This window comes from Cebus imitator, unplaced genomic scaffold, assembly GCF_001604975.1.
Source record: "Cebus imitator isolate Cc_AM_T3 unplaced genomic scaffold, Cebus_imitator-1.0 Scaffold19, whole genome shotgun sequence".
Lineage (NCBI taxonomy): Eukaryota > Metazoa > Chordata > Mammalia > Primates > Cebidae > Cebus > Cebus imitator.
The window spans coordinates 6,534,174-6,588,002 of NW_016107334.1; the positions used below are offsets into that span (position 1 = coordinate 6,534,174).

Below are 53,829 nucleotides of genomic sequence, written 5' to 3' on the forward strand. Positions count from 1 at the left end.
AAAAAAAAAAAAAAGAGAGAGAGGAGAAATGTAGTCTAACTTTGAGGCCCAATCCATCACATTTATTTTTAGTTAAGAGCCTCCTCTGTTACCATTTAGGTAAATTAGTTTGTCCCTATGCTGTGCTTTAAACCATCACTTTAATTTGAGAACTAGTCCTGTGAATACCAAAGTCCGTGTAGGACATATTTCTCTTAAAATCCCCAACAGCAGTTGGAAGGTAAAATTCCAATCACACCTTGATAGAATTTTTCTCCATCAAATCAACTTTACAGATTTCTTAATTAGACGCTGATATTAACTCAGCCCTCACATGATTTAAATCTAGCTTTTAATCTCAGCTGTTCTAGGCTGCTATAGTTTTTATGAGAGCTGACCAGCAAATGCTTTATGCTTTAATCTCTCTGGAAAATCACCTTAATAATTTTTTAAACTTTTGTGGGGCAGGGGGGAGGATGTGGAATAGAAGTCCCAAGATGTAAATGAAGGCATTGGGGTCCAGCTATTAGAATTTGTGGTTTAGCACTTGAAAAATCATGTGCTAAATTGCTTTACAGAAGAAAATCAAATCAAAGTTAAGATTCTCTGTTTAAAATTTGTAATTATTTCTCAGACTCCTGTTTGAAATGCCTTAAAAGTGCCTCCATTGAAACATATATGAACTTGTTTTCTCTTCCTTTCAATATGTTGTTGCCGTCCATTTCCTTCTCTGATGGCATGGCCTGAAGAGAAAACTCTCACACATCACCACTGTGGGCAGGATATGGAAACAGCCAAAACAGGTGGAGCACTGTGCTAAGAACTCGGCACTGAATTGATTTAAACACAGCATTTGATACATTCTCTACCTTAATAAGAGGCAATTACAGGAGGCCTCATTTCCTTTGTGGCATGAAATTCCCAGCCAAACTTGAGCATACAGTTCTCTTTTCCTTCCTCTTCTTCTCAGCCCATCCCCGTGAAGTCCTTCCCAGCGAGCATTAAATCATAGGCAACGTGTTGTACATGTTCTCCACGCTGGATATTATAGAGTTTCGGAACTTTTTTTTGCTTTACAGGGATGACCATTCTCATAGGTCATTGACTTTCTTTTTTTTTTTTTTTAATTTTTTTTCCCATTATTTATTTTATTGCATTTTAGGTTTTGGGGTACATGTGAAGAACATGCAAAATTGTTGCATAGGTATACATGTGGCAGTGTGACTGCCTTCCTCCCCATCACCTACATCTGGCATCTCTCCCCTTGCTATCTCTCCCCAGCTCCCCACCCCGCACCGTCCCTCCCCTATTTCCCCCCAACTGACCCCAGTGTGTAGTGCTCCCCTCCCTGTGTCCATGTGTTCTCATCATTCAACACCCACCTATGAGTGAGAACATGTGGTGTTTGATCTTCTGCTCTTCTGTCAGTTTGCTGAGAATGATGACTTTCTTAATTAGAAGCTACTTTGACAATTACTCTCCAGACCCTTTATGTGACAAGTAAAGGAGAAAAGACTGGGAGAAATGAAGTGACTTGCCCAGGGTCATGCAGCCAGATCCTGTGACTTAGTGGTCTCGTGTTCTCTCTACCTCATCTCTCAGCCATCACAGGGATAACGGTTCTCAAACTGGAGTTTTACGTAGGCTTCACAATCAACACTTACTCATTATAAAAGTATGAATGGGCCCTTGTTTTATGCCGAGTGCCATGCCCATCTTCAGAGACTCAACAATGAACTAGGAGCATTCTAATTCTGATCCAATCCTGATCAGCTAATGATTCTTTCTCGCTGAATTGCTTAACAGAATAACTCCTGGCTGAATGTTGCACAGAGTGTGAATGTGGAGAGGAAACTTAGAACTTTCATCTCAACTCCTCCTCATTTTATAAAGGGAACACTGAGGCCCCCAGAGGTCTTAAGAGTAAGTTCATGTTAGAGGTAGGTCTAGAACCCACAGTGCTGACCACTCAGTGAAGCTCTTTTCACTTGAGTACATTCATCTAATTCAGAATGTATCTATCATGGGGCCCACTCTATTGCATTTGTTATACAAATGTCCTTTGTCATCTTTCAGGTAAGTTAGTTTCTCCCTTTGGTCTGCTTGAAAGTTCCATTTTATTTTTTATTTTTTTGAGACAGAGTCTCACTGTTGCTCAGGCTGGAGTGCAATGGTGTGCAGTCTTGGCTCACTGCAACCTCTGCCTTCTGGGTTCAAGGGATTCTCCTGCCTCACTCTCCCGAGTAGCTGGGTTTATACATGCCCGCCACCACACTCAGCTAATTTTTGTATTTTTAGTAGAGACAGGGTGTCGCCATCTTGGCCAGCCTAGTGTTGAACTCCTAACCTCATGATCCACTCGCCTTAGCCTCTCAAAGTTCTGGGATTACACGTGTGAACCACCGCACCCAGCTGAAAGCTCCATTTTAACTTGAGGCCTAGTTATTTAAATGCCACATTGACATAGGATACATTCACATTAAAATTTCCAACAGCAATAGGACGATGGTCCCTGGGACCCAGAGTTTAGGCACCTACGCGATGGAACTGCAGTGACCAGCAGTTTCCCTGGCAACAGCACACACTCATACCTCTGACGGATTCAGAGCAGATCTGAGGAAGTGGTATCATAAACTGTGGTCAACAGAGATACTATGATAAGTGGACTGTCCTCATACTAATGGATTGTTTGGACTCACCACAGATATATTTAAAATACTAGCTACAGTTTATATATTTTTTCAATAATCTTGTAATTCAATCATGTTCAATAATCTCAGCTGAAACAATAGATGGAAACTGGACCCATTAAAGAAGAAGTTAGATCTTCTATTTTTTTTTTTTTTTAATGTGATCTTCCAGTAAGTTGCCTCTGGACATAACTACAGAAAATTAACACTATAAGTAAAACGTTACAGAACAGCTATTAACTGATTATGATAATAAAAACCAAATGGGGGCCTTAATTCTGCCCCTCTGGGAAAGCAGGACAGATAAAATAAACAATAGGAAAAAAGAAAAGCATGGAGTAAAGGATAATTGATTTTAAACAATAATAACACAGATACCTCCCATTATGTTTAAAAAAAATACAGATCTCTATCTTCATTTTGGGAATGATAGGGGTAAATTCTTATTTCAAACTTAAGTTTGATACTAATAGGGGTGCTTTCCAGGCTAAAAAATCGGAAAAATTAAGGGGTGCTGACAAGGAGGTTCTTAAATGCCAGGCACATGGCTATAATGACTAAATTTACTGTTTTGCCAAAATTAGGAGCCCTTCCAGTCTCCCTCAGAGGAAGACGGAATCTAAACATTCACAGTTCATGCTCCATCAGGGTGGGACAGGAAGTAGGGTCCAATAAACTCGGCAGTCAAGGCAAAGACCAACCCTGACAGAGGAGAGGAGAGAAGACAGAGTTTCCACTACCTTGGGCAGAGGCTGGGGAGCCCTTTAATGGCACCCCAAGTACAGAAATGCCTGTTGTCTAACTCCTAAACTTCCTGAGCATGTTTGGGGTTAGTTCTATGCAGAAATTCATAGTAAAGTCTTCCCATTTGTTATCTAAAACGTGGCCCATGTTCCTGCCTTCAAACCTGGCCAGAGCCTAACAGCTTCTCTTTTAAGTGCCTGCTCACGAGCCAAGTGTCCAACTAGATGCCTTCCAGAAGTTGCCTCTGATTCTTACATTATCCTTGCTGGAGAAAGATACTCAATTTCGAGTTGAAAAAATGGAAGCTCAGGGTGATGCAGAGATGTGTTTGAAATCTCACAGTTTTTAAGCCTTAGCTCACCCCAAAGGCTACCTCTCCTTGGAGAGGTTCACCATTCCATCTCTCCATGTGTAACCAGACACTTTTGCTAACCATTGCTGTTTTTCCCCCAGTCTATTTTCACATATTGTTCTAACCAGTCTATCCCATGGAACCAATTCTTTTTTCATGTCATATGCAAAATCCCAGGTTATTTTTACTTTTCCCTGGCAGGAAGCCAGCATAATTCAAATGAAATGACCATTTCTATGTGAGAAAAAAGTTTAGCATTTTCTTAAAATGGAAAAATAAAAACTCTTATCCAAGACACTAACTTTTAAGGTGGCAGAAAATAGCAAGTAGTTCCTTGTGATCTACTAAATAAATCAAAGGTGATTCTAATTTTTATTGTTTTGGTCCAAGAATTGAAGGAGAGTTCTACAGTGAACCGTGGGTGTTCTGACTCAAAAAGAAGCAATAGTAACTAAGTAAGGAGGCTGTGTGCATAGAGACAGAACATTCTTGTATACAAAAAGGGTAAGATTTTTTCAGCACTGAGCAGAGAGGACTGGGAGCCACACATTGGGACTATGGTACAGAAGGTTCAAGAATGGAGGTTAAGAGTTGAAGCCGAAAACACATCTAAGAGCCAGAGCCTATCAAAAACACAATGTATTCTTAGTAGTGAAATATTGAAAGCCTTCCTAAGGAAGAATATTTTTAAATAATTTGGAAGTTCTAATCCTTTGCAATAAGACAGGAAAAATAAAGAAATTACATAATTTTGGGAAAGTAACAGAATGATCATTAATTGCAGATAACAATGTTATCTACCTAGATGATTCAAGAGAATCAAATTGACAAATTATTTGAATAAGAAACCAGTAAAGTGGCAAATATAAAATAAAAATGCTTAAATAAGTAATGTTGCTCAGCAAAATCATGAAATCAAATAGGGAAACTGCATGCACAACAGCACTGAATAAAGGTGAGATTGTGTTGAGAAACTACCTGATGGAACTACAACTTTATAGCGGTTCATATGAAAAGATCAATGAGAAGACGTGGTTTATTTCTACTTGAGAAAACCCAGTTTTAAAAAGACCTTGGCTGGATGTGGTGGCTCATACCTGTAATCTCAGCACTTTGGGAGGCCGAGGCAGGTGGATCACCTGAGGTCAGGAGTTCGAGACCATCCTGACCAACATGCTGAAACCCTGTCTCTACTATAAAAAACAAAAACAAAAAAATGAGCCAGGCATGGTATCGTATGCCTGTAATCCCAGCTACTTGGGAGGCTGAGGCAGGAGAATTGCCTGAAGCCTGGAGGCAGAGGTTGCGGTGAGCCAAGATCATGCTATTGTACTCCAGCCTGGGCAATAAGAGTGAAACTCTGTCTCAAAAAACAAACAAACAAACAAAAAAGACCTCAAATACACACACATTAATGTATAAATTGTACTCTCTCTCTCTCCCTTCTTTTGAATCAGAGTCTCTCTCTTTTGTTCAGGCTGAAGTGCAGTGGCTATATCATGGTTCACTGCAGCCTTAAACTCCAGATCTCAAGTGATCCTCCCACCTCAGTCTTCCAGAGCTGGGATTACAGGTGTAAGCTACCCGGCCTATCTTAAAATGTATTTTCTAACATTTGAACTGCATTCCTTTGGAATAACAAATAAGAAAGCATCATCCAGAATACCAGTCTTAAAGAAGAAGAGCTTACTTTATTCGTCATAAAAACATATTCTTGAATTATAATAATAAAAAGGGAGAATTTTGGCAAAAATGATGGAGACAAAAAGATAATCAAATAAACGTGAAAACACAGAAACAGGCCCAATAATATAGACTTATATCAATAAAGAAATAAATTTTATTAAATAGATTCTTATCACATGGGCCAAAAAAAATTCCAGATCAATAAGAGATTTAAATGTTTTTATAAATTAAAGGAGGACAGAAGCACTAGTAGAAAATATAGGTTAATACTGATTTCACTCTGGGGTGGGCAAAGCCTTTTAAAACACAAAAGTAGAAGAAAAAATAAAGGAAAATATTTATGCACTTAAATTCATAACCATATCCATTAACAATTAAAAACCAAATGACAAAAATGGAGAAAACGTTTCCAATATATGATAGTGAGAGAGTTAATAAACTTAATATGTAAAGAACTTTTATAATTTAATAGAAAATTAATGAAAAACTCCTTGGAACTACAGGGCAAATGTTAAGTAAACAAAAATTTTAAAAAGCACGAAAAATCACCTATACACAAAACAAGACAAATAGTCAAGAAACATAAAGAAAGTTAGCATCACAAATAATCAACATAATACAAAACACAACGGGATGCTATGTTTCTTAACCTTTTTGGGGAAGAATTAATGATGGTTCCTGAAATTCGTGTTCCCATGCACTGTGAGTGAGAATATAAATCGGCAACTTTGGAGGGCAACTCTACAAAATGTAGCCAAAAGTAAGACAAAAAAACAAAAAGAAGGAAAAGAAGGCTTTCACCCCTCATTTTCACATATAATAATTTAGCCAGAGGAAGTGAAGATACACAGGAAGATTTTATAACTGCAAAAAGTTTCAAATGATATCAATATCTAACTAGAAGTTAGAGGAATAAATGAGTTACAGCCCCTGCAAATAAGGAAATGCAATGCTGGCATAGAAATCATGTTTTGGAGGCCGGGCACAGTGGCTCACACCTATAGTCCTAGCACTTTGGGAAGCTTGAGGTGGGCAGATCGCTTGAGCTCAGGAGTTCGAGACCAGCCCAAGCAACATGGCAAAACTCCATCTCTACAAAACAAACAAACAAGCAAACAAACAAATTAGCTGGATGTGGTGGTACAGGCCTGTAGTCCCAGCTACTTGGGGGAGCTGAAGTGGGAGGATTGCTTGAGCTTGGGAAGTCAAGGCTGTAGTGAGTCCAGATCGTACCACTGCAACCCAACCTGGGTGACAGAGTGAGAACTTGTCTCAAGAAAAAAAAAGAAAAAAAAGAAATTATGTTCTGGAATAGTTTTAACAACATGAACAAATATTTACTATGACTTATCAAATGGCAAAAGCAGTCTGCAAAATAGTACACCACAGCAGGGCCTTCACTATAGTTTCTAAACACACAAATATATGTGTATAAAACAAGTAGAGGAAAAAGATTAGAAAATGTCTATCAAAGTATTCACCATGATTATATTTAAGTGGTGAGATCAGAGACAATTTATATTTACTTCTTCATGCTTTCTCCTAATTTCCAAATATCTTACAATAGCCATGAATGGTCACTCTTAACCACCGTACCTTCTTGCAACCAAAACCCAATATTTTCTTGTGTTTTTTTCAGCCTACTTTGACAGAAATGTGCAAGCGTCAGGTGGACTGCCTGGAGAAGATGCTGCAGGAGAAAGGGAACCTGGACCACGAGGCCTCTTGAGCTTGTGAGTCTATGCCTTCACCTTATTCTGGCTTTTTTCTTTTCTTTCCTTTTTAATCTATTCCCACAAAGTTGGCAGCTTCCAACACCATTTTATTTGCTCCTCCTGTGAGTGACAGACAGGAGTGTCCCAAGAATACTTAATGTATTTTGTGTCAGGGGCCTGTGGGTCAGTAAGGTTATTAATAAACATCGCCTCTTGTTCTAATTTAGGTCCCTCCTCTCCTTCATGCCTCTCCTCCTGCCCTGCTTTTCCTTTCGCTTCTCTTTCTGTCTGACCCTTTTCCCCTTCTCCCTGATATAAAGGATTCGGCCTTCATTTTAGCTCAGCTTCTGGCACTTCTCCCATTATGCTTTTTCTATGGTGGTGGTGGTGCTGTTATGTTTTCATGGGGAATTTAATTTTGGAGGAAATACTTACTATCCTAAATCAATTTGATGCAGGCTGATATGATGCTATGATCTGACCAGCATGGGAGGGTGGAAGGGTAAGTAAAATCACGGCAAAATGTGGATAAGGAGGGAAAACACCTTGTTTTTAAAAGAAATTTCTGTTTGACAAAATTTACTGACCACAAAACTAGCCCAGAACTTAAGAGGCCAATATCATCAGCTCTGCATAAAAAGAAGTGAAGTTAGAAGGCAGAAGGCATATTTGAATTTTGGTATTTTAAAATTATCTTTAATAAGACAAAAATAATTTAATGAGTTTATCATGTATATTTGGATATATGCATATCAATTTTATATTCCACTTAGAGTTTGATTGACCACCTCAACTTATATTTAGATAAGCCTTGTTTTATTTATGCTGATTTTATTACACAAATGGAAGTAGCTACATTGCTATTATCACTACCAAATTCTCTCACACACACACACTCTTCAAAGTCCCCAAATACTGTCCAAATCCTGTTCAATTTTTTTTAACTTCTAACATTTTCTAACTGCAACTTTAAACTGGAGATTGCTTTGTAAACTGAAAAAAGTCAACTCCCCACCAATACACACATACAAAAGAAAACTGCATGTGCACGTGCTTTTCTCAATTTGCTAAACTTCATTTGTTATTTCCTTCTAAAAAGCACAATGTTGCCTCTCTTATATGAGCTCTAAGGAAGTTACAGGTGCCAGTGGGAGTTTACTTAACCATGAGGAGGCAATATTTTTATATAGGAAAATATGTAAAGAGACATGCATACTTTTATATGCATTTATTATTTATATTTTTCAAATTAACCTATTGCATTTTTTTCACATTCAAAAACACATTAGTTTTTAAATGTGACATAGACTACCATTTTCAGAATGAGTGGAAAGAGTTAACACACAATTAATTTGACTTCAAACTAGGATCCTCATATTGTGAACAACTTTTTTTTAAGTGAAGAAATTACAAGAAAGCTAAATTTATTAAGGAAAAAGATAGTTTTCTTTAAGCTCATTATCATGAAACATACTAGCTTTAACAGAATTACACCTAATTTTTGCCCTTTTCCCAACTGAGAAAGAAAATCTATGGGAACTCGGAATGAATCAGGCATTCAACTTCTCAATGGTCACTCTTAACCACTGTACCTTAACAGCCAGAAAGGTAGGATTCTAAAGTCAGCTAAAATCTCCCCTAGAAATAGCCATTAATCAGACTTGACTGAATGTTGAATTTGGTTCTTTGTTTACTCTTTATTTTTCCATTTTTCTTTCAATTAGGTCATTCTTATGTATTCCATACAAATAATCAAAGGGTGAGTATAGCTTTAAGTGTGTTCTGTTAAATGCATAGTCATTTGTTATTCATGAAATAATATTTAAGTTTTTTAAAAGGTAGTATTTTTCTTAATACCCAGAGGCTTGCATAATAAGCATTATTAGGATACTGTGAGGAAGAAAAGATGAAAAAGAGGAAGGAGGCCAGGCGTGGTGGCTCACACCTATAATCCCAACACTTTGGGCGGCCGAGGTGGGTGGATCACAAGGTCATGAGATCCAGACCATCCTGGCTAACATGGTGAAACCCTGTCTCTACTAAAAATACAAAAAATTAGCTGGGCTTGGTGGCAGGTACCTGTAATCTCAGCTACTCTGGAGGGGGAGGCAGGAGACTCACTTGACCTGGGAGGCGGAGGTTGCAGTGAGCCGAGATTGCGCCAATGCACTCCAGCCTGGGCAACAGAGGGAGACTTTGCCTCAAAAAAAAAAAAAAAAAGGAAAAGAAAAAGAAAAGGAAAAAGAAAGAAAAAGAGGAAGGAAGCTTTTATTGAGTAGCTACAAAGTAGCACACACTGCAACACTTGCAGGCATTCACTCATTGGTGCATGCATGTCACACTAAGTGCTTTCTGATGTCCTCACAGCATCACTATGAAGTTATTGTCTTAATCTTAGGATATAGATGAGAAAAATGGGACTTAACAACAACATGCTCAAGATACACACTTAGTGTGGCACAAAGCAGGGATTCGAACACAGGCTTTGCTTGCCAAACACCAGCACTTCCAATGATTAGGAACAGACTTCATTGTTTACAGCTGTGAGGGCAGTGACTCCAAGGAGGAAGGATTAAATCCTGGTGTTTGTTGCAACCAGAGCTTCTAAGCTGATCACTTAGAAGATATGATTTGGGGATGACCAAGGGACCAAAAAAGACCTTGCAAAGAATCAGGAGATAACATGCCGGAAAACACTGTGAAAGAATTAATACAGCAATGATCACATTAGCATGACAATATAGATGGGATACATTATAACACCCATAACAAATGTGATTCAACTTGGATGTACCAGTGACTTTCAAAAGGTGAATATCACTGTGCCTTTGTTTTATGTATTTTAAATGTTCTATATTATTGGTTCCAAGATGTTCCTTTAAAATTTTGATAAATAAATGTTCTGAAGATCATCTATGGGGAATTCTTCCCTTCACATAATAAGGTTGGATGCAAAGCACAGTTTTATGCCCTGTAGCAGACTTTTTTTTTTGTTTTTAATGCCCACTCTGTTTTAGCTGCTTCCAAGTCCCAGCCTGGGATCCACAGGTTGTGCGACAAGGATCAAGAGTGTGGTGAGTATTGGGCTACAGTTCTCAGTGCTCAAGGGATAAGATTTCTTATGAAAACTGACAGCTTTTTTGTTCTTCCTCAGTCTTTTTAACACACAGCCAGGTCTCTCTGTTCAGCTGCACCCGCTGTGGTTGTGACTGTACCGGGCTAAATTTATGCCACTGACAACCCCCATTGAAGTGTCTCGGTGGCACAGAGTCAGTGGGAGTTATATGTATATAAGCACCAGCAGACCTTGGCCCGCTGAGTGTAATAGCATATCTGCCTTGGGAGATTACGGGTATGATATGGGCAATGCGTAATGGATAGGGCAGTCTGTGTACAAATTTCAAATGACTTGCTACACCCCTTTAGGATGGTTGCTGTCAAAGGTATTAGCACGTTACACACACAACAACCACATATCATATTACCCATGGCCCCTGCTCCTATGGTATGGCTCCTCCCACCTCTCGCAGTAGGTAATTGCTTCAGGGGTACCTATTGAACACATACAAAGGAGCACACACTGGTGAATTTTCTTCTTTGAGCTTGACTGTATTAATATAGAAGAAGGAAAATACCAACTGTGTTTAAATTAGCATGGACAGAAGTTCAAAGGGAATTATGTGTAAAAGATATCTCTGGAAGATTTAAATTTTCAACCTGATGAGAGCTGGCTTTAATATACTGAAGCTGAACCAGGGGGAGGGTTATGTGGCTACGCACCTAAAACTCCAGATCCACCCTGATTGCAAGGCTTCATTTGTGATGTAAACAAAAAGGTAGGAGGATGCAGAAACTTTCACATAGTGAATGATGTCTAAAACATTTATTTTTTTAATCATATATTTTTTGAATGAGTCTGCCTCAGGCCTAGGAATCTGCAAAATTGAAACAAGATGAAGATCTGATTAAGAAACACTAGCATTTTTTGGTTAAGCTCCTTTTCTTGTTAAAAGTAGACAGCATCCCCTCTCAGACTGGTGCAAGCACAAATTAGGCAGAATGAATTTTCTGAGTTGAGTTTAGACTTAAGTACTTGTCTTTTCTAGTCTTCCATGATAAAGAGACGCACGATAGATTGCATCAATAAAGACACTGTTGCCATTGTCATTCACTGAAAGATTAGTGGCCAAGTGACCACCATGGAGATAGTCGGAGGTAGAATGTACACAGCTTCTCTTTCTGTGGTCAGGACCTCTTTTTTATAATAATGTCGAAAATCTGTTAACATTAGGAGTCATAGCATTGGTTGTAGTATCTGCTTACATGCAGTGTATACAACACTATGGAAGCCCATTCATCGTATTCTCAATAGATTAGCACCAAATGTATTCCAGGCACAGCATTAGTCTGGAGCTACAGATATAAACAAGACACTACCCTAACCTTAGGGATCTTGTTTCAATTTATTTTATCTTCATTATTGAATAGTGCAGGCTATGTGCCAGGCACTGGTCTAAGTGCTTTATGTATTTTAACTCATTTAATCATCAAAACAGCCATATGTCATAGTTACATGATTATACCCATTTTAGAGATGAGGAAACTGAGGCACAGATAAGTTAATACGCCCAAGACCACATACCTGGTATATTGGCAGACCCAGTACTTAAACTCTGACAAATCTAATTCCAGAGACCCTGCTATTAACCACTACTTGAACTGAAGAAATAAACATGCAACTATTCCAACATAATCACTAGTGACACTGAAGACCCCAGAAACTCCAGAAGCCCTGGTATCTGCTATATTTAGTTCAAAGACTGGGAAAAACTATAAAAAAGATTTTTAAAATGCTAGTCAATTTGTAAAGGAACAAAATATAAAAGAGATTCTAAAAGCTACCAAAAAAGCCAAAACAAAATGAAATTTAATGGGGATAAATGTGAGATGTTCTTAAATGCAATAAATCCCTTGTACAAGCCCCAGGTGATTAAGATTTGACTCCAGGGGCTCTTCCTTGATGAACGGCTCCATTTAAAGTTAATCACATGGTACCATGGACAGACACTGTCCCTGCAGGTCATGTAACTTCTGAGTATTTTACTTGTTTGGGGACACTTCCTAAGAGACTGGTGGCCAGGTGAGGTGACTCAAGTCTATAATCCCAGTACTTTGGGAGGCCAAGGTGGGCAGATCACCTCAGGTCAGGAGTTTGAGACAAGCCTGACCAACATGCAAAAACCCAACTGTACTAAAAATACAACATTAGCTGGGCGTGGTGGCGCGTGCCTGTAATCCCAGCTACTTGGGAGGCTGAGACAGGAGAATCGCTTGAACCCAGGAGGGATTACTCTTGTAATCCCAGCTACTTGGGAAGCCAAAGCAGGAGAATCCCAGGAGGCAGAGGTTACAGTGAGCAGAGATCATGCCATTGCACTCCAGCCTGGGCAACAAGAGCGAAATTCCATCTCAAAAAAAAAAAAAAAATAAAAGAGAGAGAGAGACTGTCAAAGCAAGGCCAACCAGGGAAGCAAACCTCCTGAGTCTGTCATTTGAGGAAGTGGGAACTTTAGCCACTAAAACAAAAGCAGTAGATTGAGGAGCATGAAAGTTTTCAAAGATTTGAAAGTCTATCATACGGTAAAGGGATGAGATTTCATGATATTCCTTCTGAGGATAGCATCAGACAAAAGAGAAAGATATTGCAAATACATTGATTTTTGCTTTCATACCAGGAACAAAGCTTTCTAAAGACAAAGTTCCAAAATGGTAGCAGCCTTGGATAACATGAGCCCTTTCCCTCCATCTCTCTGGCTGGCCCTGGCCAAACTGGCAGCCTTCATCCAGACCTTTGCACGTTTATGTTACCTTCCTTGAATCTGCAAGTCCTGAAAATCGCTCCATCTGCATCTGATCATCTGCCCATCTTCAGAGCTCTGGGCTCAGTGGGAAGTTGGACCAATGCCCTCCAAACTTCCAAGCATAGGATTCCATGACTTCTTGATTCCATTATGGAGCCTTGAATTCCAAAAAAATTTTGAAAACAGATTATCTCTGTTTTATTGCTGGAGAAATGTCAGAGTGCTGAGTAACCAGCCAGAATTAGAGGTAGACAATGACTCCCTCTCACACCTAGATTCCTGCTTACACTTGAATAACTACTTCTACAAAACCAACCTTAACATTGTTACAGAGCAACTTAGCCCTAACCTTATTCTAGAAAATTGGTCTGCTCCCCAGTGACCACTGGATCATTTAGCTGAGAGCTTACTATCATTTCTAAGTTAATTTGTGAGTTAATTGTAAATGTCAGGAAGCTCTGACATTGCAGAAAATGGTAAATTGTTGAGATAAACTAGGATCTGAAAAATCCTAAATTGAATAAAGTTTGTTTTTTGACGAGTTTTTATCAGAAATATATGATGACCTGTGAAGGGCCTGGAATGGCAACATATTTGGGTTGCCTCAGAAGATAGCCCGGCATTAAGTGCATGAAGGATGATGGGATTAAAAAGTGCTTTCCAACTCTGAGATTTGCACTTTACTCCACAATTCCAGCCTCTGTCATGTCTTTATCTAAATGGCTATCCAACCAACAGAACTAGAAAAAGAACCATTCAGTCTCTGCCTGTGTTTACTTCCAATTTGATGGTCTAAGATGGTATTCAATGCAGTTACTTTTTTTTTTTTTTTTTTGAGACACGGTCTCACTGTCACCCAGCCTGGAGTGTAATGGTGTGATCACAGCTCATTACAGTCTTGACCTCCCCAGCTTAAGCTATCCTCCCACCTCAGTCTCCCAAGTAGCTGGGACTATAGGTGTGAGCCACCACATCTGGCTATTTTTATTTTTTTTAAAGATGGCATCTTGCTCTGTCCCATAGATTGGAGTACAATGGTGCAATATGGACCCACTGCAACCTCTGCCTCCTGGGTTCAGGCAATTCTCCCGCCTCAGCCTCCCAAGTAGCTGAGATTATAGACACCCGCCATCATGTCCAGCTAATTTTTGTATTTTTGTAGAGACACGGCTTCACCATGTTGGCCAGGCTGGTCTTGAACTCCTGACCTCAGGTGATCCACCCACCTAGGCTTCCCAAAATGCTAGAATTACAGGCATGAGCCACTGTGCCCGGTGTTTTGTTTTTTTTTTTTTAATTTATGTAGAGATAGGGCCTCACTATGTTGCCCAGGCTGGTTTCCAACTCCTGGGCTCAAGTGATCCTCTAGCCTCCTTCTCCCAAAGTGTTAGGATTAGACGCATGAATCACCCCTCCCAGCTCTGGTTCATTTTTTTTTTTTTTTAAACTCTGAACATATGCATAGCTACAGCTACAGGTAAAATCATGACTTATCTTTTCAATACTGCTGTGTTGGGCAGTCCTGCTCTTTAGGAATGGATATCTCTTATTTTTTTTTTCCTTGTGGCTTGGTTTTTTCCTCCTGGCTAGGTCAAGCCCTTAACACCAGGATTATGTCAAAAGAAAAACAAATATTTTCGAAAACTTCCGGAATTATTAGGGTTACGCAAAGTGGAGGCTGGTCTTTCAGAGGGAGAAACCTGTATCTCCAACCCAAATGGTTCAAATCTCTATCAACTTCAACTTTGGAGTTTTGGCCAAACGTTCCAGATGTCTCCTTTTTGCCTATAAGATCTGTATTTGCCACAATCTTATTTCTGATCATTCTCAGCAGCACAGTTCTCCTGGTAATAACCTCACTTTCTACCATTTGTGACTGATTAATCCACAATGTATCAAAAATTGGAGTTAAATTGGAATGCTATGGTACTTAAGCACAAGATGACAGGGAGCCTTTATTTTCTAACTTCTTTTAAAAATATCGTTTTTGAGGAGTGGCAGGTTGACACAGTCAATTAGACTCTTCCTGATTGACAAAACCTGTGCTTTCATAATAGGGGAGCTATGTGCTGACTGTGTTACCTAGAAGATGATATTCAGCTCCCCATGCATTGACATTTTAGAGAAAGTAACACAGGGCTTTTGCTACATGCCTTCCTCTATACTCAGACACACAGGTCAGAAGAGAAGTCAATGATAGGCTGAAATTCCTGTATATTACAATCTCCAGTTTGTGGACCAGAGCCAAAGGGCTCTTGGCTACAAAGTGTAAACAGATCATTGTTGCCTCTTAATCTGGATAATTGGTCCCAAATGCTGTTGCCACTTTTCAGATCGATGGTTTTCATACTTTTTAAAGAATCTGGAACTTTTCTTCATGGGCAGGGAAAAGTTTGAAGTGTAATTCAGTCTTTTCATCAGCACTAAGACTCCTATAAACAGCTAAGTGATTTCATTTGGGGCCTGCAGACACGGAAGGTTTGGAGCCTACTTCAAGAGTTCCACTCCATATTCCCATGTCCATCCAGCTCTCATTTGCTCCCATATTCAAGCCAGCTGCTTTGTTTACTGAACATGCACAGCTTCTGAAAGAGCTGAGGAGGCTCAGCCACCTCTTGAAGATGTCGGCCAGATTTCAGAAACAGGGCTATGTCTGATTCCAACATAATGTGCTCTTATCATAACGTTCCTTGAGGATGATGCGCTGTCATCAATTAGGCCTAAAACCAGTTGTTTTGTGATGTCATCTCCTGAGTAAAATCCCAGGGACGTCACATGAAAGAAGACAGTGTGGTGTTCTGGGAAGAGACCAGGCTTGGGAAGGATTCCTAGGGATACTGACTGTCTGACCCTGGGCCCCCCAAAACCTTTGTTTCTCTGTAAAGCAGAGACAATAGCACAGACCTTGTAAATTTATCATGAGGATTAAATGAGATAGTAAATATAAAGGTTATTACTCCAGCCTGACCAACATGGTGAAACCCAGTCTCTACTAAAAGTACAAAAATTAGCCAGGCATGGTATCATGCACCTGCAATCTCAGCTACCTCAGAAGGCTGACGCAGGAGAACTGCTTGAACCCTGGAGGTAGAGGTTGCAGTGAGCTGAGATGGCACTAATGCACTCCAGCCTGGGCAACAGAGCGAGACTCCGTCTCAAAAAAAAAAAAAAATTATTACTTTTAGGGGGACATTCTACATATTATCATTATGTAAAGCATTTTTAACTGTATTTTTTAAGCCTAGCTTTCTGCTTCAACCTACACAAAGGAACAAAATTTTCTTTTCCTGTGAAATCTCTGGCTTGGACTTCAGTATTCCAAGAAAATGTAACTTTCATTGTGAGTCTTGCAAGACAATGACAAAATCTAACAGTGTTCTCTTAGTTTGTTTTTCTCTGAGACCTTCCTCTGCCTCTTTCCAACCTCCCTAGTGACATTTTTAGGCCATTGTTTTTCTTCTAAATACTTCTAGAATACTATTGAGTTCTCCATTAACTGTTACTTAGCCAATGTTCCACTTGCCTAGTTCTTTTTATCTTTCCCTCTCACCCTGTCATTTTTGTATTTTTTTCTTCGAATTCCACTCAGTTTATCTCTATGTCTTCGGCACCAAGGCATCCTACATAATGTTTTCCAAGTGGAAGCTCAGCAAGGACTTACAGGAGATTTGGGAAACCAACTCCCTTCCTACTTCTGGGATAAGAAGATTAGACAAGAATGAGCTTGTCTACTTTGACTTTTTCCATTAAATTTACTACTGTCCTCAGTCATTAAAAAATGGGAAAGCATGCCTCCCATTCACAGCCTGCAACAGTTTGTTTTCAGACAATATTGCAATTGTATCTTCTCTAGAGAGGTGGTATGGCATTGTACTTAAGTACAGAGATTCCAGAACCAGACATCTGGGGCTCAAATCACTTTTACAAGAAGTATAACCTTGGACCAGTCACGTAACTTCCCTAGGCCTAATAGTCTTTCTCATTTTTGCAAAATGGAAGTGATAGTACTTGCCTAGGGTTTTTATGGTAAACCAAGCTGAGTTAATACATGGAAAATGCTCAAAACAGTGCCTGATTATCAAAAGAACTCAAGAAATGTGAGTTCATAACATTTCATCCTTGTTCTGCTTTTTAGAAAACCCTACGTATATTTAACATCCAAATACTGCTAAGTTTCCCTTTTGGACACTCATATATGGTCATCTTTCCCTGTATGTCATTGAAAACATGCTTCATATACTGTTCTTCCCTGATTCAGAGCATTACAAAAATAGATAAAACAGCAATTCCGAAAGCATCTTCTAGTTTACTCTGCGTAACCCAGCATCAATTAATCATCAGCTAAAGTGGGATGAAAGTTTTATTATGAACCCAAAATGCAACCGTAGTTTACCCCAAAGTTAGTAAGTCTGGGATAAGTTTAAGAAAACCTGGGTTGAATTTTAGGTGAGCCTCCTTTTTACTCTCAAATGCTAAGAGAAGATTTATAGTTTCAGGTGGATACCAAATGAAATTTGGTAAGTTCATGTGTGTTTTACTTTGAGTTTGTCATTTGAATGAATCAAATTTCATACAGCTTAATCCTCATATTTAGAGTTTTTCTGCCATTTTCACCTCAGTTGATACAAAAATTAAATAAGAATTGAGACATGCTGTTTAGTATGTGAGCAAATTGCAATATTACAGAATGCATATATTCCTTTGTCTCGGTGATACATAATTATGAGAAAAATATATTATTGGTAAAATGTGCTTTAATGAGTCAAACCATTTTTGCAGAATATTCTCCTTTATCTACTAGGATATTTATTTGCCATGAAATCCCAAATTGAACAGATAATAATTAGCAAAATTATCTGTTTCCATCAGCATTTAAAAATCTGCATTTTGCAGATCAGTTTTATCCCTGGCTCAGTTAAACTGTGACTTTAAAATCAAATTTGTATAATTTAAGCTTTCTTCATTTTTGTATTTCATCCCCCAGAAGTCAGAAGCCCAGACTTTAAGCTAGCTAATTTCCTAAAATTATATGCTTGAGGTTTGGGAAGATTTAAGGATAGATATTTTATGTCAAAATGATAGGTTCACAGTTTGTGATTGATGATCTTGTACATATAAATGATATATGCCCATTAGACATGGGGGTCTTCTGGGATGAGGAGCTTAGGCAAAAGTGAGCTTAGAGAAATTTCTAAATCCTATGTTTGCAAAGATATGGGCAACAGGCTTCCAGTTTCTGTTTTATTATAATACGAAATAATCTTAAATAACTTACATATGAAGATTAGTATATCAATGAGCTCTGAAAAGATTATTTTGTCTGAAACTGCCTGTTTCACTCCAACAGTTAAGTAGAAGCTTTGTAGCTACATTACACTAAATGCCTACTTTTAAATTTAACTAAACAAAGTGTTTTCCTTTAGAAATGTGTACTAGATAAAATTCCCCTCAAACACCACTACTATCTTTTCATAAGTTAACTACACTTTATACTATTTTAAAAATTAAAACCTGGAAACATAAAAGTCATTTTTTCTTTGAATTTGTAGTCCCAAATCTACTGCTCATAAAAATAAACTTTACAACATCTTTGAGAATCCAAAAGAACCCCGGTCAAGATTTTTTTGGCTACAAAAGAAAGCAGTTTTGATATTCAAAAATGTGGCTGCTCTTAGTCAATCCCCAAAAGGGAAAAATCAGCTAATCTTAGCAAGATGGTAAATTTAAGTGATTCTGTAATCTAACGTAGTCCTAAATCATGTTTTAAAATATGATCAAACAGTAGAGACTGGGAAAAGACAGAAACTTTAAAATAACTCAAAATAGAAAAGTTGAACATTTCTTTAAGAGGCCTTAATTCTGTTTCGAAATTAAAGCATGAATAGCATCTTACTGAAAAAAGCAGCAAAGTTTGTGCTGGCAGATTCCACTTAATAGCAACAAAAAAAGTTCACTTAATGTATTCTACTACTGGATCATATAAAACTGTATGAAACATCAGATTTTTGTTGGTCAGATATTCTGGGTGTTATCCTAGAGAACAAGCCAGCTATGGATGCACCCATACACAGGGACTAACATTCATGGAATATAGAACTCTGCACACACACACACACACACAAACATATATACACAAAACCTGACCAGGCTCTGCTCTGGATCCTTGATAACTCTGGCATATTGTAAGCCCTGGAAAGAATTTTCATCTACATGGTTTGAAAATAGGGGCCTTTTAAATATGCTGCATACAATTTGTGATGGTCATCTCTAAAATGCTGCTCCATTATCCTTTTCCATTTTGAATGAATGAGGCTAATTAATTTCAGGCCATACTTGATGAGGTCAGCACCATACGAGGGGTGCGTGCTAGACATTGCTAATCTCTTTCAGCTGAGAGTGATGAATTAAAGATGAAGCATGCCTTTGCAGGCCTAATTTAGAATGTATATCAAAAAACCTACAGCAAATAATACTATACCCCACAACAAAGGAAAACTTGTTCTCTCAGGCTCCCTGAGTTGTGTTGATTTTAAAGACATTTTCAGTTGTCTTTGGAATTCTAGCTGTGGATGGATGAACCATATCAATAAAATCAAGCCATCTCTCACACATGGCCATGTGGACAAGAAGTGGGATTAAAGGAAAGAAAGAAAGAAAACAAAAACAAAATACAACAATCTGGGTTTGATCCCTTGTGTATTAAAATTCCACCTACACATTAGGCTCATTTTTTTCAGCGCTACCAGACTATCAAAGATTCCAAATTAGCAATACCTGTATTCAGGCAATGACCACCCAGCTCTGCTGGGACATTTCACAGCAATGTGCTCAATGAGGCAGCCTTGTTTTTAAAGCAGATATCCTAATGAGGCTTATTAGGTTTTTCCATGTCTCTATTTTGAAAGCCAATAGAGATTGACCAGGTAGATAATGTGATACCTTTTATTATGCCAAGAAAGAAATTGTAATACAGATGCCTCAAGGCCAGAATGTTCTTATGAAAGTTAATGCTAAGCCAGCTTCTGAGTTGGGAAAAGGGAGGTACTTGCTGATCTGAACTCTAAAGAGAAAAACGAATTAGTCATAATTTCTCAAAGATGACTATTACTTATTACAAGGCCCTAAGGGTGGCAAGGAAGGTGGTTTAGCCCAGAGACTGGGGAACATAGCTTGCAAAAAGTGTTTGCAGCCCATCTAGCAGGAGAAATCCTGATGGGTTATTCCAATGCGTCAGAATTTCCAGGTACCTGGTGGCACCACGGCTCCTGACTTTGTATCCCAGTAGCCCTCATTAGAACAAAGCTGCTTCAAATTAGGTCCAATCTGCATGCTGAATCAATCTTTTATCCCTTTGATTGCTTCTGAAAATATTTATATTTCTTAATAACGCACATTTTGTCTTGCAACTTCTGATTAAACCCAGACGGGGGTTCCAAAACAGGCAATGGATGTGGAAGAGTGATTTGGGACAGGAAAAGATAAATAAAAAATGCAGGTTTTTCCCAATTGGGGAAGCATTAGAGAATATAAATATAGCAATTTGGGTGATGGAGGCATCAGAGGAGTGTTGTCATAAATACAGAGTGGAGTATTTCCGTGACTTAATGGAGACGACAGAATAGTCTTGTTGTGCGATTCTTCATTGCAGCCTCCACTACCTAACTGGTGAGTTTAATAGGTTTTATGAAAAACTACTGTGAGAGAGACCTAGAAAAATTTCATATTACTGCCAATAATAACCCACTAAAAGTATCACATCATAAAATAGAGAAATGGTTGTAATAGGGACACGATCAGATCATCTAAAGTGGGTTTTTTGTTGAGCAAGGAGCATAGTGTAAGGAAGATGTTTTCAGAGGGTGAGGATTCCTGGTTTGGGAGCCAAGAGAAAGCGGTCCAGTTTCAACTGCATCACCAATCAGCTCAATGACCCTAAGTCAGCCCCTTATCCTTTACAGACCTCAGGTTTTCCTTCTTTCTTTTACTTGGAAAATAATGGAAGTAAGGATTTTATTGCAAGTTTTAAATTCTATGGTTTTCTAAAGAACCATCCCTGTTTGAAGTATTCAGTGCTCTCTGGAGGCAAGAGAAAGGAATAGGAGACCTCCTTTCATGCTGAGTGTCCTCAAGACAGTCTCCCAGAAGTGGAAGCCACACCCTCTCGCAGTGCATTGTGTCACATGCCCCTACTCACCTCTGCAGAGATGGCTGTTGCTTCTCTGTTCCTCTTTTTTCCTCTCGGGCAGCATAAGTGACAGGAGCACCCAAGTGCAATGTCTAGATCCATTTGACCCAACCACCTCATTTTAGAGATGAGGAGGAGGGCCTCATCTCTAGGTTGAGGTCACCTACTTAGAAACTGGTAAGGCTAGAATTTAAACCGAGGTCTCCTGATTTCCAAACGAGTCTATTCTGCCATGACACACTGCTCAGAGTATAAGGAATGTTATATTCTGAAAAGAAGTGAGGTTTCTTGTGACAATTCAACACAATTTAAGACTTCTTATAATTGGAAACAGGAACATAGGATAGGGCAGTAGCTTTGAATTCTGACTTCCTGGATTTGAATAATATGCCTTCACCTTACTAGCATCGTGAACTTCGGGCAGGTCCTTAAACTCTGTAAGTCTCATTTTGTTTGCTTTTCATTTTTTTTTTCTCTTGGATAATGGAAATAATAGCAGTATCTACCGCAGAGAGTTGCACAGAGATTAAAGTAACAGAAATGAATGCTTACCACAGTTCTGGTATACAGTAAATGTTAGCTGTTATTAGTATCATCATCTTCTTCTTTATTTACGTAATGACGAGTGAAAAAAATCCTGAAAGAAACCCAGGAGAAATAGGTTCAAATTCTGACTGTGTTCATATTAGCTCCATTACCTCAGATAATTATCTGAGCCTCAGTTTACTCATCAGCAGAATGGGAATTGAAAATCTCTTCTTGAACAGGACTTCAGTAAAAATTAAATGAATCATGCACATGACCACATTTTTTAAACAGGTAGAGCCCTATAACAATACAGATGTTGATGGTTTTATCAAAACAATTATCCCTAGGTTGGAAAGCCTCTGGATGTTCAGGGTTGGTTAATAAATAATAAAATGATATCATGCCCCTCTTTTGTTTCTCAGACAAATCAACTTAAAAAAAAGATATCTAAAATACCATTGAATCATAAAAGAATAAACGCACGTCCCCAAGTTGCCATCGATTGAATTCAATTCTACTGTTCTCTACTTAAACTTATAGTTCTTTCAGAATTTGATCTTACCAAAGCATTAGAGGACTATTAGGTCACAGGGTTTAGAATCGTAAACTCACTCTCCTCTTTGCCTTCCAAGTAAGGGCAAGAAAGATCTAAAAGTTTAAACACACACACACACACACCCCAACATTTTATCAAATGTTAAATGATGACCTCTAAGAAGCCTTCATACTGTCTCTAAAATACTGTAAACCTTTGCTATTGACCAGCTGCCTATTGTGTATAAACTTAAAAATATATTTATTATTGAGATATAATTTTATTTAAGCTAAAGAAGCATCAGGATATAAAGAATTGTTTTGTACATGGGATTATTAAAGAGTTGGGTCCTAAAGGTGTATGTCTATTTTAAAAAGAAATTTTCTGATTGCAGATAACTTCTCAATTTGATTTAGTGTCGAATGATAGTGATGGGGTTGATAAGTGAGCATTCATCGGTAATTCATCTTGTGCTGGTAGAAATTTACAGCAAAGCAGTGCTTTCCCAACAGTGACAAGCCCTATTAATCTTCTTCAGACACATTTCAATAGGTGTTCCCATCTGTGGCCAACATCTAAACACTCTGGCAACACTGGCGACTTGAAGACACCTTCATTTCAAGTTACACTAGTGAAAATGTGATACTAGATTGTACTCTATTTTTTAACCTAATTCTCTCTCTTCATTCAATTAGCCTTTCTTGCCTGGATTTTTCTGCTCATGTGTAACGTCATTTCCCAGGGAGAGCGCTCAAAGATTTGGTTTCTTAGAGATGCACAATCTCCCCCAAGGTTAGCAACCAACAACTTTTTTTACAAATTAAAATTGCACAGATTCCAGTTCTGACAGTCATTGGCCTCTGATCATGCATGTCTTAGAAAGTAGAACCTGTTCAAATAAATCCCTCCTGTGCATTGAGAGGGGCTGAGGAAAAGGGGAAGGCTATAGAATCCATTTGTGTTCATACTCAAAATGCAGTTTATTATTCTGAACTATGATGTAAATTTCAGTGTGAGGGAATGCTGGGAAAAGGAGAGACAATTAAAAGAGGGCGTTCGAAAAGAAGCCCACAGTTCAAAATATATTTGCCCAATATATTCGGTCTACAGGATGAAATCTCTCTCCTGTCCTTTTGCATCTGTTGGAGGACCTCCCATTAGAGAGGGAAATAAAATAATCACTTCAGTAATAGATTATTTCATTTAATTTGCCTTTATTCTACCAGCAACATGCTCTGGCCAGCTGCAAGTTCAGACTAGGTGAAAAATGTGGAGAAGTTGTTTGATTTTGGATTGCACCTAAGTGCTTTTTTTGTGCCATTTTCAACCTCATAATGGGTTTGGTCTTGCAAAAAAAATTGGATTTGAACAGCATTTTTCTTGTACACTTTAGAAATCTTTTAAAAGAGAAAATTCTCTGACACCTTATTTAGGAAAGGTTAGATATGTCTGCATAACGGATAGACTTTTTTTTAACTTCGCTGAACTTTGTCATATGCAATCTGAATATATATATATATATGTACGTATATACATATATATATACACACACACACACACACACACACACATACACATATATATTATGTTGGGAGAGTGTGTACACATGCATGTGTACCCCTATGTGTTACTGGTTTATATGTGAATATACTTACATATGATAAATATAAGCATTTTTAAAAAATGTCTTCCTCCTTTCACACAAACTGTTTTTCACAATGATCATTTGAGTTTGTGGTAGAGCTCAGTAACCTTATTGTAGGTGGCAAGTTTAAATGTGCCATATTAATAACTTGTTATCCAAGACAAATTAGGTTCTTATGTGTCAAAAGCACTCGGCACTGGATTATCCACAAGACAAGTATTTATTGAATAAATGTTGAGTCCAATTTCATTTTAATGTGACTGACTGTATGTTTCAGCCTCTTAGGCAGAGATAAAAATACTCAGACCTATAACTGTGTTGCAACATTACACCTAACTTGTCTATTTCTATTATTGTCTCTTAACTTAGAATATGGAAAGAAGGCTTTCTCTCTCTCTCTCTCTCTCTCTCTTTTTTTTTTGTTTGTTGTTGTTGTTCTGAAGAGCAAAGAGAAAGATAGAAAAACGGCTGGCATTCAGCCTAAAGAGAAATCATTGAAACAAATTAATCCTATGCTGTTTAAATTGACATGGTAATCCATCATCAGAGAAGGAAAACTCTGAAAACAATCTAGAATCTGCCCTGCTCTTTCGCTGGCCCTGGAGGCATAAAGACAGATAGTAGAGGAAGGAGGGGGGAAATCATAAAAAGTTAGGAATGCCTGAGAAAAGAATAAAATTGGTGATATCAGCTCTCACTGTCCTGCCTCTGCAAATCTCCTTTGGAAAGGAGAGGTTAACTCTCAACAGTTGATTTCCCAACTTTCCCTCTAAGTGGTGGGTCTCTGGAGCTGAGCTCTAAAAGTCTGCCTCCCTCTCTAAGCTGCCAGGCTGCTCACCTCAGTCTAACCATTGCCTGCCGCATTTAAAAAGTTGACCAACCAGGAGCGTGGCTGTACCCACAGAAACAATTCAGTTTGCACAGAAACTTTCCCAATGTGGTAAAGGGCTTCCTTTATAGGGTTTAGGATTTGGGTTTCTTTTTATTTTGTTTTGTTTGTTGTTGTTTGGGGGTTTTTTTGGTGGAAGAGAGTGAGAAGGGGACTTTTCTTCATTTTTATTTTGCACTTGATGAAAAAACATGTTGTAATTTTTAAGAGAAAACTTTTGTAACATCCCTAAAAACTGAGGCAAGGCATCATGCCCTATCACTTTTATTTTGGAGGCTTATTTTTCAAATCTCTCTGCACTTCAAAAACCCTGACATGTTAAAATTTACTTTTAAATTTAAAAAGTATATAAACTTAAAACTGAACTGTCCCCTTAGTAGATAGTTAAGATGGAAACAGATAAAAACATTTTAAAAACTTGGTAAGAGTTCCATTGTTCCAACACACTGAGTCATACAAATTGTTTTTTCTCTTGAGCCTAATTTATGTAATGTGTATTTATTTATTTATTTATTTTTAGGGGAGGAGACATTTTACAGAAATACCTTTCTCATTATTGCCTGGACATACAAATTTGAACACAAAAGTGAATATTATTTTTTCAGTGTAGTAATGCATTCAACTATAAAGGCGAGAAAATTTGAAAATATTTTTAACTTCAAAAATTCGCCCTGTTAACAATAGATAGTATGCGAAGGCAAAAAAACAAATATCTTTATACCCAAGGCAAAAAGGTAGAAGGATATGAATGTAAACCATACCCAACAGCTGCCCTATTTTAATTTATCTAGGATAGTGTTCCTTCTAGTTTATTAAGAAAACTTAGCATGCTACTGAAACTTCAGAATAAACATCACACCTTTTTTCAATAATTAGAATTTTTAATCACTGCTTTTTAAAAAGGAGTGAATAATTCTTGCATACTGACTAATGCTTTTTAAAATACGTAAGCATAAAGACAAATTAAAGGCATTTCCAGGGTAAATAGGAAAGGAAAGTTAAAGACTCATATTAAATATTCATTCATCCACAGCCATGCCAGTTACAATTTTAAGAGTTGTTAGGAAAGAAGAACAGGTTTAGTTGTTTGTTTTTAATAGAACCTGGGGCATTGAAATAGTAGCTCTTCAATAACTGAACACTCAAATTGCACTTCCTGAAAAAGATTTGATACTTATGATTTTGTTTTCAATTTATATACAATGTAGACTTTAGCAAAATAGTATCTAATTTTAAAAACCATTAAATTAACCAAAATCACATGTAGGAAAATCAATGAGTAAATAAGCATAGGTCTTTATCACTCAGAAGAAGGCTAAGGAGAAAAATATATTTTAAATCCCCACTACTTAAATATCACAATACTGCCTTCTTTTTAATTGCTTGGTAATGTGGCAACAAAGTATATGCAAAGAAATTGCAACATATCTTTAGAAGTAAATAAATAAGTTTTAACATACATTCTACAAAGAAACAGGCTTCCCCAATTTGCTAACTTCTTCTCCCTGACATATGATGTGATGTGGTCCGGCCAAGAAATGACCACTGTGATATTTTTCACTGAAGTCAATATTCCCTTCCTTTAATGTTCTCACTTTTCCTTTAAACTATTTAAAGTGACTTCCTCTCAATCAATTTACCTCAGTCAAGTACATAGAAATCTCCTAGATAAGGTTGATTAATTTATTATGAATTGCAATAGACGGATAGGAAAAGTACCTTTCTCTGCCTTGTATTCAAACTAAAAAGAAAAGCATAAATTTTATTTAAACAATACACTTTGTAAAGTCTCAAGCTAGTACTTCCTATGGTCAAGAAGCTGAATATGATGTTAAACAGCCTTCTCTTAATTTTATACAGAAGTTCTTTATTTTTAACATGCACCTTCAACTTTTTGAGAAATCAGGCTTATAAGAGGAAAAATGAGGTTGTAATTAATTTGTGCAAGTTTCCCTATTAAGGCAGTCTGTCTGTCTCTGTCCACCTACTTACTCCTTTATATTGAAATTGCCCCCTCAAAAACCTTATAAAAACCAATAGGATGGAAATCATTCCTTAAATTATTTCTCACCAACTGCAATTCATGTTGAGTTTGTATTTTAAGAAAATTAAATTACATCCCTTTTGTTGTTCTGCTTGTATTTTCTTTAAATGCTACTGATGCAGCTAATTAACCATATTAATTTATCTGGGTATTTGCCTTACTAACACCTTCACATTTAAATGAGTGGCACTTGATAGCATTTGATTAATGCTTTTTTTGACATACCAAAAATTAACTGTCATTTAAAAGATTTCATTATCAGGCTCTTGAGACAGAGAAAAATACAGAACCAGACACTCTGCCCATTCCTCACTCTGCCCATTACCAAGTATGAACTGATGTCCATATGGCTTTATATGTCTTTGGAACTTTCTCAGCAGGATTTGCCTCACAATATAATATTAGTATTAAAAGCATGTATAGCCCACATCAGACTTGGTTAAATGGGCAGAGAGCCCCCTTATGCCATCATCTCTAGCTATAGCCTATTCTCTTTTAATTCTTCAATCCATTGAAAACTGAAATAGACTGAGTAGCATATCCCCGAATTTTTAAATAAATATATTTAGGCAAAAGATGCCCACCTTTTATTTAAGTGTCCTGCCAAAGCTACCACACTGCAAAATTGATGGTTTTGCTTTGAAGTATCTTTCTATGATTTTGCAAGCCACAATAGCTCTACCACAGCTAAGTTGCTTCAGCTTGTATTTCAACAATGCTGATTCTAAGGAGCTCATTCAAAACTCTTTTTTGCACTGCCTTCTGCCTTTTTGCCAGTACACATGAGTGACAGCCTCTATCTAGTGCTTGAGTATATGAACCTTTAATCCATCAAGGAACTTCTAACACCATAAGAATATACACACCCACATGCAAACACCTTCTTGCCTGTAACTATCATACAACTACCCATTAGAATGCCTCCAGGTTTGAAACCAGCAGAACATATTTTTCTAATCTCATCCAGATTTAATGGCTATAATTTGGCTACTGGCAAGATTCTAAAATTAGCTTTTATTTAAATGAAATAAACCATGCACTTTCTTTTTTATTTTTTAAAACTCCCTGCCACAACAATCTACTGTTGTATACATGTTAGAAATATTTTTTTAAATGGACTAGATGGTCAGTTAAATACAATAAAATATTTCACTACATGATATTTTCTTATTCCCTAAAGTCCATTTCCATGGAGTGTGCTGCAGGTGATGGATGAGACTGCTGTCTCTCTGAATAGAAACCTGCTTTCATAGGAAGGGTGGAGGTGGAAGAGGACCAGAGAAAGGCAGAGCTCTAAAATTCTGGCAACTAGAGTGAATATATCCTTTCCTCCTTTCTTCCTCTTCTCCCTCCTTCCCTCACTTCCTTCTTGCTACAGCTACTTTTGGCAGATTACTGTAGTTAACCTTCGTTCCGGCCAAGACCAAGAAGGGTTAATGGACACCCCGCTCCTGACACCCTCCAGGTCAGCGTGGCGTGCGAACTTCCAACGCAGGAATTAGAGGATTACAGAGGAAAGAATGCGAGGCACCCGATCGCCTCACACCTGAGCACCGTCGCTTCAATCCACTGGGATTCATACAGTTTTTTTTTTTTTTTTTTTAAATAATAATTCTCTTGGATCTGTGGCTATATTTCCTGTTGCACCCAAGAGCCAAGCAGGGCATCCTGGATTGGATCCCTCAAGCTGCCAAGAAAATCGAGCAACTGGAGGGTGGTGTGGGGGGTGAACATTTCCAAATAAATAAACACACGTAGGTAGCTATCAGTTGCTTTAGGGAGGGCAGATTTTTAGGAAAAGACCAGGAGCGAGAAAAGGAAGAAGAAACGAAAAAGATTCTCCCCTTTTCTTACCTTTTGCCCCTCCTTTCCCCTCCCGAAATTTGCGCCTACTTGATTATTTGCAGCTGTTTCGAACCTCAGGGTTTGTTCACAGTAGCGAGCGCGACTTGCGCTTGGAGAAGTGAAAAGCCATTTTCGCGCCAGGACTTCGCTGCTTGAGTTTGGGGGTGTTTTGCTCTCCCTACCGGCAAATTCCCCTCAAAGCCTTGCTAACTTCAGCGAGCCCTGTCAGCCTTTACTTCTGGCCACTTGGGTTCCCAGCAGCCAGCCTAGGGGCCCCCCGGACAGGTTTCCATTGCTGGGAGAGGTGGGTGGGGGTGGCCTGATATCCCCAAAGCGGAGTTCCCGCCTCGGAGAGGACGGAGACGTTCTGGGGCTTCCTCAGTGTCTGTCACCCTGCCCCTGCCTTCCTGCTTGGCCTCAGAGGTCGTCCCACCTGCCCACTAGCAGCGAACCTAGAATCCACTCGCCCGGCAGTCCCCAGCGGGTTCTGCCACCCGGCGGCCGCCCTCGACACCGAGTGGGTGGGAAGAAGAGGCAACTGGCGGGGACGGGCCACTGAGACCTCTTGAAAAAATATGAAAAGACAGGATGGGTAGAGATTTTTCCGGGAGAAAGTTCGAGGGTGCTTCGGGTTGCCGCGGGGAGGAGTACCCGAAATGCCAGCAGGAGAAATGCAACCCGCTTAGGCCACACCTTTACTCCCCGAGGCTGTTTGGAGAGATCGCGTGTGGGGGACCTGCACGCATCCCCACGCGGTGCCTGCAATCCACTCCCGCGGCCACCTGGCCACGGCCACTCGCGGCGTGAAACCAGTGGCTCCCGAGCCATCGGCCCTGCGGCGGCCCACGCAGCCGTCTCCCGCCTGCAGCACCACGAGCCTGGCCGCGGCAGACTGTCCGCAGCTTGCTGCGCCCTCTTGTCTCCCGTCGAGGAGGGAGGGATGGAGGCCTGGGCCCGGGAGCTCCCTGGCGGTGGTCGGGCCGCCCCCCTCGAGGCCTGCTCCCTCCTCTCAGCCTCGCCAAATCCCTGAAAGCCCAGTCCCCGTTAGTCACCCCGGGGGCTTCTAATCACTCGGTATCGATTTCCCTAACTCTTTTCATCCTGTTGAAGACACATCTTAAAACACTCCAGCCCGGAGTGTGCTCTGGGCTTTATCCACACTAATAAAATGATTTACCCTTCTCTCCGCGCTCTCCTCACAGAGGAAAATCGTTCGAGCCCCGGCTATTTGTGTGTGATCAGTAAATATTTAGTGCGGTGACATCCTCAGCTAGGCTTCGGATCGATTCGGGGCCCACCGGGAGGTGCACACGGTCCGGGCGGGGCCACGCAGAGCTCGCCGAGGGGGCTCCTCCCGCCCTCCGCTGGCCGCTGATTTACGGCCCCTGCAACCAGCAAAGGGGGGCGAAAGCGCGCCTGGAAAATTGGCTTTTCAACCTTTTACTTTTGACATTCAGCCACTTCCCCAGGCTCTAATTCTCGCCCCCACTTCTCCCTCCCCCGCTACTAAGGGTTGCCCTGTGCGCCCCGAGAGCCCTACCAGAGGCAGCGGGCGCTCGCGCCCCCTCGGCCCGGGGACCACCTATCACAGCCCTGAGCTGCGATGCGGGGAGGCCCCAGCCCCTGCTCTGGGGGTCACCTCCTTCCAGGAGAGATGCTCTCCGCCCTCCCACACCTCTGAGGGAGGAGAGAGGGTGGAGAAACCCAGAGCTGCATCAGCTGAACGACGAGCTGCGCTCCATGCTACCCTTTCTTCGACCCTTCGGCCTTTCTCCTATTCTAAAGACCGATCTTCGACGTCCAGCGGGTCGGATGTCGTCGGGTGGGAACGTTACTTTCCCAGCAGAAAAGCTGCCCTCTCCTAAGACAAGAAAAAGCGCTTAGCTTGGAGATGTTAGGTGGAGGCCTCCTGCCCTGATATTGGCTGTGACAGTGCTGCGGCTGTGACACCGTCGGTGTCCCCTGGCCCTCCTGGCCACCCCGGGGCGCGAACGATTTCACTAGTGCAGGGCCGCATCCAGGACCTGAGACTTCGGGCAGTAGGCTCGGCATGGAGTAGGGCACTGCAGGGTCCCGCCAGATCCTACTGGACCCACCACCTCGGTCTGCTACGTTGACAGAGTAAGATGTGAGGAATCCCGACCCCTCGGACTCCACCACTCTTGGGCCAGGGCTTCCGGCCCGAAAGTGTCTGACGATTTCGCCCACCTGTTAGCCAGCTGGTTCCCCTCTCACCTGGGGCCCCGGCCTTTGCAATTCCCCTGGGGCCCAAGGAGGACGGTGCATGACCTTGCTGGGTCTAGGCACCTCTCCAAAATGCTAGCGCCCTCTCCTTTATCATGCACATGATTTTCTAAACAACCTTATCTACAGACTATATCTTTATACTAATGCATACTTAATTGGTCCGTCTTGACTGTCCATATAAAACAATTTAATTAGGGTGCTTTCTTGCTTTGGAGAGCAAAGAAAAAAAAAAAAAAACCTGCCCAGTGCTTATTGTATTTAGCACCAATACAGGCAGAAAATGTAGCACAAGTTTTTGGTTGAAAGAGCACCTCTGTGCCCATTGAAGGGCGTTGATCCGAAAAGACAGAAAGGACAAGTAAAATCGATTTGAAGCGACCCTCTCTGTCCCTTTCACACCATTCAGAAACTCCATTCCTTCTAAGACAAAGACCAGCGCCTTGGGAATTCTCAGGGAAAAAGAGGACTCTAGTCCCACAAGCCTAGGGTACTTTTTTAAAAATCCTCAATATTTCACTTAAAACTTACACTTGACACTGTGCCCCCCAAGTATGGGTTTCATAGATGCCCCTTCCAAAGTGCCAAGCTGTAAGGCTGACAAAACCCCGCTCCCCTGCCCCATCGGCCTTGTGGTCAGGCCAGGACAGCCTTTTAGGGTCAGTGCAGCCTTCACCTTTGACCTCCGAGATCGCAGTGGCTGCCAGCACTACAACTCTGGCGAAAGTTAAAAGAAAACCACAACAAAAAATTTTCTCTGCTCCCAAACCCAGGGAAACCAGTTCTGGTACAGCCGCCTGAGCCACCTTACCCAATAGCAACCTCCATCCCTAACATTTTTTTCCTTCTTTTGCAATGAACTGCCTGAGCCATCTCTGAAGAAGGGAATTTAAGTTGTCAGGGCATAGTTGGGTTGTGGGTGGGGTGAGTTTCCTGGTCTAACTAGTCCTCCATTAGGAACCCCCGGATGCCAGGTTATCCCACTGGTGCCCAAGCTGGGGAAGGTGGTCATCGATCAGAACTAGCAGGAAAGGGAGGAGGGAGAGAAGTAAGGTGGACAGGGAGGGGAGGGAAAGGCCAGGCTGTGATCACCTTCACCTGCCCTGAGCCCGGCCTTCCTGTTCAACTCTTCCTCGACCTTCTGCTGGGGATGAAGGGGGTGGGGGTAAAAGGGAGGTGGCACCCCCCGAGTTACACAAGTGGCCTCCTTCTACTAAGAGAATGAGTTCACCATCTCCCCAGAGGAGCCTCACCATCCATCCACTCAGTGTAACTGATGAGACAAACCGCAAGGAAAAACTTCTCTAGCCCATATTTATGGTATTAATGAATAGTTAAAAAAGATTTACACTTCTTATGATCAATATTCTGAGTTATTTTGCTCAAAGTATATAATTACAGTGTCTTCAGAGTTTTCATCATTGTTTGAGGTGGCAAAACCATTTGTAATTTTCATTAGCCAGTAAACATGTAATTAACATTCAGCACTGTGTTTAACTTAATTCCTGTTTAAGACAAGGACAAGAAGCAGCCGAAGAGCGTTAGTTCCATTTGTCAAGTCTGACATACATCTTACCATAACAGTTTCCTAAAATAAAAGATCCGTGTTTCCCCATTATTCTTCTCTTAAAACAAAACAAAACAAAAATCCATTAGTTAAAATTGTATTAAACTGTGAGAGCCAACATAGTTTATTCTCAATTTTCACTAGTTACCGTACTCCTGCTTCCTTTATTCATTTTGGGGAGTAGAGAAAGGGAGGGGGGTGAATTAAGCATTCATTATCTGAAGGCTTGAAATGGGGAACCCCTCCCCCCAAAAGAAATAGATTTCCTCCTCAGGAAAGTTCTAGAATGAGGACCGGAAAGGGGGGAGGCAGAAATCCACAGGGGAGAGGGGAAAAAAATCACTTGGGGAGACTTGAGTTAAAAGTAGAAAATGAGGATTCCAATGGATTCCTAGGAAAAATGTTGCCCTCCTGTTTCAAGTTCTATCTTTGATCCAGGGCGAGGGGAGCCTGTCTGCCAGTCTGCGAGGCTGATGCATTTTCCCCCTCCTCTTCCACCTCTGTTTTTTCCCAACTTGCTTTAGGATTAGCCTGCATCCCTCTCGACCCCAAACAGTGGAATTTGGCTGTGCCTTGGGTCGTCTTGCTTTGCAATATCGCCTATAGTGCTGGCGGTTTTCTGCTGAGGCTGAGCCGTTTGCTCCAGCCTCCGACTAAACTCATTAAGTTGGGAGATTTTTTTCAATTGGACGGGTGTTTTTAAAGTCTCGTCTTTCCAGCCCCAAACAAGGTGTAACAACGCACTCTTCCTTCTAAGGAATGAGATGAGAGACAAGGATCACTCCAGACATCTCCTACCTACGGTTTGGGGTTTTTTTTCTTAAAGGCGAGGCTTGCATTCCTCAGCAGCTATGTACAAAGCTCCCTGAAACCTTGTCTCTCTAAAGTTAGTGTGCAGGGTTTTCCAAGGCTGAGAGAGCCTAATACATGGGGAAGCACTTCCTTGAGGTGGAAGATCTCTCCCTTCACCTTTCCTCTTTTTCCCTGCAGGCTAGTGCCTACTTTTTATCAGTTTGCACAATCGCTTAGATAAACACCGAGGAGGAGATTCTCTTTAATTATCAAAGACACATCTTTTCAGGGGGCCAACAAAGCATTTATTTCACCCGCCAAACTAAAGGAGAGTTATTCCAGTTTAGAAGGAAGATGCAAGCTGTTTGGGACCTTGAACAAGGCAAATATGGTTTTGGTATGTTTACTTACAGTATTTTTTCTCTTTCTTTCCTTTCTTACTTTTCTCCTTATGCTGTGTGGGGTTGGGGATGACTTGGGGCTTTTCAAAAATCGGTTTGCTAGCCTGTATGAAATGCCGAGGACTGTGGTTTAAGGGGTTCGGGGAAGGGGGAACAGAGTCAATTCAATGCATTGCCATATTTTATTACATGTGTGTGGTAGGGGAGATGGTGAAGGGGGTGAGGGGGAAAATACAATTGCAAAGCTGCCAAAATATGATTAAACCGAAGCGTTAAGACTGCGGAGCCTCCTATCTCCTTGTCCTGTCTCCTCAAACTCATTTCCTTCCATAGAACAAACTAAAAACCAGTCCTATAAGCATGGCTTTCCAAGCAGCCGATGACTCGGTTTTCTAGCAAAGGAGCTGCTAGGCTCGCACTAAGTATCAGAATTTACTGTTTGCTTTGCCTCTGCGCTTCGTTTTGCAACCTTGTGCAACTGACAGCCAGGCAGGCAGGAAGAGAGAAAAGCCTCGCCCGGCGCCCTCGGCCACGGTTCGGGTAGGCGAGCGCTCGGTTAAGCTAGGAGGAGAATCGCGACGAGAAGGGTACTCACCATCGGGCGGGGTGGTGGAGCTGGCGTGCGGATTTCAGGCAAACGTTTACCTTTTTGCTGTCTATTGCAACCGCGCCGGGCTGACTTAAGAAGCAATACTGTGCTCTGTCCAGAACGTTCGAGGAACGGTTCCTCATTTTAAAAAAGCCAGCGAGAGAGACGACAGAGACAGAGAGAAAGAAAAAGAGAGGCGGGGGTGAGGGGGACGCACATAAACCCAGTTCAGAAAAAAAAAAAAAAAAAAATCAACTCTTCGCCAGTGACTTGGGAAACGCAGAGGTGGTGAGATCCGAGTACTGTCCAACCAAGCCAGAGCCAATTAATTTTAAATCCTGAAGAATTATTCAGATTAAAATGTACAGAAGTTTCATTCTCCTATGCCTACGTGAGCCCAAAGTCGTTTCCCTTTAAGAGCTCCTTTTCTTTTAAAGTTGAATTTTAGGCAGCGAGGACTCTTACACTAGGGGGCAGACAGATACTGTACTTGCTCCAATCTTAAGCAATTTTTTCCCTCCCAGCATATGCTCTGATTTAGCACTGTAAATTTTTCAGAGGACCCAACTCTGACAGCCCCTGGTGATTTTCAAAGTACCACAAGCCAGTGGTTAAAAATTGCATTGACTTGGAAGTTCAGAGGGACACAATGGAAGCCCCTTTCCCTATTCATGGAGCTCCAGTGTGGTGGAAGAGAAAAACACACACGGACTAGATTGAGGGAAAGGAGGAATTCAATGAATCCTGGAGAACGGAACTGGTTTCTACTGAGTTCAGAGTTAAACTCGGCATTTGCTGGGGTCCGTATTCATATTGTGATTTAATCTGTAAAGAAATGCAGCCCATCAGGCCACTTTCTGCAAGAAAATTGTATTCCTGGGTGTTGAGTTTCTCTTTTCTTTTTTAGATTAGGGCAAATGTTTTACTAACTTTCTCTAGGCAAATTCAAGCTTGCCATTCCTCTCATTAAAATAAATTTACATCTCCAAAAAAAGACTGGGTCCGATTTTTATGAAATAATAATAATATATTGATTTTATCTTCTCAGAGCTTTTTAACCTTAGCGCCACAGCAAGTGAGAGTCTCTGGAGCAGACATTTTACAATATTTTTGTCTCATTTTTCTTCTCAGTCTGTAGTCTTGTTTCTTCTTCTATGCATTAAAATTAAGTATAATTTATACTGTGATTTTTCCCCCTTGCAACTTGCATTTTCATAACTGAATGAGTCCAAAAATACAGAGCAAAACACCCCTGACTTTATGGCAGCCCTGTGATCATTTGTCTAACAGGCTCCAATTTTTTAAGATATGGTTGGGAAATACTTCATTTTCAATCTAAGGCCATCAGAACATACTTCGAATTCTAAAAATCTCTATGTGAACTGGGGAAGCTCTTCCTCCTCAATATTGTCCCTTCCCATGCTGGTAAAAGGTAATCTGCTATGGAAGTCTCCCCATTCAGGGGGCGAGATTAAGATTTCCCTATAATCAATTATTTTCATCCTCTATTAAATTGAGATGGGAATGCCCATTAGATTTCCTATCTCAACCCCAGCCTCATCACATCTCAGCTGAGCGCGTCCCTAATCTATTGACATTTGTAACATTAGCAATTCCTAAATCATAGAGGTTGAAAGGAAAAACAACAACAACCAAAAACCTTCTCCTCTGTAATGATTTCTTTTCCATTCTTCTTATCCTCTTTAGGTGAAAGTTATATTGTATCTCTAATCAACTTGAAATTCCCAGCCTGGCTTCACTCTGTGGCAATCTTATTCCACACCAGGTTTATGATAGTTCAGTGTTCACTATAGGTTTGTTGGACTTAAAAAAAAAAAAAAAAAAATCTTTCAAATAAACCAAGAACTTGAAGCTTTAATGAAAGACGTGATTTCATCAGAGAAAGAGTGAGGGCTGAGGAGGTTTCAGGAATGAAGCTTAAAGACGATTTTTCCTTCCTAAAAACCAGCCCCCAGCTGCCCAGATCTTCAGTCCCTACCTCATATTCTGCCCATGTGTGTAAAGAGAATTGAATGCAAAATGTAATCTATACATGTCAATTATATGTATGGTTTGTTTTAAAAATATCTTTAGCCTGTCAATTTTTTTCAGCTACCAAGTATGCTTTTCTGTAGTCGTCAATTTACTCCTCATATGTGTTCTTTTTTTTTTTTTTTCCTGGAGCTCAGCGTCTTTTGTGTAAAATATTTTAATTGTTCAAAAACCTGGTTGGCTTACCGGCATAAGGGTTTTTTCTTGGTGCAAAGTGTGTACAAAGGAGACACAATTTTCTTATATAAATGTGGAATAATGATAATTCACTAACTGGTCACAATCAAACAACAAGTTTACTGCATTGGAATATAGTGTGTTCTGAGAGCAATTCTACATGTTTGATGTTTAAAACCAGACACCTGGAATTCAAAGACACAACTGTCTCAATTATTTTAGCACATGGAGCAGAATGGCAATCGTCTATGAAGTTGTTCTTTTTGCAGTGACTTCTGGAGGTAGAACATGGCTTGTGTGTGGTTTTTGTGAACTGTACTGGTATTATTTCCCATTTGGGGCAGAATCTCTGGGTGCCTTTTAATGACTATATGAATACTTAAAAGGAACTTGAGGAACAATGAAGTCCGTACTTAACTGTTCTACGACCTAGAAGCATAGTCGGTGAAGTCTTTGTGAACATTGACAAATGTGCGTTTACATGTGTGTACAGAGGGTGTGCACAGGGGAGGCTGGGCAGCTGCCACCTCCTGCCCATCAGCGGGCAGAAGTCTTTCCCCTCTCACCATGACTGGGTATGTGGCAGGATGTTGGCTGGAGAGTTAGCTAACACCAACCAGAGAGGGTAAAGTTGAGAAAAATTGATTTTAATTGCGTCATGACAATGAGGTGAAGTCTACTTCTGCCTCTCAGCATCCAAGATGCTTTATTTGGGCAATTAAAATGTCAGGCCATATACCTGTGAAATGTTAACCCTACAAGGAAAATACAGAAACAGAACGGTCTTTATCCTCTGAAAAGAAATATATATATATATATATATGAGCCACCAAACCGAACAAGTGATCAGAGTTGATTAAGAGAAGGGTTTGCTATCACCTGGATTTGGCCAAATCTTTCGTTTGGGAAATGCCTGCAAGCTCAGTTCGTGGCACCTTCCCCTCCTCACTCCCTACCCCTCTGCAAAGAAACCAGGGAACTTTTCTTTGGCATTGCGGGCACTAAGATGCGCCAGGAGTCCCGGGTGGTGCGCGAGCGGCGGATTTAGTGACATCGCCAAGTTGCGAGAGGCGAAGTCCCGGATTCCACCCAAAGCCTCTCGCGGAGCCTTTAAGAGACGTTGTGTGTGCGCGCGGCGCTAGTCTCCCCGCCGGGGCGGAAACCTCGGGTGCGGGCTGTGGGGACCGCGGTGGCAGCGCTCGCGGGGCCAGCCCGGGCCCATCCCCCGTTCGGCGGCGGCGCGGCCACCCCGTCCCCGCCCCCCCCAACCCCAGTCCCCCGCGCGCCCCGCGCCTTGCCTGAGACGCCGCTCGCGCTAGGACCGGGCTGCTCCTGCAGCCGCCATGGCGGGGCCGCGGCGGTCCGGCCAATGACGGCGAGGGGGCGGCGCGCGCGCGCCTGGCCAGGCCAACCCCGGCTGCTGCCTTATAAGGCGCGCCGTCGCCATGGCAACGTGCGCTAAGTTGCAGCAGTCGTGTCAAAGTTCACTATATAGAGAGCTCAGTGAGCTGATCGCGGAGAAGCCACTTCTGCCAGCCCCGGCGCCTATAAATCGCATTCCCTCCCGCGCCCCCCTTTTTAGCATATTTGATCACTTTGATTCTCTGTTCTTTTCTCTCCGCGGTGTGTGTGCGTGCGCGCGTGTGTGTTTTCTCCTCCTCCTCCTCCTCTCCCCGAGTTGCCTCCTTTCTCCGGGTGCCGAGCTGCCTTTTTCCCGTCTTTCATTCTTTCTCTCCGTCTTTCTCTCCCCCCTCCGCGCACGAAGGATGTGCTTCTAGGTGGTGATCTGCCCTCCTCTCTCTCTTTTATCATTTCTCCCCCGCCGCCGGCGAGTTGACTCTTTCCCTATGTGTGTGAGGCGGCGGCGGCGGCAGCAGCAGCAGCGGCTCCGGCGGCGGCAGCAGCGGCAGCAGCGACTTCAGCGGCGGCGGCGGCGCTAGACGCGGCGGCTCCGGGCCCGACCCGGCGGCTTCGGCGGCGGCTCCGGCGGCAGCGGCGGCCCGGGCGGCCCGCAGGGAACGGCGAGCGGCCTCCACCCGGCGACTGCGGGCGGCGGCAGCCGGAGAGAGCAAGGCGCGCGCCGGACGCCCGGGGCAGGCGGCGGCGGCGGCGGCCCAGCGCCAGGACGACGCCGCGCAGCGCCCGACGCGGACCACTTTCATGCTGATTCCCCCGGACCCGGGCAGCGCTCCGGCCACTCCGCGGGCCGCCGGCCTCCGCCCCGGCCTGCCTGGCTCCCCGGGCGCGCCTGCACCCGGCGCCTCCGATCTCCTAGTCCTCCTGATTTCGATGGCTTTCCTGAATGGCTGACTGTGGGCTGCCCTGGACTTGGCCCCCGGACAGTCGCCTCTCCTCCTCCTCCTCCTCCTCCACCACCACCTCCTCCTCCTCTTCCTCCTCCTCCTCCTCTTCCTCCTCCTCCTCCGCCAACTCCTCGGCTGCACACCAGCTCTAAGAGCGAGAGAGTGAACGAGAGAGGGAGGGAGAGAGTGAGGGCGAGCGAGATCTTTGGAGAGATTTTTTTTTGCCTCCTACTTCTGTCTTGAAGCCAGACAATCGACTTCAGCTCTCCCTCCCCTCCCTCTCTCTCTACGTTCTGCTCCCACTCGCTCTCCTGTCCCCTTCCCCTCCCCTCCCGGCGGAAAGCCCCCCGAAACCAACAAAGCTGAGCCGAGGGGAACAAACAAAACAAACACACCGGGCCAGACAAGCAATCGACAAAACTTTGCAAAAGCAAAAACAAAAAAGGAAAAACTAACCAACCTCAACCAACCAGCCCCCGAGCCACCCGGGGCGCCCTCCCGCGCCCTCTCGCACCCTCGCACACACAAAAGGCGGCGCGCCGGAGCCCGAGACCCGGGGAGCCGCCGCCGCCCCGCCGCCGCCCGCAGCCAGGGGAGCAGGAAGTCCGGACGCGGCCCCCATAGATATGGCAATGGTAGTCAGCACGTGGCGCGACCCCCAGGACGAGGTGCCCGGCTCACAGGGCAGCCAGGCCTCGCAGGCGCCGCCTGTGCCCGGCCCGCCGCCCGGCGCCCCGCACACGCCACAGACGCCCGGCCAAGGGGGCCCAGCCAGCACGCCGGCCCAGACGGCGGCCGGTGGCCAGGGCGGCCCCGGCGGCCCGGGCAGCGACAAGCAGCAGCAGCAGCAGCACATCGAGTGCGTGGTGTGCGGGGACAAGTCGAGCGGCAAGCACTACGGCCAGTTCACGTGCGAGGGCTGCAAGAGCTTCTTCAAGCGCAGCGTGCGGAGGAACCTGAGCTACACGTGCCGCGCCAACCGGAACTGTCCCATCGACCAGCACCACCGCAACCAGTGCCAGTACTGCCGCCTCAAAAAGTGCCTCAAAGTGGGCATGAGACGGGAAGGTATCGGCCTCTCATTTCTCCTTCCCTCGCCCTGGGTCCCTGGGTCCTGGGTACGTGTGGCTAGCCTGCTCTGGGTAAGGACAAGAAACCCCGAGCTCTTCTCTTCGTATTGCAGCGGAAAGGGGTTTTATACTAGAAGCGAGTTCTGCATTGGAACCCAGACCCCCAAATCCGCATGCTTTGGCCGACTGATTTCCTTCTCTACTCTCTCTTTGGGCTTTCATTTCCTTTGCATTGATTGTGAGTTCGCTGGAGTCTGCCTATCTGCAAGGGATGGGGTGTTTGTTGTTGTTGTTGTAAAGCCTAGTATACTTCTCCCTCTCTCCTCTTGTTTCTCCTGCATGTTCAACATGTCCCTCCCCCTCACCCCTTTCCCCAGCCCCCACCCTCTCAAAAAAAAAAAAAAAAAATCCCCAACCTGAGATTGTACTTTTGTACAGGAGGTTCAAATTACAAATGGCAATTTTATGCACTTCGCCGTATTAACGCTGCGGCCCGGGCAGCGCTCATGTGACCCTCCGTGGATTAACATTCTGCTAAAAAAAAAAAAAAAAAAAAACAACACCTCTGCTTTCCTTTTTCCTTTCACTTTTGAAACGAAGAGAGCGCGATAGGAAGTAGGAAAGGGTGGGCGAGGCGCCCTGGGCGGCTGCTTTTCGCTCTGTACGAGTTGGGTCTTTGTGATATAAAATTCGCCGAGCGCCGCGAGCTGTGCTCTGCCAATGGCGCGCTCGGCGCGGGGCGCGGGGCGCGGGCTCCGGGTTGGGGCGAGCCGACGCCGGGGCTTCTTTGTGCTTCTGCGAGAGCGACTCTCCCGGTCCAGAGTCAGATAACAGCCTGAGCCCGAGCCTCGCCGGCTTGCCCCGGTCCTTACAGGCCCTGCCCAGGCTCCGCTAGTGCCGGCCGCCTGCTCCCTGCCTTTCCCGACTTCCTTTCTCCTTAGCCGGCCTCTCTCTCTCCGCCCTCTCCCTCCGTCTCCTTCTCCGAGCACACTGATTAGACAGACGCCAGACCTCCGCTCTCTGCTTGTCTCTCACTGGGGGTTCCCCGCCGGCCTGGGGCTGAGGCTTCGGGGTTTGGGGGAGAGTCGTTCCGGAGTGGTCACAGGCTGTCTGGGGTGAACCCCTGTGCCTTTTGCAAAAGCGTTTCACCCTCCCCCCAGAGTCGCCCCTCCCGTTCCCTCTCCTCCAATCAATAAGAAATATCAGCTATTTAGCAGTAAAGAAGAAAGATGCCCTCAGAATGCTACATCCCGCCCACAGCGCCAGGGACCCCGAGGCAAAGTGGCCAATTCTGGGTCCTCGGCAGACCAGCCCCAAGCGGGCCTTGGAGGCAAGTGTGCTCCTCTGGCCCTCCGAGCTTGCCTGGGTGGTGGTTTGAAAGGCGTAGTGCCGGGAGCCTGGCGACTCCAGGTCTGTGGCAGGCCTGCCTGGTTCTTGCACTGCTCAGTGCCTGGGTCAGGTGGGGGTCGGGCTGGGGCAGACCCCTCCAGGGAGCCTGGGGTCCGAGGTTGGTCATTAACTGTGAAGTGTCTCCTTTCCTCCCCGCAGCGGTGCAGAGGGGCAGGATGCCGCCCACCCAGCCAACCCATGGGCAGTTCGCGCTGACCAACGGGGACCCCCTCAACTGCCACTCGTACCTGTCCGGATATATTTCCCTGCTGCTGCGCGCGGAGCCCTATCCCACGTCGCGCTTCGGCAGCCAATGCATGCAGCCCAACAACATCATGGGCATCGAGAACATTTGCGAACTGGCCGCGAGGATGCTCTTCAGCGCCGTCGAGTGGGCCCGGAACATCCCCTTCTTCCCCGACCTGCAGATCACGGACCAGGTGGCCCTACTTCGCCTCACCTGGAGCGAGCTGTTTGTGTTGAATGCGGCGCAGTGCTCCATGCCCCTCCACGTCGCCCCGCTCCTGGCTGCCGCCGGCCTGCATGCCTCGCCCATGTCCGCCGACCGGGTGGTCGCCTTTATGGACCACATACGGATCTTCCAAGAGCAAGTGGAGAAGCTCAAGGCGCTGCACGTTGACTCAGCCGAGTACAGCTGCCTCAAGGCCATAGTCCTGTTCACCTCAGGTAGGAAGGAGCCCCTCTCGTGCCCATGGGCTCCTAGCCCAGAGTTGGGGCTCAGAGAACTTGGGAGTCCCCAGGGGAAGCCCAAACTCCTCCTTGAAAGGCCAAACTGTTGAGTGCAACTTGAAGTGGGAACTTTGTATAGCTGCTGGACACCACCAGGCTGTCCGGGGAGAGGAGAGGAAGGCTGGGCAGCAGGAAGGATGCTTCAGATAGATTCCCCTATATGGGCCATAGGGCAGCCTCTGCTACCTCTTTCCCCCACCTGAGAATCCAGATTGGGATGCACTTCCTTGCTCCCTTTCCTGAACTCAGGTCCTCTGGGCCTGCTGGGCCTCGGGGAATCTCCTCAAGTCCTCCGTTTTCTCTAGCACCCTGGCTGGGCCTCCAGGAGATGCCCTTGGGCACTGCAGCAGCTCTGACATGGTCTCTGCAGGGGAAAGTTTGCCTGCTAACTCAGTAGGAGTTGGAGCTCCAGGCAAATCCAACCTGAGGGCAGCAATTTTCAAAATCATATTCTTATTGAAATAATGCCGACTGCCAGGAGAGGGGAAAAGAGCTGTCAGAAAGGGGCAAGAGGAAGAAAGGGACCATCATAACTCTTCAGAATGTCTGCAGGAGGTTGAAGACACTGGCCTCTTGCTTCACCTGCCCAAGCAAACACTTAAGGCAATTTTCAAACAACCCAAAGTATATGCCAACTTGAGCTGGATATGGATGTTGCTAGAGATATAAAACCATCATTGACTGCATTATGCAACCTAATTAGTTTGCATGTAGTTTAACCTGTGTGAGTAATAGATCAGATATTAATTAACTCTTGAAAGTATCTGGCTTTCCATTTGGGGCCACACCTGAGCCTTTTGGCTGTCTCCAGGCTGAGTTCAGCATAGCCTAGGTGGATGGAAGTCACCACCCCCCTTTCACATTCTTGAACTAAGTTGTCAGCTGATCCCTTTGTCATGGCTGAGAGGGGAAAGGGGTTCCCGATTAAGTATAACAAACATTTGGACATTAGCAAGGCTTGGAACCTAGTCACCCATTACAATTTTTTCAGCTTGTAACAGGAAATGAGGAGACGTGTAGTTTATGTGGCAGACATAAAGGAGGTCCACAATCTCTTCCTTATTGTTTGAAAGAAGTCTGGGGAACCAAGTCATTAGCTGAATGGCTTAAAGGTTCTGAGTCCTCAAACTGCTGTCTTGTATATTACTGCTTTCCACATAAGATCTCCCACACAGCCACCCCGAATTCTGCCTTTGGAAGTCCTTAGATAATCAATGAAAGGTCAGTGTCTGGGCAGGGAAGCTGTTTGCAGAGGTTTGGATTGGGATTATTTTTCTTGAGAGCCCCTCATCTCTAGGACATTTGCTTGCTGCAAATATACAAGCAGGATATTTCCCTACCTCATAGCCACCTTCACCCCATCCCACAACACAACACCCTGCCCACCTTCTTGGACGATGGAGGTGGTTGTTAATTTCTTGGTATCCTTGTTAGCTCTTAGCCTTACTCTGGGTCTTTCAAGGAAAAAAATGTCTGATACTGTCGTTAACAGTTTAATTTATGACTATTTGCAAAATGTGAAGGCCTGTGTGGAGAATGCACACCGCCTCACAAAGAGATAAAGGTTCCTGTTATCTGATTCAGAGGGAGACACACAGTTCCGATGATGCCGCCGAGGGAAGGAGTCCTATACAAACAGATCTTTTAGTTCCTGACCACAGACACCTCTACATTCTGTAGACATGCAGAGTCCTAGATATACATAATGAAGAGGTTGCCTGTGTGTTCTGGTTCTTGGGGTGGAGGTGGTGGTGGCTCTTTTCGAATATCTGTTTTAATGATTCACAATATGCATGTGTTAACCCCAGTCTTGTCTGGGGAGCCCTGAAAGGTCAGGTCACAACCTGAACCGCCTTTACCAAGAAGCCTCTCATTTCAAAGGCACTTATTGTGTTTTCACGTATCAGAAAAAGAAAAGTGTTTTCCTGAAGATAACAGGGAGGGGGGATGCTTCTTGGAGGGACCTGGGTTTTAAAAAATAAAGGGGGGGTTGGGAGAAAAAGGGAGAGAGAATAAAAGGGGGGAAAAGAAACAGCTCAAATGAACAGAGAGATCACAGTTTGCATGGCTGCCCTTCAATAGGCTAAACTGACAAGATCAGTTTTAAAGGGCCACTTAAATCAGTTTCAAAGACTGGAGAAAAATGAGTCGCCCTCTTTGGGGAGAATCTGAGGCTGGGTCGTGGACGCCTTTACGCAGGACTGGGCCAGGTTGTCCACCCCCAACCCCCACCAACCCCTATATAATTATAAGCCAAACTATTATTTACAGAGGAGGAGGGGAAAGAGTGCTGGCAGTTTGGGTTTCTTCTGTTTACCGACTTGGGCCAGATAGACCCAATGTACTTTTGCTTGGGTCTCTTAATGACCCAGGCTAAGCACTCGGGCAGTGAAAGCCTGTGGCACACTGAGCATGTTTTATTTTAAAGCAAACACTTCAGGACCATCTCTTGCTCTTTCTCCCTCCCCCCCATTAAGTTTTCAGTACATAGGCATTTGCTCCAACTCCGGTTGGGGCAGTTTGACAGAGCTCTGTGCACACACCTCATGTGACCCATTTCAAGCCTCTTAATCTGATGACTGAATTCTTCTTCTTCTTTTTCTTCTTCTTTTTTAAAACTTTCTTCCAGATGCCTGTGGTCTCTCTGATGTAGCCCATGTGGAAAGCTTGCAGGAAAAGTCTCAGTGTGCTTTGGAAGAATACGTTAGGAGCCAGTACCCCAACCAGCCGACGCGATTCGGAAAGCTTTTGCTTCGCCTCCCTTCCCTCCGCACCGTCTCCTCCTCAGTCATAGAGCAATTGTTTTTCGTCCGTTTGGTAGGTAAAACCCCCATCGAAACCCTCATCCGGGATATGTTACTGTCCGGCAGCAGTTTTAACTGGCCGTATATGGCAATTCAATAAATAAATAAAATAAGAAGGGGGAGTGAAACAGAGAAAGAAAAGGCAAAAGACTGGTTTGTTTGCTTAATTTCCTTCTGTTAAGAAAGGATATAAAAAGATGTTTCAAGTTTGCTAAAAGAAGAGAGGGGAAGAATTTAATGGACTGTGAATTTCAAAAAAAAAAAAAAAAAAAGACTGTCAAATGAACTTTTACAGAATGCATTAAAAAAAAAACTCCTGTGTCGGTCAGAACAACTTGCTACTTATCATTTTTGTATAAAAAAGAAAATTAGTCTTTTTCTTTTTTGGGTAAATTTTTGAAAAATATTGCTAAAAGTGCATTTAAGGAGATTGGGAGACAATTAGCAGAATGGAGAAAGTAAGTCTTTTTTTTTTTCCAAATTATTAATTGTCCTGTGTCTATGTACTTCTAGCTGTTCTTTTTTGTACTTTTCTGGTTCCAAACCAGTCTATTCTGTGGTTCTATAATAAGTTTTGATATAATCTTGGCTTCTTAAAAACTGTGTATCATTAAAATATATGTTCTGCAAGAATTAAAACTGAGTCCATGAAAATATCATAGGAAGACATAAAACTTTAAAAGGCAACTCAAAGATGATGGAAACGCACTTACAAGTGGTGACCAAAAATTTTAGGTGAAGTTGAGCACTCTAATTAGAGAACTGGAGGAACCACATATATCACTTAACTTCCCCTACCCTGCCCCTCCCCAAAAGACACCATGACAAACCTAGCTTTTAAAAAATATTTTAAGAAAGAGAATGAACTGTGGAATTTATTGGCAGCCAAGGAATGTGTCCAAGACACATGCTGAGGTTTTGAATAAAAAGTGAACTTTTGTAATTTGAATTGGGTCCCGCTTAGTTCTTGAATTGTTATGAAAATCCTATATCTGTTTGTATATTTGCAAACCCTTTGTATTATAATTGTTGATATTTTCCCTTTTTAAAAAAATACCATTGAAATCAGCATGACAAAAATAACACTGTTGGCACTTATAGGTAACGTGATTGATTCAGTATCTTAGAGTTTACAGTTTGTGTTTTAAAAAAACTGAAGGTTTTTTTTTTTAAGTGCAACATTTCTGTATACTGTAAAAGTTATAATAACTGAACTGTTTGGTCGAGTCTTTGTGTGTTATATTCCAAGGAAAATTGAAAGTATTCAGAAATTAAAATATTATTTGATATCTGAAACCTGGCTGTCCCCACTCACTGTCTACATCCAGAAGAGCCCCTGTGAGCTCTCGCTTAGTCGGCCGGGGGGGAGGGCCTCATTTGTTTACTCCCCTTAGTCAGTTTGTTCAAAGGTGGACTAGTGTATTTGCCTGTTTAATTTGGGTGTGTGGGGGGGAGCTGAAGTTAATGGTTTATCTATGGTTTAGGAAGTGCCATACTGATATAGTAAACCACCCCCATTCACCTAATCCTCCTTTTAATTAAAAATGGATTTTCCGGGAAAAAAAAAAGGCCCTTATATTTGTCACACTTAAGTGCCTGCTTAGGGAAGGTATTGTGAAAAAGTATTAGAAATCTTGAGATCAGTATCTATTTTATGATCAGAAAAAAATACTCTTTTGTACATTTCTGACAGTTACTCAGAAGATCGTTCAAGCAAGCTAATCACAGCATTGTAACTAGAGGGCAGTTGTTTGCAATGAGTTTTTCCTTAAGTAGGTGAGATTTTAAAAAATATTCTGTGGTTCTGCTCTAGCGTGGTTGTTGAGAGGATTTCAAATTCAGTGATATAGGTTATAAGACTGAAAGGTCTATTTTTTATGTATATATGATAACTTGCAGTTGGGTTCCCTCTCCCCTCCCCCCCTTTACCTTCAGTCTGTGAGAGCATGACCACAGGGTCAAGGGAATCTTTTCCATTGGAGTTATGTACATAAAAACACGACATTTTGACATTTCAGATTGTATAGCTACAATATGTACTGCTCTTGGGATCCTTTGTCCTTAGAAGCCAAATTAAGAAAAAGAAGAGAAAGCAGGATAGAGAAAAAGAAAGAAGGAAGGAAGGAAACTTTACAGGGTGTGCTGATTTGGAAGTAGTAACTATTTCTTTTGGAGTCTTTTTTCATTTTTCCTCTTTCTCTTTTCCTGGTTTGGAGGACGCTCAGTGCTGGCAGCTTGCAATTTTGTTCTTATTCAAGGTTTCCAAACTCCCCCCCCCCAGTACTTCATCATGTTTTGGTTTAATTTTAAGTGGGGGGACTAGTGAGGGAGGTGAAAGAAAAGGGATAATTTTGTAAAGTGTATTAAACTTTAATATTCAGTTCCAGTCAATACATGCAGACCAGTAAAATCTGATTTGTGCAGAGTTCTCCATCTGACTCTCACTTCCTTCTGTAGATATATACATATATAAATACAAGTATGTTCTTACGGCACAGTATTGCTGACCTTTAGTTCGAGGTTTTGTCGGTTGTTGTTGATTTTCTTCCTCTTGCAAGTGGTATCCATGTGAGTGTGTGAAGTTTCTCTAATAAGTAAAACACAGGCCCTTTTCCTTGTTTGTTTTGTGTTAGTTTATTGTAAACAGCCATTTGTTGTAAATTATTGGCATTAAATTATAATTTATGATTTTCAAAGCAAAAGACAATCCCTGTTTTATTATGCTTTAAGCATGTGTTCTGAACGTTGGAAATCTCACACTCTAAGTTTCAGCAATGAGCTTGGGGTCTGCGAGGCAGAAAAACAGGACCCAAAATTTTTCAACCGGTTAAAACAAACCCCCTTGTATATGTTTAGAGTGGCCGGAGGAGGATCTGTTTAGAGTCTTGAGTTCGGTTTAAGTTTATCGCATTTAAAGAAAGTTTTTCTTTTCACGCTGAGTTAGAACAAAAGATCTTTGCTGCGACTGAATTGGACAAAAGACGAGGGCTGGGACCCAGCGAGCGCGTTCTGTGTGAAATTGACGAGATCTTTAAAAAAGCTGCTAAACATGGCGACTCTTTCCCTTTAAGTGTCTCTTTTTCCTTGCTGGTTTTTTTTTTTTTTTTTTTTTCCATCTGATCTGAGCTCGCTTTATTTCTTTTCCCAACCCCGCTCCCCCTCCTCCTCGTGGCGCTCGGGGGTGTGAGAGAACCCAGTTAGACGCGAAATGCAACAATAGTGCAAGGAGAGAGAGGGGCGCTCGCTGCTTCTCGCCACTTTCAAACAAACCTGGGGGAAGACTGAGCCCGGGGGGGGGGGGCGGTTTCCAGTCTGCTCGCTCTGCTGGCGTTCGCCCTGCCTCGGCCTTTCACTATCAGCTCTCCCCGGGCCGCGAGGAGCTGGGGCTCAAAGTTAGCGGGCGACGTCCGAGGCTGGCCCCGCGGAGACGGCTGGGTTAGCATCCAGCCGGCTGCAGGGACCGGGGCCTGGAGTTGGCAGCAGCTGCGGGGAAAGTGCCTGCCCCCCAGCCCCCGCCCCCACTTACGTGCGGCAGAATTCCGCCAGCGCCCCGGGAAAGTCCGGGGTGCCGGGCGCGCGGAGCTGCACTCCTGGGATGTGCATGAAGCGGCAGCAGGCGGGGGTGGGGGTAGAGGGGGTGGGGGCGGGGGCGGGGGGCGGTCAGGGGGAGCTCGAGCGTGTGAAAACTCTGCCTCGAAGCTCGCTTTTGACTTGGTCCTATGAGCTGAGCCAACATGGCGTCTCCCATTGCACCGCGAGCGCCGGCACGGCAGGGCCGGGTAATAGAAAACACATTGGTTACCAAAAAGAAAAAAAGGGGGGTGGGGGGGCTAAAGGCCATTCCGTCTGCAGGCAGAAAACCCTCTTTTAAACTCTTGCTGGCAAGTGAGTGCGGTCCTCGATTCTTTAATTAAAGCAACAGAATTCGTAAGGAAAATATTGGTAACGCGGTACCCTCTCCCCTCCCCCCCTCCCATATTCAGGAGAGTTGATTTCCTGTCTCCTCTCCCTCCAAGAACCAAATTAGAAAAATAAGTCTATCCGCAAATGATCTTAAATGTTTGAATGGTATAGGGGGAGGGGAAGAAGACGGTCTTTACAGACCTCGGTCAGTTCTCGCGCTCATTGATGCAGGGGCTGCGCCGGGGTTTGCGCGGGTCGGAGCGGAGCTGGGGCAGGGCAGGGCAGGGCGGGGAGGCGGGAAGCGAACCCCGCTGGACTTGGGCAGAACTTGCTACCGGCATGTCAAAGTTGTGGGAAAGGTGGCTTTCCGGGCGGAGGGTCGATTGCGGGGTGGGAGGGTCGAGCGGGGGCTGAGGGCTGGTTCCAGGCGGGTGGTCGCAGACCCTAGAAATGTGTGAGCCCGCGTGCACTGTGCCCCTGGCGGGAGGGCCACTACAGCAGAGGATCCTCTTTCTCTAATAGGCTTGAGAGCGGGCAAGGGCGGCCGTGGCCTCCCAGAGAGGGTCTTCCGAGGGCATCTGCAGAGACTGTGGATCCGGGCCCAGGCCCGGTTCTCGGGACGACTGGGAAATCGCCCCCCTGAGTCCAGTTCTACCCCCAGCCTTGGCCTGGACAACCCTATCCCTCAGCCGCCTGGGAGGGGAGCGAGGCACTCTTCTGAATTCCAGGCCTCGTCAAGATTTATTGAAGTTGGGTTTAAAAAACGTGCTTCAGATGATTTTTCCCATTTTCTCAGATTTCAAAGGCTCCCTGCAGTGCGGCCGCCTAATTAATGGTGAAATTCAACTAAATCTAATTATGCAGTAATTTTAAAGCAGTTAGTGCTGGGCGTTGGTTTGTAATAGGACCCCAGTTTTTTAAAGTTTGCTTACTGTGTTGGTTTAGGGGAAAGCTATCTTTTGTATGGTAAAGAAAGACCGGGAAATACTTCTGCTATAGGAACCAGAGGGCTGAGAACCGCTCCCCACCTCACCTCCATCACCATCCCCAATTCTATCTCGTTTTCCTTCTCTTTTTTGTATCCCAAAGCACACGATAAAAAGCTGAGCAAGTTGCTAAGCCAACAAGGAGACCCTGTTTCATAGTCAAAGGGGAAAGGGAGAATCTTTCATATGGAGACACAAAGGGCTTGGTATCTGTCCTGGATGCCTCTGTAAATGCCCCCAAACCCCGGTAAGGGACTCTCATCTCCTCTAATAGAGAACAGATTTCCTCCTCTTAACATCCATTGTCATTAAGGCGCTAAGCTGACTCTTGGAGTTATAAATCTTATCGTCCTTCTGATAACACACTTGTAATAAGTTAGCGTCCTATTCAAAGTGAATTGTAAAACTGCCTCATTTAATATAGCATCTGTGTCATTAAAACTTTTATTTTTTTCCCCCTCGTGTCTTGCAGGTTTGGCCTTGGGGCTAGTGCTGCAGTCTCTGCCTATGGGGCCTCTGGGGTAGGGCTGAGGGGAAGAAAGGTGTGAAAGACAGGCTGCCTGGATTCAGCCTCTGGATCTTAGACTGGGGTGAGAGACCTGAGGCAGAATGGGCCTTGAGGGGTGGTGTCCCCCTCTCCCAATCCCCTCGGAGCGGCCCGCTCGAAATGACGCTCCTTGAAAGAAACATGCTTGTGATTAGCTAAGCAAACACATCTGCTTTCGGAGTTGGGCCTTCGTTAATTAGCTGAACAAAGGGCCGTTTTGCTTTTTACCTTTTGCTGGGGGAGAGTGTGTTATTTCAGGAGTGTTGCGGGCCCTCCTCTTTTCAATTGCAGCCACGACGTTAATTTTATTGGGATTACTGATGGGAAATGAGGTGGCGCAGGCTTCCGAGAGGAAAAGCTTGATCATTACCCCCTTTGGAACTATATTTTTCCACCCAACCTCCTGCTTGAGAGGAGGGGGTTGCGGGGGGACTGCGCAGCAAGTTCGGAGCAATTGGAATCAGGCTCGCAGTGCGCTGATCTCGGGTGACAGAGCGTGTGTTGAAGCTGAACTCTATAATTTGCGCTTCTGTTCCTTTATTAGGCCTGGACAACGAACTAATGAGCTTTGGCCTAGTACAATGTCACTTGTATTTATTTTCTTATGGCAACTTTGAGATAGCGGAAGTGTTCTTTACCAAGAGCCAGGGAGGGCCCGCAGTCCTGCCGGCTGCTGTCCCGGCCCGGGTCGGTGGCTGCGTCCCCGGGGAGCGAGGGCGCGGTGAGAGCGCGCTGCAGAACTGGCGGAGCTCGGGGACTGGGCTTTTAGGCGAAGCTAATGGGGCCCTCAAGAAGGCGTTAGGCCCTTTGGAGGCCCAGACATCCCTATAGGACCGGCTCCCTGAGGATGAGGTCGGGGGGCGCGGGGCAAGTCCGGGGCAAGTTCCCAGGCACGAGATGATCGAAGGCACAAAGGTGGTATGGCTCCCTCCTGGCGCAGAGCAAGGGGTCCTTCAGCAGCAAAGCCTGCCAGGCCAAGGAGCCCTTTGAGCGAGCAGATCTACCCACTCCGTGGCCTGGGCGTCTCCTTTGTGCTGCAGGCGGCCTGGCCCAGCTCTCTCGCTGTCTGGATTGGGGGTGAGGTGGGGTGAAGAGGATGGTTTAAAGGGGTTCTTGGAGTTTTGGGCGTGCAGGGGACTCCCTTCCGTCTCTTTCTGGTTTGGCCACTCCAAAGTGTCGCAGTTGGAGAGGCCTGGGATAAAGTGAAGAAGCAGTGGGGATTGGGGGGGGGGGGGAGACAGAAAGGGTCGGCAGAGGCCGCGCGGGCGTCCCTTGTTCCCTGGCAGAGAATACAAGCCCACCACGCGGGGATTGTGGGTGGGGTGCAAGGGAAGGGAAGCCCCGGGAACTGCGAGGGGAGCGAGTATTTCTCTCTGCAGCCACTTGCCGAGGCTCTTGCCTCACTCCCCACCAGGCAACCCTCGTTAATAACGCCTAGACACCATGCCCCCGCCCGCCCCATCTCTCCTCGCCTCTCCTCACTTCATCTCTCTGCCTTACCACCCCCTCCCCACCTTTTCCTTCCTTCCTGCAAATGGGTGTTAACGTGGGTCTTTATGTTCTGTCTATAACTAGGATGTAATCACGCGCCCCATGCCTCTCTCTAAAAGCATTTAATAAATGTCTATTAAAGCGCTACAAATGTAAGATGAATTTAGTGGCGCGGCTGCGTCCCTGAATCCGAACGGTAATGATGGATTTATCAACGGGGATTCGCCTTCAGCCCAGCGAGGGAGGTTTACTCAGCAAATATGTCGGCGAGCACCCACCCAAATGCAATCATTTGACCCCCTGCGGGCGATAGCTGCTGTGCCCCTTCCCACCGCTGGTCCTGGTCGGCCAGGGTCGCTCACTCAGGCCAGCGCCCGGCCAGAGAGCCAGAGAAGTGGCCTCACGGATCCCTTGGCCTCTCGCCCCCTCCTATGTCTCCTCCTGTCAGCCCGAGGCTCTCCTGGCAAGGGGGATCTGGCATGTAGGTTTGGAGGTGAGAGAGAGGGTGGTGGTGGCTCCAGAGTACAAGATGAAGTGTGGGCTGTCTTGGTGTTGCCAGGAGATATCAGTGGGTGCCCTTCTTAAAGGGACACAACTGTACCCATGTCTCCCAGTATGAGTTTAAGTGCCCTGCTTTTGACCAAATCTTAGGGTCTGGGATATTGGCTGATCCAGCCCAGCCCTGGGCCCCATTGTTGGAAAGGCGGCCAGAGGACAGAGGCCTCTGGTCCCCAGCCCCTTTGAGGGGCTCAGGTGTTCCCAGAGGAAGTGCCTTGTATGCTCATCCTCTGGGGCTTCCCAGACTCCAAGCCAAAGCAGAGGTGGCTGTTATCAAAGGTTGGGGAAGAGGCTCCAAGGCACGGGCAAAATTTCCATTATCTCTTCCCCCCAAAACTGATCTGGTTTCTCCCCCACCTGCTCCCATTGAGGCCACCCGGCCGTTTTAAAGTTTAGTGGCTGTGGATTTTTAGAATTTAGTTTGGGCTGTGATCCTTAACGAGCACAGACCCAATGACCACCACCTCTTTCTTTTTGTCTTTTATCTGCTCTCCTTTCGAGGGGGAGGAAAGTGCTGGCCTGTTCCATCAAGCCCAGTTCGCATTTGCTTTAGCCTCTGATTTCTCTTTCTTCTTTGGAAATTTCATTGAGATGTCTCTGTACTTCGCTTGTCAGTTATCTTTGTTCCTTTTAAATAAAGGGCTTTTAAATGGACTTATTGCTCCCAGCGTGGGTTCCTCTCTCTAAATGTTAGAAAATTGTGCCATCTACCCGCTATGCTGAGTACTGTCACACTCGGAGACCTCGGGGACCTCCGGGCAGGCTTCAATGCTGCAGTGTCAGGGGCCGCGGGCAGCAGGAGGAGGGGGCGGCTCACGTGGATTTTTACAGATCTCCGCCTGCAGCCGGCCCGCGTGGCCAAGCCAGGGCACGGCCCGCGACGCGCGCAGCCGCCAGCTTGATGGCGGCCGCGAACTTGGCTGCAGTGGTGGATCCCCGACCAAATCGCAGGCGTGGCTGGGACTCTTCGCTTCTCTGCGATGCCGCTGGCTGAGAGGGGAGCCGCGGCTGTTTTTAGACCCCAGTAGCCACTGAGGGGTCAGGGATAACCGAGGACAATGGGAAGGGGGAGAGCTACCTAGGAGGGGGAGAGGCATGGATTTCGCTGCGCCGCTTTGGAGCTCTCCCACGGTGCCTCCAGGCCGGCCTCTTTCCCTGGGGGATGCTAGGCTATGGGCGGCGGAGAGCAAAAGCTGCGGAGTAGCTTCCCTGTCTCTTGGCCAGAGAGAACTCTGGCCAGGCAGTTCGGCTGCAACTTTCAAATCCGTTGTCTCTGGTGGAGATATTTCTGGTGACTTTTTGTAGGCTAGACTTCTTTCCTTTAGGCAAGTGTGGTTTGGATGGACCGAATTTGAACAAGTCAGGTGTCTCATGTGGGGTCTCTTCACCCCGACCCCGCCTCTGCAAAACACCCATCCGCAACCGCAGGTTCTTTTGAATGAGTTAAAATGGATTAACAGTTTGGATTTTATTGTGTGGCTACCCATCGCAGATGCTTTTTTTTTTTT

General features: G+C 43.9%; 1 protein-coding gene across 5 annotated transcripts; it reads left to right on the forward strand.

Moving 5' to 3' along the window:
* Window positions 1–32,809: 32,809 nt before the first annotated feature.
* Window positions 32,810–46,132, forward strand: NR2F2 (nuclear receptor subfamily 2 group F member 2). Of its 5 annotated transcripts, none has more exons than XM_017518338.1 (3): window positions 32,810–33,698; window positions 41,442–41,969; window positions 44,662–46,132. In XM_017518338.1, the coding sequence occupies exons 1-3, from the start codon at window positions 33,656–33,658 to the stop codon at window positions 44,934–44,936; spliced, it is 846 nt and encodes a 281-aa protein (XP_017373827.1). In that variant the 5' UTR covers window positions 32,810–33,655; the 3' UTR covers window positions 44,937–46,132. The 5 variants fall into 5 exon arrangements, with proteins under 5 accessions (XP_017373827.1, XP_017373821.1, XP_037590881.1 ...); XM_017518332.2 differs by lacking the exon at window positions 32,810–33,698 and adding an exon at window positions 38,038–39,891; XM_037734953.1 differs by lacking the exon at window positions 32,810–33,698 and adding an exon at window positions 39,880–39,965.
* Window positions 46,133–53,829: the final 7,697 nt, after the last annotated feature.

Excerpts from the sequence above, each read along its gene's own strand:
- NR2F2 (XM_017518332.2), top strand. The coding sequence starts at position 39,450 with ATGGCAATGGTAGTCAGCACGTGGCGCGACCCCCAGGACGAGGTGCCC. Across the intron at positions 39,892-41,441 it reads AGTGGGCATGAGACGGGAAG|CGGTGCAGAGGGGCAGGATG; the intron begins GTATCGGCCTCT and ends TCCTCCCCGCAG. Across the intron at positions 41,970-44,661 it reads CATAGTCCTGTTCACCTCAG|ATGCCTGTGGTCTCTCTGAT; the intron begins GTAGGAAGGAGC and ends ACTTTCTTCCAG.